The sequence below is a fragment of the Pyrus communis genome, chromosome 6 (genome assembly GCF_041283825.1).
Source record: "Pyrus communis isolate YQ-2024b chromosome 6, ASM4128382v1, whole genome shotgun sequence".
NCBI lineage: Eukaryota > Viridiplantae > Streptophyta > Magnoliopsida > Rosales > Rosaceae > Pyrus > Pyrus communis.
In genome coordinates, this window is record NC_142570.1 from 21,082,739 (window position 1) to 21,153,588 (window position 70,850).

Below are 70,850 nucleotides of genomic sequence, written 5' to 3' on the forward strand. Positions count from 1 at the left end.
AACTAAGGAAGAAAAAGAAAAAAAATGAAAAGATGAAGTTTAGAGAACACGACATGTTCCTAATGCCTTTCGAAGAGTTTCGAAACGATGAGTGTCGAGAGGCTTAGTAAACAAGTCTACAAGTTGATGTTCAGTGGCAATAAACTCCAATATTAAAACCTTCTCTTCAACCAGAACACGAATAAAATGGTGACGAATGTCAATATGTTTGGTACGAGAATGTTGAACTGGATTCTTGGAAATGTTTATAGCACTAGTGTTGTCACAGAAAATAGAGAAGGTGCCTTGATTAATGCCATAATCACGAATCATTTGCTTCATCCAAAGCAGTTGGGTATAACAGCTACCAGCATCGATGTATTCAGCTTCGGCAGTGGATAAGGAAACGCAATTTTGTTTCTTACTATGCCAAGCGACAAGATTGTTTCCAACATAGAAACATCATCCAGAAGTACTTTTCCGATCATCAGCATTTCCAGCCCAATTGGCGGCTGAAAATCCAGCAATTTCAGAAATGGTTTCAAAAGAATAATGTAAACCAAAATCAACCGTGCCACGTACATACCTGATGATTCTTTTGACAGCTTCCAAATGTGATTCTTTTGGATCAGCTTGATATCGTGCACATGCACCAACACTATAAGAGATATCAGGCCTACTAGCAGTAAGATACAACAAACTTCCAATCATACTCCTATAGAGGGTTTGATCAACACTTTTTCCATTTGGATCCTTGTGAAGTTTTGTGGTTGTTGCCATGGGATTGGAGACTGGTTTTGCTGAATCCAAACCAAACTTCTTAACCAGCTCACTTGCATATTTTGTCTGAAAGACAAGAATACCGTTTTCAACTTGTTTGACCTGTAATCCTAAGAAAAAAATTCAATTCCCCACACATACTCATTTCGAATTCGCTCTGCATAACTTCAGTGAATTCTTTGACAAGTATGTCAGATGTTGAGCCAAATACTATGTCATCCACATACACTTGAGCTATCATCACATCCTTGTTTATTCTTTTAACGAACAAGGTTTTGTCAACAGCTCCTCGTGTATATCCTTTCTTTAACAAATGGGTTGAGAGTTTTTCATACCATGCTCTAGGAGCTTGTTTCAAACCGTACAAAGCTTTCTTCAACCGATACACATGATTAGGATGTTTTGGATCAACAAACCCCTTTGGTTGCTCCACGTATACTTCTTCTTGAAGTACTCCGTTTAAAAAAGCACTCTTGACATCCATTTGATATAATTTAAAACGCAGATGACATGCAAAAGCAAGTAACAACCTAATGGACTCCAATCTCGCAACAGGAGCAAATGTCTCGTCAAAATCCAAACCTTCTACCTGAGTGTATCCTTGAGCAACTAGACGAGCTTTATTTCTCGTTATGATACCATGTTCATCGGTTTTGTTCCGAAAAACCCATTTTGTTCCTATAACATTTGTTTCTTTGGGTCTGGAAACAAGACACCATACATCATTTCTAACAAATTGATTGAGTTCCTCCTGCATGGCCATTATCCAATCATCATCTAAAAGAGCTTCCTTGGCATTTTTTGGCTCAATCTTTGATATGTAGCACGTGAAGTTTACTACAGCAGTAGTTTTGCTTCTTGTTAGTATGGTATCTTCCACGTTGCCAATAATGTCGGACTTGGAGTGATCTTTTTGCACTTGCTTGTGTCCTTTTCTCAAAGCTTTTGTTGAGTCAACATTTTGGTGCACTTCAACCTGAGTAGTGGATGACTCATCGATTAATTTACTTTGAAGGAATTCTTCATCTGAAGCAGGTTGTTCAATACTTAAGGAGGAGTCATTCACAACAACATTAATGGACTCCATGACATTTGTAGTTCTCTTGTTGAACACTCTATATGCTCTACTAGTGAGAGAGTATCCTAGAAAAATTCCAATATCACTTCATGAATCGAATTTTGCTAACATTTCCCTATCTCTATAAATGTAGCATATACTTCCAAACACTCTCAAATGCTTCACGTTTGGTTTATTTCCTTTCCAAATCTCATATGGTGTGCACTTTGTACCAGGTCGAAGATAGACTCTATTTGCAGTATAGCAAGCGGTGCTGACTGCTTCAGCCCAAAAATGACTTGTCAAACGAGCGCTAGTCAGCATGACACTTATGTCAAGCAACACACGATTTTTCCATTCAATAACTCCGTTTTGTTGAGGAGTGATTGGAGCAGAAAAATTATGAGCAATTCCTTTTTCATCACAAAACTCAGAAAATGATGTGTTTTCAAATTCAGTTCCGTGATCGGTTCTGAGTTTTATCACACGATCATTTGAAGCAACTCTATCATTTTGAATTCTATTCAACAAGCCACAAAATGCTTTGAACGCATCAGATTTCTCACGCAAGAATGCAACCCAAGTAAAACGTGAGAAATCATCCACCAAGACAAGAATATATTTTTTTCCCCCAATACTTTCAGTATGTACTGGTCCAACCAAGTCCATGTGCATCAGCTCCAAAGGTCGTGAGGTTGAGATGTAGTTTGTTGACTTGTGTGAACTCTTTGTTTGCTTTCCCACTTGACATTCTCCACAAATTCCAAGTTCTCCAGCCAACATTGGTAAACCTCTCACATATTCCTTCTTGGAAAGCTTGATCATATCCTTACAATTCATATGGCCTAATCTTTTATGCCATAAATCCAAAACATCATCAGTTGCTTTGTTGCATATATTTGGCACATGTGATTCATTTGCATTCACACAATAACAATTGTCTTTAGACCTTTTTCCTTCAAAAATGTCTATCCCACTAGCAACTTTCACACAACATTTCAACTTATTGAACAATACTTCAGCATCATCATCATCACAAATTTGACTGATGCTAATTAAGTTAGCTTTAAGTCCATCAACTAACATGACATCTTTTAAGCATGGAATTCCTAGAGTTTTGATTTCTCCTTTTCCAATAATCCTTGCTCTTTTTCCATCTCCGAAAGTGACTGCTCCATTTTTACAATCCTTGGTGAAGGTTGTGAACCATCTTTTGTCTCTAGTCATATGCCTCGAGCAACCACTGTCGAGATACCAAGTATTAGACTGACAAGTTGAAAGGGTAGTAAAAGCCACCAAACATGTAAGATTGTCTTCATCAGATGATGATGACATCTTATCCAATAAGCAAACTTGAGTCTCATTTCTTCTCCATACTTGTTTTAAGTTTGGAGTGATGGAATTGAGCATTATTTTTGAAATTCTATTCATTCGCTTCGGATGAGCAACAAATCTCATTTTGAGATTTGATTTTCTAGACATCCAATGGGTGGTGTGCTTAGTTCGATCTTCCTTTCGAAGTTTGTTACATCAAGGTCTGATATGTCCTATTTTTCCACAGAAGTGGCAAGTAGGAATAAAGGTTTTTGACCTAATGAAATTTCTTGGATCAACAAAAGTGCTCACAGAATTTGGCTTATTTGTAGTGGTACACGAATTTCCAAAGGGTTCATCACTACTTTCTTTCCTGCTTGGTTCTTGTAAAGCTTTGACAAATTTAGTAACAGAAGAGGAAGAACTTCCAGTCACATTAAAATCAAAACCTAAACCACTTCTATCACCTAAATTTTTTCCATAGCTTAACATTTTGTCAATTTTTCTTGATCCAATACTAAACTCTTCAACCTTCTTTTTCATGCCTCTTAATTCATTTTCAAGGATTTCGTTGTCTGATGCTAGCATATGTAGTTTTTCCAACATTGACTCTCGTAGCTTCTCTGCATGTTCCATTTGAGATTGATGCTCAATCTCTACTTCCTTCTTCTCGCTTTCAAGCTGCACAAGTTTATTTTTCAGTTCATCATTTTCTTTCGTCACTTTCATGGTGATATCATAAAGTGCAGTATACTTTTGTAGGACTTCTACGGAATCAGGTTCTTCAACTACCGAGTCATCAGTCTCATATCCATCCACGATTCCAACAAACGCAACCACTTCATCATCATCTTCAGATGCCGTGTCCTTCTCTGAATCATTGTCACTCCAAGTGGAGGTTAACGCCTTATTCTTTTCATCCTTCAGCTTTTTAAGAGTATTGGCACATTCATGAGCATGATGTCCATACCCTTGACATTCAAAACACTTGTCTCTGTCATTTGAACTTTTCTTTTCACCAAGTTTGACAAACTTAGAAGAATTTCCATGAGAGACATCTCGAGAACGAGGAACTTTGGAGTTTGAATCAAAGTTGTTTCGATTTTCACATCCCATGGAACTTCTGAGTTTCAAAAATTTCCTAGCATGTTTGGTGAGAAGAGCAAATTCATCTTGAGTCAGGTTTTCAAATGAATCCTAATTCACTTTTTCATTATTGACTTTGAAGGCAACATTTTTTCCTTTCTTGACTTCGGTAAAGTCAGACTCATATGTTTGTAATGATCCAATCAATTGTTCCAACTTGTAAGTGCTTAAATCTTTCGATTCTTCTATAGCTGTCATTTTCGCATGAAACCTTGAAGGGAGAGATCTTAGAATTTTCTTAACAACTCTATGTTCAGGAATGCTGTCACCAAGATTGTGACAACCATTTACAATTACACTAAGCTTAGCATAAAAGTCAGAAAAACTCTCATCATCTAGCATTTTGATATTTTCAAATTGCATGATGAGATTTTGAACCTTGGATTCTTTGACAGTGGAGTTACCTTCATGAGTAACTTCAAGAATATCCCAAGCTTCTTTCGCCGTTGTGCATTTACTAATGTAGTTAAATTGCTCAGGCGAAACGGCAGTGAATAACGCATTTAATGCTCTTTGATTGAATGTGCTAATGCTGTGTTCATCTTCACTCCATTGTCTTCTAGGCTTAAGCATAGAAATAGTTACAGAAGATTGTCCTTCGCCTTTTGTTTCACTAACTGTTGGAGGTTCCCAGCCTTCTTCAACCGCAAGCCACACTTTGTCGTCAAGCGCCCAGAGAAATGATTTCATCTTTGCCTTCCATGCAGCATAGTTGTCTCCATCAAAATATGGTGGATGAGAAACTGAACCCATAGCCCGATTCATCCTAGACTACCCACGGATCTCACTAGGTATTTTTAGTGACCTGCTCTGGTGCCAATTGAAAGTCCTAGGATGGGTACTAATTTAACCTAGAAATGTAACTAAATTTCAACTTAAAACTAAAGCAATTTAAGGTTTAAGTTAATCAGTTATGTAAACTAATCCCTACACAAATAGTCAAAATAAATATAAAGAGTACGCACATGATGTAGGATTTAACGAGGCAAAACCCACCACTGGGAAAATCCTCGGGCTACCAAGCCAGGAAGCACTAAGAAAGAAAGAATACATAAAGACTTACAAGAACTCATCAACTAGACAACCATACTAGTTGGCAGCTTTGTCTTCGCGCTTTGCTACTCGATCTTTCATCAGTCTTCGAGTTGAAGTGGCACAATACTAACACGATCGTTAATCACCTTTTCCTCGAACTTTGCAAGACACTAACTCGATCATGCAAAGTGTTTATATGATGAAGTGTTTATTTGGAAAACAATCAAGTACGAAAATCACACGGCACATTTTCATAATTGACATTCAATAAAACAAATGAAACTAGCATGAAAATAATATTTTCTCTTTCAAAAACAATTGCTATAGAAACCACAATATGGCAGCCACTTAAAAGTTAATTTTTTTTCTTTTAAAAAAGCAAAGCTGCTGCCAATCTATAATCAAAGAAAAACATGCATATGCGGCTTCACTTTTTCCAAGAGTTTAACAACTCTTATAAAGGCTTAATGCACTAACTGACTCAAACCGATAAGAATGCAATCCATGTAATCAGATGACTCCTACCAACATCCAAACAGATAAGTCCCAATGTAAACCGATAAGTCCCAATGCAAACCGATAAGTTCCAATGCAATCAGATTAGTCTCAATTCAATCAGATTGTTTCTTTGAAAGTGTGTTTTAATAATTAATATAGAAAGGATAAGTCATTTAACAGAGATAAAACACACAATGGTCAAGAGTCCTATTCTAACTACAATAACATGAGATAACAAATGAATGTAGTTGAATGCATGCGTGCAAACGTACCTGAATAAGTATCTTGTTTACGTAACATCTCTTGCATCGAAGTGTGAGAGACATCCTTAGACTTAAACAATTACAATTGAAAATATGTAACAAGTCTAAGCTATTACAGACTCAGACATTTTGTCAAGAATTGTCAATTTTGCACTAACAGAAAGTATAAAAAAATAGAAATCCAATTCAATAATCATAAGGCTTGTCATACGAAATGCCTGATGCAAGATATGTGTTTTGAAGCTGCAAATACGAAGAAGCTACAAGATGTGTGTTGCAGGCTTGTCAGTCAAATTCGAAGAAGCTGCAATGCGTGTTGGTTGAAGCTGCAATTCGATACATCTGCAAGGTCATTGGCCATTTAAACTAATATAAATTCCCAGTCTAAATAAAAGCAGACATAACACTATTCCCCTTCCCATTAATTAATCAATAAATGCATTAATAATTAGTCAAAACAGTTTCAAGTTGCTGTTAATTTTGGTAGCAAGGATGAGATATATTAATCTATATCATGTTATATCAGATTTGGCTTATCGGATGAAAAATATTATTGTTGCTTTTTTTTAACTATTAATGTTGATTTGAACATTTGAACATTTCCTTTAAAAATAATCTTAGAATGTTACCTTTCAAAATCCACTCAAGTTCGGAACTGTTTGTCAATATTCAATCATCATATCATCAAATTTTAATCAATATATCAAATATGCTTAATTGATACGTCAACGTGATTTATTTTTATTATTTTTATATTCAAATATAAAAGAAGAACAAAATCGTCTTTTCAGGTCTGACAAACTTGAAAGTGTTTTTATTTTTTATTTTTAACATTTGATATTATATACATTAAGAAGTGTGAGAGTGAGCTAAGTTTCATAATGAGTTAACAATAATATGATTCAAATTCGATTTTTACGAGAATCGAATCTAAAACTCACTTACAAGTGAAGAAGAATGCTAATTGACGGTTAATACTAAGTCACACAAACTTGAAAGTTTTAGTTTTGTAGGGATACAAATTAGGTATAAAAGAAAAACACATTTCGAGATTTCTAATATTGTGCATTTCCTAATTTATTGGGCAACGTAGTTTTAGGATTATCTTTTGTTGTTTGAGATAAGTAGGGTCGCGCTTTCGAAGAAAAAAGAAGGTGAAAACAAAGCCGTCGCGGTTTCGAAGAAATAAAAAATCAGAGCGAGCGAGCGCACAAGAATCTTCCAACCAAACAAAGTAAAAAGCTGAATAAAACCAAACCCACACACATTGCATTCACCACCTTCCCTTCTTCTTCTACCTCCTCTGACTCTCCTTTCTTCTTCTTCTCCTTCTTCCTCTCTCTCTCTCTCTCTCTCTCTCTGTGCAAATTGCAAAGATGGCGGAATCGGTGGAGCTTCCCACTCGCCTCGGCATCCTTCCTTTCCGAAACAAGGTCCTCTTACCCGGCGCCATCATTCGAATTCGCTGCACTTCCCCCAGCAGGTGCCTTTGAGCCTAACTCTTTTGATCGATTTGTTTTTTCTGTTTGATTCCTGCTGTATGCACTTGAATTGTAGCTGTTTGAGCTCAGCTCTAACTTTATAGCTCTCCAATTACTCTGCTTGCTTGGAAATTATTCCTTTTCATGCTCTTTGGTTGCCGAAACCGCGTATTTTGTTCTTCAATTTTGCCAGTATTAATCTCAAATTCCAACTTTCCCTTTCCCTTTTTCTATGTAATGGATCATTATATGGGTGTGGAATTGTGAATTTCTAACTGCTGGATTATGGAATTGATAAAATTGGGGAATTTGATTAATGTAGTGTCAAATTGGTGGAGCAAGAGTTATGGCAGCGCGAAGAGAAGGGGTTAATTGGTATTCTTCCCGTTCGAGATGCTGCCGAGGCTGCAACAGTGGCCCCTGTGTTGTCTCAAGGTGATTTCTGCTTATTTCTCTATTCGATACAGATGAGTGGATGCCTATAGTTATTGGAAAATCAAATCTAAATGGTTTTCTTTTTCTGTTGTTGTTGTTGTTGCCTTGTTGGGAATTTGCCTAATTTTAGGTGTGGGAAGTGAATCTGGTGAACGAAGCTCTAGAGTTCAAGTTGGTACTTCCGATTCTCACAGGCCAGATGGAAAAAATCAGCAGGAAGTTATTCACTGGCATACTAGGTATACTTGAATCAAAATCTACTTTGTTATTCATTGGAAAGTGTTTCTATTTTGTGGGACCACAACTTAACATTACAGATAACGTGGTGGTCCATCTAATCATGTCATGTGCTGTGACTGTCTTTATTTCAGTCAGTTTAATTGCCCTTTAGCACTTGAATGGGCCATTACCCGTTTTTCTGGATCATTCTACATTTAACTGATTTTCTGTTCATCTGATTTTCTGTTTTGGTGCTTAATTCTGTTCGTTTATTCATAAGTTTTCCATTCGGTGATTTTGCAGATTGTGTTTGTAAAGTAATTATGTTGATAATAAGTTTTGTTTATACTCTTAGGGGAGTTGCTGCACGGGCTTTACATCTCTCAAGAGGAGTTGAGAAGCCAAGTGGGAGGGTTACGTATGTAGTTGTCCTTGAAGGCTTGTGTAGATTCAACGTCCAGGAACTTAGCACAAGGGGAACATATTATACTGCACGGATATCTCCACTTGAAATGACAAAGTCTGGTATGTTATCAATTTAGTACGTGGGCTTGTTTTTGGTAGAAGATATTAGGGTTGATTGGTCGGCTTGCTACATATGGTCTCAAGCTCTTGTTTCCTTGGTTTGAATTTTCTTTTCTGTTTCAGTAACAAGTAATTGTCTTCAGACTTCCGATCTTAAGTGTTTGTTTAATGTAACCTCTGCCACTGATATCACATTGCTTTATGTATTTGGTCCCGGTTCATTAGTTCATTAGCAGTGTGTTTTCCATGACTAGGGGTGTTTCTGAAAGTTTTTTAGAGCTGGTTAGATATCAATTGTTACTATGTTTTTCCTCTTTAAACAATCAACAATTTTTTCAATGTTTTATCCTTAACATATGTAGATTCCTCGTTTCTTCTAATGTGTTGACCTGAGTGTATCTTGTGGTTTATTTGAGGTGTTGTCCCTAAGATTTATGATTGTGATTAGTTTATCATTATCACATTATATGTAGAATCTTAGGTGATGAGTTTGTGCCCTTATCTACCAATATGTTGAGTTGTTTTATCTTTCTTATCTTCATGAGAAATGGAGCAAGTGGAGCAAGATCCAGAGTTCATATCATTATCTCGCCAATTCAAAGCAACTGCTACGGAGCTGATTTCTGTTCTTGAGCAGGTAATACTTGTGATGTTTGCATATTTCAGTGAATAAAATAAAATGGATACCAAGAGTCTTGCCTTTTTTTTTCCTTTTTTTTTTTTCCTTTTTTTACTTCGGTGTAATATTTTGATTATATAGTTTTGAGTTGTGCAGGCTTATCATACCAAATTTCTTCAAAATAATAAGTCATATAGGTATCAGACTATCAATAGGAAACTACAAAAGCTTGACACACAAATACCTATTATGGTATATACCCTAATACCTATTATGATATTACCCTCTATAAAAAAATTTAACCTCCTTTTCAAGCTGTGAGGCTGCGTGCCTTTGGTTGAACAATCCTTTGTGTTCAAAATGGTTTTTTCGGTTTTTGTTGTGGTTCATGCTTAAGGTTTGTAGGGAATATCGTTTGCCTGAAATTCCTTGATTTGGTTGAGCATTAACTGGGCTTCTTTATGTTTTGGATTCTTGCGAAATATTGATATTGTTAGAGATAAGATATCTATATACATATTTACATATTGCTGATAAAACACTGTGTAACCTTGTATTACTTGAATCAGTAACTCTCATTTTCATTTTGTGCTTGTAGAAACAAAAGACCGGAGGAAGAACAAAAGTTCTTCTGGAGACAGTTCCGGTTCACAAGTTGGCAGATATATTTGTTGCTAGCTTTGAGATAAGTTTTGAGGAGCAACTGTGTATGTTGGATTCAGTTGATCTGAAAGTAAGACTTTCCAAAGCTACTGAGCTAGTTGACAGGCATTTGCAGGTAATTGTTTATTCACTGGTGCTGATGCTTAGCATGTTCACATGTTATCATCTTTACACTTCCTCGAGTTTTTAAGCAGTCATGTTGGTGTTACCTTGTGACAGTCTATTCATGTAGCAGAGAAGATTACGCAAAAAGTTGAGGGTCAATTATCAAAATCGCAGAAAGAGTTTCTTTTGCGCCAGCAGGTTTGCACTCTCACATCAGCTTTGATTTTCTGAGTGAGTTAAATATTGGTGCTCATTATTTAGTGATAAAAGTATTGTGCTCATTATTTATATTCTTTCGGTAGCATTCAGTCGTTTTGTTCTGTTTGAAGTGCCATAGAAAATTTTGGGTGGAACAAATAAGAAATTCAGTTAGAATTTTACTGTGAAAATTTTGATCTTTATGGGAACTATTAAACCTTTTTTTTTTTTTGGTAAATTAGTCATTTATGAATGAAGGTGAATGTGCTAATTTTGTGGTGATGCTGGGGCCTAATAGTTATAATTTCCTCAACCAACCTCATAGCTTATCTGTCAAAAAAGTCTCCTTCACATTTTTATGATGTTTAAATTTAACAAGGGATCTTTTAAATAAAATCAAAGAATTGTGAGAATGAAGGAATGGTTTTCTAATTTACTGTGTGTTTCTTCTCGAGGTTTAACAGATTCTAAATGTAATTATTTTTCACTTGATAGGTTAGCTTTAATTATGCACATGTAAAAATTTCTAGGATTGGCACAATTTGTTGTATTGCTGGAGGACTCTTATCAAATAGGTTTTATTTTTTAAAAAGAAAAATATATTCAGAGGTATTTCTGATTTCTCATGTGTATACCCCTGGGAAGGTTGTAAAGGATACAAGTCATCTTTTGCAGTTCATGGAAAGTCAGGGGCTGCTTGAGTTGATGAAATTTACTTTTTACTTTTTACTTAGTTCTAGGTAGGGCCTTTTTTTTTCTCTTAGGTTTGCAATGTATTAATTTTGTATTTACATCTGTTTATATCATGGACCTTGATGGATATGGATATTGAAAATACTTAACCTAGGTGGATTCGAATGTTGAATGTTTTAGGAAATATCTAAAGAAACCTTCCTCTGAATTGGAGACACATACTGTTCTCTTCTATCATTTAGTTGGCTGATGGTTCCAATTCCTTCCTACTTTTTGAAATGTATTGCAGATGAGAGCTATAAAAGAGGAGCTTGGCGACAATGATGACGATGAAGACGATGTTGTTGCTCTGGAAAGAAAGATGCAAAGTTCAGGAATGCCTTCAAACATCTGGAAGCACGCACAGAGAGAGCTGAGGTATGATTTGGTTAGAAGAAAGGAACAAGGGTTACTGTGTTCTTGTGTGCAAGTAGTTTTGTCCTTTTGTTTTTCCAACAAAATTTTCCGTACTACAGATACTGGTATTACTACTAGAACTTCAATGTAATCCTAACTTCGGCATTTTTTTTTTCCCCATGTCGAGTAAGATATGATTACCATCCTCTTACAGAGAGTGTCTGACATAAAGGGTTTTGGAGAAAAGGGAATGATGACAATGTAATTGGTGCCCAGTATTATATAATCCTGACATCATTGCCAATGTTGGTGTGTTAAAGTTGTTTTGAATATATTGTTCTTAAGGTATTCAGTAAAGAAGAGGATATCGGCCAGTGTATATTATTGCATTTTAAAATCTGAAGCCACTTTGAAATATGCAGCTTTACGCAAAATGTCTGGGGCCACTAATTCTTGGGTGTCAGTGGTAATATAATTAAAAAAAAAATTGGGACTTTGTTAAGTTGGTCCAAAAGTGGTTGCTTTCATTGTTGTTTTCTAGTACACAGCCTTGTACTTCAAATTCTAGAGTATAGAGGGATCTCATTCATTTAATCATTTATTTATTTTATTTTCCCCTCATGTTTCAGGAGGCTGAAAAAGATGCAACCCCAACAACCTGGATATAATAGTTCACGTGTTTACCTAGAGCTTCTTGCTGACCTTCCCTGGCAGAAGGCCAGTGAAGAATATGAATTGGATTTAAGGGCTGCAAAAGAACGTCTTGACAGTGATCACTATGGTTTAACTAAGGTCAAACAGCGGATTATTGAATATCTGGCTGTTCGCAAGGTGGCTAATTGTTTAGTTTTTGTCTGATTATTTTTTTATTAAAAATATTTGATGTTAATATGTTGGTTATGTGTGTGTTGCAGCTCAAACCAGATGCCAGAGGCCCAGTGTTGTGTTTTGTTGGCCCGCCTGGTGTTGGAAAAACATCTTTGGCGTCATCTATTGCTGCTGCTTTGGGCAGAAAATTTATACGCATATCCCTTGGTGGTGTAAAGGATGAAGCTGATATCCGAGGACACAGGAGGACATACATTGGAAGCATGCCGGGTAGGCTTATTGATGGATTAAAGGTATAATTTCGTCCAAGTAAACATTTTCATGGACTTGTGGTGTGATATTCATATGCTTGGTAAGGGATGGTGATGGTTTTGATGGTCAGTCACAACTTATAATCAAAATGCTATCTTCTAAGGGTATCGAACCAGCCAAGAAAAAGAAGACAAAATACAGTATTTTGTAATTGATAAGTGATAATGTTTGTCTATCGGATCACCATCACTGCCTTTAGGCAAACAAATTTCAAAATTGAAGAAGCCTCCTTTGTGCTCTCTCCTTTTTGTATGTGGCTTAGTCATTACTGGACACAACAAAAACCACTTATCCATATCCACACCCAGCCAAGTATAGGATTGATGTACTAGGACTTGCACTAATTTTTTTCTCAATTATGATGTATATCAGAAAGTAGCTGTTTCCAACCCGGTCATGCTGCTAGATGAAATTGACAAGACAGGTTCTGATGTGCGCGGTGATCCAGCTTCAGCTCTACTGGAGGTTCTTGATCCTGAGCAAAATAAAACATTCAATGATCAGTATCCTGTTCTTTATACCTTATTGAGGTCTGATTATTTATTTAGTTAATCTGAAAACGTCCTCGTGCTGTATGGATTTTGGGTTTGACCTATGCATATCTTACACTCGACTCTTGCAGAAAACACAGATATAGTTGCTATCAAAATGGCCTGCAACATGATTGCTTGGCTTAAGAAATATTACATGGCTGCTTACTTTTAAATGGCATAATTTTTTATATCTCTTTTTGAAAAAGAAGGATGCTGCCTTCCCTAAATCCCTACCAAATAACATTGCAAACAGGGTTTCTATATTGACACAATTCCTTAATTCAAGTCCTATAGCTATTTGAATGTTCCCTTCGACCTTTCAAAGGTGATTTTTGTGGCAACTGCAAATAGGGTGCAGCCGATTCCCCCACCACTCTTGGACAGGATGGAAGTTATTGAGCTGCCTGGATATACACCCGAAGAAAAGCTGAAGATAGCCATGCACCATTTAATTCCCCGAGTTCTTGATCAGCATGGGTTGAATTCTGAGTTTCTTAGAATCCCAGAGGTATGTTTATTCTGATTTGTATCAAGTATTAATGGTGTTGAACTTGTGGTTTCCAATAGTTTCTTTCTTTAGATCTGAAAATAGGCACCCTCTTTCTAGTTTCCAATCAAGTTTTATGTCACAACTCACAAAACAACGGTTACATTTGTAATCAATGTTGTTTTATGAAAACATCATATTGAAACTTGTCTGTCTACTGTGGTAGGCCATGGTGAAACTTATCATTCAAGGGTACACTAGGGAGGCTGGTGTTCGGAATCTGGAGAGAAACTTAGCTGCCTTGGCTCGTGCAGCTGCAGTAAAAGTTGCAGAGCAAGAACAAGCTGTCCCTCTGAGGAAAGACGTGCACTCGCTTGCTTCACCACTACTCGAAAACAGACTTGCTGATGGAGCTGAAGTGGAAATGGAGGTTATTCCGATGGGTGTGAATAAGCATGAGATATCAAGCACTTTCAAGATTGATTCGCCGTTGGTTGTGGATGAGGATATGCTGGAGAAAGTATTAGGGGTAATTATTCTCTTTTTAAAATCATTAAGAAAGGTTACTTCATAATTGGACTTAGCATAGTGTTTGCTTGTAATTTAGAAACTCGATTAGTTTGACTTGTCAATGGATTTGATACAATCAGGGTACCATGCCATTTTGACAAGTCTTACAATGTCAAAATTTATATGTAAATGAATATGTAGGATACTTTTGGAGCGAGTTTTGGGCTCAAGGAATACTTATTATAAAAAACATATCTTGGTTTTACCATGTATTAATTTTTCAGCTTGACATACGCACATCCCCCAAGAGATTCCAGCTTGATTTGTCATTATTGCTTAAGAGTTTCTGAGGTTGTCTGTTTGTGTTGTAATGCAGCCTCCAAGGTTTGATGACAAAGAAGCTGCAGAACGAGTTGCAACACCAGGTGTTTCTGTTGGGCTTGTTTGGACTGCTTTTGGTGGAGAGGTTCAATTTGTGGAGGCCACAGCAATGGGGGGAAAGGGTGAACTGCATCTCACTGGTCAACTTGGAGATGTTATCAAAGAATCAGCACAAATAGCATTGACATGGGTAAAATGTTTCTTCTAAATTAATTTTATTTATCTGAAATATTGATACTCCTCTTCATGATGAGTCAAACATTTATGGTGGTGACTCGATGGTCATAATTTTGAATTGTTCATGCACCATTTTAAGACAACTAAGAGATAATAACGGCACTCAACTTACTGTTATTATCCATTTTGTTTCAGTCACATGACTTGCACTTTTTCTTGCCATTTGGGTTTAATCTTTCAAATAGGTATTGTGTAAGGTAATCATAGTTGTACTTTAATGAAAAAGAAGAGGAACATAGAAGCAAGTTAGATTGGAAATTCTGATTCTGACCAACTCAATCTGAAAGCTTCCCATTTTGGCACAACAAAATCAAATCCGGGATCTTAAATCCGAAAATTCCAAAAAAAAAAAAATCGGAATGCTTCGTTACTGACAGACATTTATGTTGAGATCCCAATCATCCTGTCAGATTTACTTCGGTTTTTGGGACTGGTTAGTATAGAAAAATGTTGTAATCTGTATTCCTTGAACTTGGTATATCCCTATGTGCACAGAGTATATAGTGTTTTTTAATTTATTTAGAACAGTATGCATCAACCATGATGCTACAATTTCTGCTCTGTAAATGTTGGCTTATAATGATTGATACTGAGGATTTTACTTATGTCTCAGGTGAGAGGCAGGGCAAAAGATCTTAAGTTCGCAACAGCTGAGGCAGCCAATCTTTTGGAGGGTCGGGATGTTCATATACACTTTCCTGCTGGGGCTGTACCGAAGGATGGACCCTCAGCAGGTGTGACTTTGGTAACAGCACTGGTTTCATTGTTCTGTCAGAGAAGAGTAAGAGCAGATACAGCAATGACTGGAGAAATGACATTGAGGGGTCTCGTACTACCTGTTGGTGGTGTCAAGGACAAGGTATACTCACCTCATGCACCAATCTAATTATGATAATCCGTGACTCTCTACGTAAGTCTGTCTGCATGTATAACACATGCTGTATGAACTGAAGGGTTTTTAGATCTAGTCATATTCATGCTTTTATACGATTACTGCCGTCAAGTGTTTTGAATTGTTTGCTAGTTGGGCATTTAACATTATCCTTGTATGTGACCTTGTTTTTCATATACAAGTATTATACTGTACATCAAACTTGTTTGGCACAGAGATTTTCACTTTTCTTAGTACTGTCATTTTTATAATCTCCAGGCTATATACTATAGTCATTCCATTTTAATATCTTTTTCTATAACCGTCGTCTAGGTAAGTGGATGTTTGATGGAAAATTAATTGGGATTTTAGCTAAGTGGAATAACGCAGGTTTCTTGAAATGTGCTTGTTTCTCATTTGTTCTGTCATTGGTTTTCTTGATCATCAACGTTTTACACCATTTTCAGAATTGTTTTGAGAAACTTTTTAAGCTTATTTCGAGAAACTTGTGTCATTCCCAAAACACTTCTAGCACGTTTTTCTTGTATAATATTTAAAGGAACCTTCAAGCCACAGGTGAGAAAATTGAAGCAAAATTCTCTGCTAATGCATATAATATTCCGGTACATTAGTAATGAGCCAGAGGCTTTGTTTGATCATTTGAATCTATATTGCTACAGGTATTGGCAGCCCACCGTTGTGGTATTACAAGAGTCATTCTTCCAGAGAGGAATCTGAAGGATTTAACTGATGTACCGTCGGCTGTTCTTTCTGGTCTTGAGGTAATTTTGGTTTTATTTGCAGCAAGGTGTTTCTCAATTATGTGTGTGATGTAAAATTCATCGAGGCCAGCTTATTAAGTTTTGTTTATCTCCATAGCTTGTTAGCTTGCTTTTATTGCATACTCAGCTGTTGCCTGTACATACCGTGTTTGGTTTCTGGACACGTGATATGTGATTATGATCAACGACATAATCTGTGAATTTTCCCGTAACAGATAATACTAGCAAAGCGAATGGAAGATGTATTAGAGCAGGCTTTTGAAGGCGGATGTCCCTGGAGACAGCACTCAAAGTTATGACAGGCTTTGCTGTGGGTGATCTTATGCATTTTTGTGTGATTGAAATGCCTTAGCTGGTTGCCGTTTACACATGACATTCAGCTCGCAGTTTGTCCCGCAGCGCTGCCTTTGGCTGCAAAGACCGAAGAAATTGTGAATCGCTATAAAAATTCTTGGCCCTGGGATTAATAGGAATTCAGCTGCTCGTAAACTGCCAAATTTTTCTTGCGCCCATCTGTTCCTCCTCTCCATGCTATTTATCTGTCAATTGTTTTTATTTTCTGAGTAAGCCTTTGTAATTATAAATTAATTCTCTGTTCTTGGTATAATATTATTTGTTTAATGGAGCAAAGAAAATCAACCCGACCCGATATCCAGATACACATCGAAACAAGGTCGTGTTGGCTGATACTTGAAAGGTGACAAATCCATTTTATGCATACGACATATTAAACATAAATTTACGCCTTCAACTTATTGCGTTTCTTTGTATTTTCATGGTTGCATCGTTCCTGAAAAAAGGGGAGCATATATTATTAGATTAATCTTGTTAAGAGTCTTCAACGGAAGTGTCATGGATCATAGCAGTAGATCATGTATGATCAGTGGCTCCCACCAAGTTCGACGATGGGACAGTACATGAACTACTTTTATAGTCACGAAATATTGGCAAGGGCATTGGATTCATTGAAAAATTGTGAAATCATCGGACTCATCGAATGGCTTCCCTTGTCAGTAAGGTCGTTGGAAGATCCTGTCCCATAATCCTTAGGGTTTAGTTTACGTGTGTTGAAGTAGAGCAAAAATCCCAGGATCTGCTAAAATATGGAACTAGGGTTTTTGGAATAATACGAGTTTACGGTTTATGGAATAATTCAGATGTATTATTCTTCTCAAATGTGGGGAGGAATCTCAAACTCGTATTACTCCATAAACCCTAGTTTCATATAATAGGAAAATACAATCAACATATCAAATCTCTCCTCAAATAAGATACTCACGCCAACATCAACTACTTGTAATATGGTGAAACTATCGCAAATTTCTCGGAACATCATTACATAAAACATCATAATTTAAGTACTAAATCTTTTAGAGCATAGTCGATGCATATTGTAGTGCAAAAAACACATAACGCAACTAGTTAAGAGTTAGGAGGATCACCAAAAAACTAATGTTCCACAAGTGAAAATACTCAAAACGGTTGATGTACCTGCTCGAAAGTTACAAATACAAGGCAATGGTAAGATAAAAAACAAATAAAAAATGAGAACACATACTGATTAACATAAGTAGAATAACGAACGGAAACATCGTCTTATCTTGGTACTGTTTGTATAATGCGTCACTTTTTAAGTCTGGCAATCCTGATCACCGAAACACGGATGAGGGCTTTCTTTCCGAGCCTTAATCTACCGTTGTCCAAACTATTAATCCATCACTTGAAGATAATGATGCAAATTTGTACATGGTTTGGACAACCAAAACCAACGGAATTGACAATTCGAAGTTACTGAACTAGTCTTAAGCAGGGTAGCAAATTGCGCATCAGCTTCATCTATTACCGGTAGCTTCTTTAACTCTAAGGTAACGCTCTCGCTAACGAAATGTCTTTTCAAGAGCAGTGCAACAGAAAAACAAAGAAAATATACCAAGCTGAAACCAAATTAGGAGCTGAAGCCATACCTGCATCCATGAGTTTGCTCGACTCGGTCAGTGATGCTGCCTAGGTTGGGGTCACTCTGAAAAGGCAGAGAACTGTAACCAGTAACTTCGCTAAATTGTTAAGACTCCAGAAACCATATAGCAACTGTATTTTCATTCATACTTTCCATTTTCAGGGAAAACGATGAATTGAAAACAAGCAAAGGAAACAGGTAAAACGATGAATTGAAAATACTCGGTCAAGTAAAAACAGCCTGCAATGAAAAGCTAAACCACAAAAACTAGTACTGCGGAAAATCGATTAAAATTACACATATGAGATACGAAAATTCCAGTGTCAGTTACGGAAACTCTCATTGTAGATGGAATAAAAGAAAGGCATACATTCAAAAGTTCTGCCACTTAAAGATTCTAATCCTAAGTCCTCTAAACTTCTTCTGCATCTGCTTTACCCTTTTTCTTTTTCTTCTTTTTCTCACTCTTATCAGCCTCGCCATCAGCAGAGCCGGCAGTAGCCACAGTACCATTGTCCTCAGCGTCTTTGTTTTTCTTCTTCTTCTTCTTCTTCTCAGACTTTTCTGCTTCAGGTGAACCAGCTTCAACATTATCCACGGTGCCATTCTCTTTGTCCTTTTTCTTCTTCTTTTTCTTTTCTGACTTCTCAACTTCAGGCTCAACTTCTTCGCCTTTGCTTTTCTTCGCAGGAACTGGAACAGGGCTCTCTGCGGCATCCTCTAGTTTGCGCTTACGCCCCTCCTTAGCTTCCTCTTCATCCTTATGTTTGTCCTTCTTTTTCTTATCCTTCTTCTCCTTGTCTGTGAGAGTGGTCTCCTCTGCCACAGCAGTGCTTGCAACAATAGAATCCCCACCAATAGGCAAAACCACATTCCTCATCCATTCTTGCGGAGTATTCTCAGTGGGCTTCCCATGCTTATCCAATTTTCCTTCGGCAATCAATTTCTTCTTCATGGATGCCCTCGGTCCCAATCCCCACTTTCTTGGGTAAGTATCCCGATCCATCACCACCCTCTTAATCTTTGCCACCACACCATGATCACAAGTTGCCATCACAGCAGTGGTCATCTCAGCAATTCCCAATGCAATGGCTTCTCCTTTGGTAGTCATCAGCACAACTTCCTCTCCAACCTCGATATCATTCTCAAACCTGAGCAGCCCTGGAATCATTAACTTGGCACCGTAGCAAATGGCATTCACTGCTGAGTCCTTGACAACCAATCTCTTATAACTAGTCAAGAGAACCTCAAGAGGCATGATGACCCTCCTCAAATAACTCTCATCCCTATTAGTGTCATAAGCCCACTGAGCATCCATGACATCATGCATTGTGACCATGTTGTCTTTCTCACCCATGATCCCAGACCTGACCCTCCTAAGCTCCTGCATATGACCTCCCACACCAAGAAGCAGACCCAAATGCACACAGAGTGTACGCACATAGGTTCCTGCTTCGCAAGAAATCCAGAAAACAACCAAATGTTTATCTGCATCATACTCAAGAAGCTTGCTTTCATAGATGGTCCTAATCCTAAGCTGCCTTTTGACTGCTGATATCAAAGGTGGCCTCTGAAAGACAGCCCCAGTCAGGGATTCAAGGGCCCGAGCCACCTTGGCAACATCAGGCACAGCTGAATGCAAGCGGGCAACACAAACATACTCTTTCCCTGCACCCTGCTGGGACTTGACAAGTCGTGTGGCTCGGTCAATGCAGACAATGAGATTACCTGTAACCTTAGGATCCAGGGTACCGCTGTGGCCAGTTTTCTCAACACGAAGGATGCGCTTAATCCAAGCAACAACCTCGTGCGACGAGGGGTTTGCAGGCTTGTCAAGATTGAGAACACCATATCGGATGTACTCAGCAAGAGGCCTCTTAAGGGGGGAAAACCCTGAGGGTAGAGGAGTGTAGTGTCCAGTTCGAACATTGAGGCGGTCATAGTTTTTAAGAAGGATAGGCCACTGAGAGGTGTCCAAGGAGGGAGTGGAGCTCTGGGGCTTGATCATGAAATCTTTGTCCAAATCGCTGTCCTTGTCCCTATGTTTCTTCTTCTTCTTCTTCTCTGAATCTGTCACTTTCTCCACAGCCTCAGTGGCCAATCGGTCATCATCAGATGAAACCATTTCCTGCACATTAGACAGAACAAAATATCGCTCAATTTTTTCTTGGAAAAAAAAAAGACCCAACAAACCACAAACAGCAGGTACCCCAACAGATGTACAAAACATTCTCAGTGATAATACCTTTCCTATACACATAATATATAAAATATACAATAGTTATCGGTGCAGCAGCATGTTTGGCTAGCACATGAACAATATCTCCTACCCCATAACTTCTAAAACACAAAATAAGAAATTTATGCTTAAAATTTACATGAAATCAGAGCATCCCTCAATCATAACAGTAAACCCACAACAGTGATTAGGTTTCCAACTTGTTTATGCAAACAGATTACTCTTAGCATCTATCAAACCCCTTGATATTTTCAGCAATGTAAAAGCTACTGAAATACGAAACTCAGAAAAGCTTCGGAATTTGTCGTACGAACACATGAAACAAGCGCAGAAATACGAAAAATTTGAAAAATGATTATGAAGCTCTGGAAGAAGTCGAGGAGATAATGAGTACCTTTGAATTTTGATTCCGGCTGCGAGCAAACCCTAGGGACTGAGACGGTTGAGAGAGATAGAGCGCGGCCACCCTGTGCGTCTGCGGTTCTCACTCACTCTTCGCTTGGCTTCTAAAACCCTAATCGGGGGTTTAAAAGCACCTTTTGATGAGGAAAAGGACAATCATGTCAACACGGCCTAAGTGCTCTACACTATGCATATGAGGGTAAAGTGGACTTTTCGACTTCTGATTTCATAATTCATTGGGTGAAATAATTTTTTAGCATGAAGTGGCTGTTTACTACAATGATAAAAATGTGTTGAGCTTTTGAATGATAATATGGGTTCGAACCTCTTCTGAATTAATCTAACATTTAATCTAATAAAATCTATCGTTTGACAAAAAAACAATTATTAAGAGAAACTCCATCCCACTAGCCTCTTATCTTGCGGTCTAATAATATTTCTTTTCATTTATAAGTAAGAGGTTTTAGATTCGATTCTCGTCAAAAAAGAATTTGAATCACATTATTACTAGTCCATAATAAAACATGAGCTCACTTCCCCATCCATTATTGTATATAATTTCATTTGTTCAAAACAAAAAAAAAACAAAAAAAAAAACCAAAAAAAAAAAAATTTACCCCACTAAGGCAATAATTATACCATCAATTAGACAAAGGCAATTACTGTCTTAATGAACAATAATTGACAATAACATTTAGACCTGGTAATTATTTATACGATCTGTTAACACGATACATAAACGACACGAAAATAATAGGTTTCGGATCAACATGATAACTTATTGGGTCGTTATCGAGTCACACGATAAAACGAGAGTGACATGCGGGTAACCTGTTTCGACACAATAAGAAAAATGTTATTTTGATGATTTTAATTGCATCCAAATCCTCTTTGTGAGAATCCCAGGAATCCGTGAATCATATCCGTTCATTGTACATCGTATGGTCAGAAATCATTTAAATATTTTTATTTAAAATTAAATATAAACAGTACCTGATAAAAACTGACCGCATGATTTACGGAACACAATTTACGAATCCACAAGATGCTCACCAAAAAGATCCGAAGAGAATCCTGTTGGATTTTAAATTTTTAAACTTACTAAAAAAACTTACTATAAAATACAATAGATAAGTGGATGTGTATATATTGTTTATTAATTATAAATTTTAAAAATTTAAGTTTTATTTATTTTTATAGAATACTATAGGCAAATAGTGAGATTAAAAAAAGAAAAGAAATTAGGTTCCTATCCCTCCTTTTGTTACTCCATTGATTAAAACCTTATTCATTTTTAATTTTTGATCAAGGTCTTCGGGTATTAATAACATCATTAATTGTTTCAATAATAAAATATATTCAGTTAGTGTTAAAAATGTTAGAATTAGTATATTTATATTTATGGCTAAATTTTTTATCATATAGTTTTATTTTTAGTTTGTACCCATTTTTAATTTGCAAATTTTTTTTTTATAATTTGTACCAATTTTCTTTCCGTTTTAATTTCTACCCATATTTTTAAAGTTTTATTTGTATTTGTGCCCATATGTTTACCATCACGTGATATTGTATAATTAATCAATGATAGAAAAATTATTATGGCTAAACTTTGTATCATATATTTATATTTTTAGTTTGTACCCACTTTTAATTTGCAACCTTTTTTTTAAAAAAAAATTTGTAGTATTTTCTTTTTAGTTTTAATTTGTACCCATGTATTAATTTCTTTTTACACCCATATTTTTTTAAATTTCATTTGTACTCATAATTTTTTAATCTTTTATTTGTATTCTAATTTATTTATAATGTATCCATTCTTATTTATTAATGTACCACTTTGTTATATGTGAAAAGTACCAATTTTTTAACACTATGGATACATTCTTTTGCCATTTATTATTTCTTATTGTTGCATAGTTTTTATCCATTTATTCAATCAAAATGTTTGAATTTTTTTATTGTAGCCGTTTCTAATAGTATTATAATAAGGGATTTTAAATTTATAGGATTATAAATCTCATAAAATATCAAACAATTAATGTCAAAACTATAAAAATATTAATATTAATAGTAATATAATGAGGTGTATAAAGTCAATAGACTTTGATCAAACTTTGAATACCATTAAGGTTTTAGTCAAAGAGTGTTAGGGACTAGGGACTGCATCCAAAGTATCCCTTAAAAAAATTATAAAACACATTAAAAATAAAAATATCAAGTAATTTAAAAACCAAACACATTAAAAAAATAATAATAATTAATTTACAAGTGTGAAAAATGTGAAAAACATGCAAATACTCGTAATCACATCCTCTACGCTTTGAGGATGGGTACATTGTCGTTTAAATTTTTAAAACCATACAAACCCTCATGAATAGTATTTTTAAAGGAGTTCAAAATGAATAAAATTCATAAGCATTAATGAATAAATCTGAAAAATGTGAAAGCATATATAGACGCTCATGATTGCATCCTCTACGTTTAGGCAATGGTTACATGGTCGTTTAGATTTGTAAAACCCTCCCAATCTCATGAATAGTATTTTTTATTTGAGTGAAAAATTAATAAAAATTATTGTAGAGGTGTGAAAAATGTAAAAAATACAATCACTCGTAATGACAAGCTTTACAACTTTTGTGAAGGGATCAACTTCGAAATTTGACACCAAAATCCATAAACCTTTGATTTAAATTTAACCGTCAATTGTCGTTTACACTTTATTCTACTCACCGAATTTCATTTTTGAAAAGTGATCTTTTAGCGGATGTAGAAAAATGAACTATTCGAATCGTTGGTATGACATTCCTATATTTACGGTTAACTAAAACATGAGTTGATGTTATATAGTTTCTAGAGACTTTATAAACTTTGAGCTATATTTTCACTAATGGTAAAACTCTGAATGTAATATCAACAATCTGAACCATTCATCTTTCTGCATCCTCTAAGAGATCATGTTTTCAAAAAAGAAAATCTGAAGAAAAAAAAAAATTGGTAAGAAGAATGGAACGTAAATATAAATGACAATTAATGGTTAAATTTAGATCTATAGTTTATGGATTATGGAAAATTTTAGTGAAAACATCGTCAATATAACTCTTGAAGATAATATATCAAGCCAAAGTTGCAATATCATTTCTCTTGGTGATTGATGAAAATTGAAGGGTTTTATTTTAAAAAACGTGCAAAGTTCCTCAACCTTAAAACACAACTCTCTTCATTTTGCATATCTTTGAACATTTGTATTTTGTAATATGCACTAATGTTTTTTCATTAGCCTCTTATTTTGGGGTATATAAACTTGAAAGACAAATGTTTTTTTTTTTTTTTAATGTTTTGAAGTAATATTTATGTAACAATATGGTATGTATATACTAATTTAGTATTATGTTTTACATTTTTTGGGTCAAATTACATTTTTCATTTTCATTTTTTATTGATTTAAGTATATTTTTCTTAAGGGGTAACGGATCGGGTCATATTACACGTTTATTTTAATGGGTGTTACACGACACTTTAAACCATAGGGTATGACATAAAAACATCACGAACATGAAAAACACAACACAAATGTCAAATCTAAGTACATTTCCATCCGTAAAATAAATTATCTCAGAGCTATTAAAACATATTATAATTTTTTTTTTTTTTTGTCACTTTCTTCTTCCTTTTTCCTTTTTCCTTTTGCCTTTTTCATTCTTTCTTCTTTCTTTCTTTCCTCCAGCTTCTTGAGACCTCTCCCCCTCCTTATCTTTCCATCCAGCTTCTCGAGACCTCTCCCCCTTCTATTTTTCTTTCTTCATATAGTAAGTGAAAGCTTTGAACATTGGAAGACGAACAACAATGGCTATGCTCTGAAAAAAATAAAATAAATTTAGAGGTAACTTCATTTTGCCCATATATAATTGTAACTTCATATAACATATTTAAAACATTTTAATTTCATACGTCTACAAAATCAGTTTTAATATAACGGAGTTGAGCAAGTACAATTAAATAGTTTAATTGTTTATAGCTAGGATTAATTAATAAGTTAATTAATTGAATGAATAGGTTTGTATTAGACGTTAAGTTAGTATCAAGCTTTAAGGCCCAATGATATTTGAACTGTTAAGCCCATTAACTTAAGTTTTATAACAACTTAAAACTCAAAGGGCACAAAAGCTCAATGGCTTTACACAGTTGGCCATAGAGAGGGTAAATATTTTTCTCTCTTAACTCTCTCCTTTCTCTCTAGAAGGTTGGCCACCATAGGAGAGGATAGTAGCATCTTCCTTTCCCTTGGTCACTCATCTCGCCAACATGGGAGAGGATACCAACATCTTCCTCTTCCTTGGTCACTCATCTCTTCTTCCCATCTCACATCAACATCTCTCTTTGATGTGGAGATATTAGAGGATCCCTATTTTGAGAACTTGGAGATTCTATTCCACCATCCAAATTAAAGAAGCCAAGGATCCAAATGTGCAAAGGAATGAAGACCCTCATTGGGTGAATAGCCCTTGCAAATGCAAAGAGGATCTACAAAGGTTATGGATTCTCAACTCTCTTGTAAATTTGAGTTGAGCCTTGGTTCACCACACTACTAGACTTTGAATTTCTTGATTAATATTTGTTTTTTTAATACATATGAGCATACTTCCGCCTTTTAATTGCTAATATCTCTATGTATATTACTCATATGATATTTCGTTTTCCTGTAAATTTATACTTCAATAATCTATGGTCCTTAAATCTTTATTTATCTGAAAAGGGAGAAAATTGTACCCCCAAAAAGGAAATTAACGGACAAAATTGTGCTGAGCAGATTACTGCTTAAGGAATGGAGAAAAAAAAAGAAAGAAAATGCATGGTGGAAAGAAGAAAATGCATGGGAAATGATTGATTAGCCAGTGATGGCAGAGTTGAGAGCACTATGAACATCAACTCCAATCTGAGCCTCAGCTTTCTCCAAATCAGTGGTAGACGAAGAAAGCTTCTGGGTGAACTCCGCAAGCCCCTTTTGTACTAAGCTTGCGTCAATCTGGTCAATCGGCACTGCCTCCACAGCCACTATATCAGCAACAGAATTTGCATGAATGAAAGCAAACCCGCTGCTCACAAAATACTTTGTCACGTCGCTGCCTTCATGCACCGATAGGACCCCGGGCTTGAGCTCTGCGATCGTTGGAACATGGCCCGGCAAAACACCCATTTGCCCAGTTGTTGCTGGTACCATGACCATGTCAACCTGACACACATTCTTCAGCTTGTTAATAAATTGTGGTTGGAGTCCAATAAAACAAGCATCATTGTGGTTAAGCAGCTAGCTATCTGAAAGTTTGATCATTACAAGTTAGCCGATGAATATATCACGAATACTATATGTTCACCAAGGCGAAACCAATAAACTAGAAACAAATCGAGTGTCAAGCTGCATTTTCAAATGTAAGTTCAGCCCAGACGAGTTTCGAACCCTAGCTATGTAGCTATGCCGGCCGAGTTTCGAACCCTAGCTAGTCACACAGATAGATATGAGAGGAAAGATTGCCATGAAGGAGGACCTGCTACTTCCAAATGAACAGGGTGATGAAGCATGCATAATGATTGTATATGTTCCTGATGCCTCTCAAACAAAGCTTACTGATTGTATATATTATGTTTTCTTCTTTTGGGTTGTCACACGATTGCTGTATTCATTTCGACCAAAAAAAAGAATACCGCAATCATGTGACAACCCAAAAGAAGAAAACATAATACTAATATAATATCTGAACCATTTGACAAACTAAGTCAAAATAATATCCAGATATGACAATACTGCATGTATATAGTGAACCAATAAAAATGAATCCATGAGAATTAAGGCAAAATCCCACAACATAAAATAATCAAAATTGGAACGTGAGAAGCCGATGAATAAGTATTTGCTTCTGGAAGAAATTGAAGAATTTCTTGGAAATTCTACAAGATTTATTCGTTCTCTTTTCTCTGACAGATGGTCAGAACTTCATTTGGGTTCGAATCGTAGTGACAGGTCCACTAGAGATTAGAAATTGTTGAAGAACGAACAAGATGTTTCTTTTGTCCGTTCTAGGCATCGGAAATAAAGAAATAGTTAATATACTCAAGATAATTACGTATTTACAAAATACCGTCTCACTTCATTCTATTTCATCATATTCAGGATGTAATATGGTTTCGAATGCAGATAAAAACAATAAATTTACAAATCATAATAAAAATAAACAATCCAAATATGAGAAGATACAAACAATAAAGCAAAAAAATAAAATAAAATAAAAACCAAAACTAAAGTGGGAAATCACGTATTAAAAAAAAACATGAAGGGTTAAGAAAAACAAAGCAAATGTTAAATCCAAAACAAAAGGCAATGGGGAGCAACGCAGACCGACCTCTTTGCCGGAGAGCTGGGAGGAATAAGGGAGGACGAAGTTGACGGTGAGTTTGGAAGGGAGGGAAGAAGGGGTGGGAGGGCGAGGTTCCATGTACGTTGATGGAGTGTGGGGTGGCTCCATGGTTGAACTCACTTTCTTCCATGCTTCCACGAAGGCTGAGTCCTTGTTGCTATTCGCTGGGACCTCTGTGCACATGGCACGGATCCTCGGCGGCCGACTGGATCGACCCAAGAGACGTGATGCTTGCCGGAACATGGTGCTTGCGTGCTGCCTTTCCGGGTTTCTTGTGTTACCAAGGAATTCAGAACAAATTGAAAATGTTGAAAAAAGGCCTAGTCCCTTTTCCTAATGATTTTCCTTATTTTTATGGGACTCTGATCTGAAAAGTGAGTGGATTTTGGTGAAGCTGTTACAGACTTTTGAGTTTTTGAAAAGAAAAAAAAAAAAAAAAATGCTTTTCATGCTTATTGGTTAATTTGAGTTTAAATCTAGTATTCATCTTTACTTGTAATTGAGAGGTCTTAGATTCAATTTAACCACAATTGCATTTTTTTAATAAAAAATTTGGAGTGCACAATAATTTTTATGGAGCGTCAATAATAGCATATAAAAATAGGGAAGTGTTATTGGTACTCTAAAAATCTCATTCTACACTCCTCACAAATGTATTTTTCTTTCTAAATATAGAAAGTTTGGAGTGTAAAATGAGAATTTTGGAGTGCCAATAACAATTTCCTAAAAATAATGCATATCAGTTTAACTCCTCTAAGTGTCAGATTTAAGCCACATAGTACTACAATTTAGTGGTCTACATTTTCGCTTGTAAGTGAGAGGTCTTAGGTTCGATTCTCGCCAAAAGTGAATATGAACCACATTATTACTAGCCCATTGTGAGACTTAGCTTACTTCCCCATCCCCTTAGGTAAATAATATCATTTGTTAAAAAAAAAAAAGTGTCGGATTCAAGAACTTTTCCTTAAATAGGTGATCTAAAAAAACTTATAATTTAATTCTTAAATAGAAAGTGATGAATTGCCTTAATAGTTAAAACTCTCCCCCACTTTCCCTTGTGTACAGTATCGCTTGTACACAAAAAATGGTGCTTTACTGCATCAATGGTGGAAAGTAATCATGTCTGTGCATCATGACGTAGGTTTGATCCTACTGACTCCCATCCTCTTAATAATTAACTGTCTGACCCACTAACGATATCGTTCTACTAAAAAAAAAACACATATTCATCGTCCACAACCACAAATTCTACTAATACAAAGTTAACATAAAAAGATTTCTTTTATCAATAATATACTAAGATTGTTTTAGCAGTTGTTACTGACACTCTAAAAAAAGTCCTTAAACACTTCTCCTAAGCATATTTTTTTTTTTCCATATATTTCTACATGGCTATAGTGCAACATGGCTTTTGTAGAGCACCAATAATATTTTTTTTTATTACAAGCGATATTCTACGTTAATCTATATTACATGAGGGAGGAAGTTTAAATCTAAGATATAGTGGGTTAAAAACCAAAAAAAGGCTAACCACTAACACAATTCACTACTTGCGGAGTGCCAAGGTTAACAATATCTTTTCGAAAATCAAAGTCTGAATCAATTCCAATGTTTTCCTAGATAAAGCAAAGTCAATAGTTGACAATAAGTTTTGGAACATAACGGTGTTATAGTCAGTTCCATATAATTAAATGTCATTCATTTTGTTACTTAGTACTACGGTTTAATGGTATTCCTCTTCACTTGTAAGTAAGAGATCTTAGGTTCGATTTCCGCTATAGGCGAATTTGAACCCCATTATTGCTAGCCTATTGTGAGGCTAAGCACACCCATTCCCCTTAATTTAGATAATATCACTTGTTAAGTCATTCACTTTGAAAATAAATGTGACTCAAACTTCCAACAACAAAAAAATGACCAAAATAAACAAGAAATTATACGTATACGTCTATGGTAATTAAACTGATGTCGTTCTCCTACAAAACTGGATCACGAATCAATAATAATCAAATGTTGTTTTTCCTTCACTGTGATCTTCAGTTCTGAAGCGCAACTTGAGGTAAATTTCTTGCCGTGAAAATTTTGGTTAGACTTTCTTGTATGTGAAATTCCGTTTCCGAATTTTACTATTTTTGTATTTCGCATTTACTTATTTAGAATCTGTAGACCTTTTGGGAATCACTCCTAGTATTTTTGGGTAGAACACGACCTTATCAACGTGTAGGTAAAAACTATTCACAAAACAGAGTAATAATGAAGGAGAGAAAAGCAAGCAAAGGCAGGGTTAAAATGATCATTTGGACCATCTACTTCTGAAGGGCTGCAGCAAAGCTGGAGTAGCTTTCCCGTTTTAGAAAGCGACGTGTGTGGCCCAGATGGGTTTCCCCCCTTGACCCGTGACTGACCCGTTTCCGGGCAATTTTTGCAGGCAAATTTCCTGCTGCTTACGGTGGTTTGTCCCGCTGAATTTAAGAAAAATTAATGAAAATGACTTGAAAACTTTGAGTTTTAACGATAAGGACAAAATAAAAGGTAAAATGAATAATACCAGGATTGACTTTTTAGTGTAAAAATGTAGTTTTTCGTTAAAGTGAACAGTACCGTGAGCTTTTTGTTAAAACTCTCTTGAATTTATCCACAACCAAAGAAAGCTCTCTATATTAGAAACAGTGATTTTTTACATTAGACTATTAATTTCTAGTATAAACTAACTGGTCGTGCTATCTACACATTCATTTTTACCTGTCACGCACTATATTAATTTGTGTCATTGATCTTCAATTCATTCGATACAATGGTCGAAAATCAGAAAACCCAGTGTAGTGCGAGCGGTAAAAAAAGGTGTAGATATAGCACCACCCTAAACTGACATCCTATGCTCTGTCTTCTTTAATTTGCCCTAAAAATTTTACACTCCATGTGCCTCTGATTCCATCGAGGAAAGCTGCACACCTATAACCAATTCTTTCATACAACTTTCAGCCTATTTACAAAAGAAAGCAGCCACGCCTTTGCCGGAGCAGAAAATACCGGCAAAGAAGCCACACCGGTGCTGTGCCAATGCAAAACATAAAGGATCCTTGCTTACAGCAGAATAGCAGAAAACCATAGAACCATTACGATCTCTATTGTCTTTCGTTTGTCTTACGGGCCAGACTCTTGTGCCCAAAAGGCGTCCGGATCTGGGATATATACAGAAGGATCTTCGATTTCCAAATTTGCTATATGCCAGTCCACAAACCGCGCTTGTATTAACTTCAATAGCAGGAGAATCGTTGGCAAAAGCCACCATTTATCATCATCCCTGAGACCACGCACAATTCAGAAGGAAATATACGTCACATTGATATGTATGTAAGATACAATGCACGTATGAAGAAGATAAAAAGAATACTATTCACGCCAGAGATTGATCAGTTTTTACATTCTATGCGCTATTCATAGTTCTCAGCATGTTGACCAAAGGCTTCTAGCAGCATAAAACCATCAGTGCAGTGAGAATATTCTTCAACTTCCAAGACTTCGACACAGTTTGTGCAGCTATGTGAGTAATAAAAAGTCCAAAAAGGAGAACCGTGTTGTGTGATTAAATTTGTTTTCTCAAAATTTTCACTCTGTACCATAACCAAGCATGAACAGTCTTTTGGATGCCTTTCTATGCAAATACAATGGATGATTAAACTATTTTCTGTTGTTTGGTTTTGGATCTTTCACAAGGTTATCACATTTAAGGAACTAAGGCTAAACATGATTGCACCCAACGGAAATTTAACGTCAGCTCATTTCTAAAATTTTTAGTGGTTCACCAAAGTTGAGCAGAACAAAGAACTCTTCATGCTCTACAAACAGGTGAATATGGTAATGGCCACGAACCACAGATGAATTGGATTCGTCACCTTCTAATATTGAATCGATTATACTAATTTTGTAAACATTCCCCTCACCTTGTCCTGGGCCTCCTGGCTATGCCAGTGCAATCAGAGTTGTTATGGATAGAAATATTGGTCCTAACTACAAAGTTTCCTGTCCCCTCAATAATGCTGTATTTGAAAAAGATTTGCAGATGTCCTATGAACTTTAGAGACCCAAATCAATATAGCCCGCTGAAGCACAAGTCTTTCATTTATCGCGTAGTTATGGAAGTGATCTTAATCCGCAAGGAGCATGATAAGCAATCAGGGTAAAGCGGAAGTTTTCACAGAGACATTAACATGCGTAACAAGGAATCTGACTACTAGTTTCAAGATAGAATGAAGTTGAGTTGAGGACTCACCTTCTAGTGTTCCATGTATCTGACTTGCCAGGTGGCCGGAAAAAGGAAAATCCATAATAAAAAATGCCACACATTAATGCGACCACCTGCAGAAGTCAAAATTGATTATATGATTATTAGAATAATACTCGACTGCAGAAGAACTGAACGCTAATGCTTAGGCTCAGACTTGCATCACAGTAATTTTTAATGTGTATGTGTACATAAAAGAAGATATGTTATAATTAGATTAAGATAAAAGGAAAGCCAGGAAGCATCTCACGAAACAAAATTTGCACACTCTACAAGGCATGTGACATAGCTCAGTGTCTCATTTATAACCAAAAGTTGGCCTAACTTGCGATAGGGATTTCAAAGGGCAATCCCGCTAAACCATATTTCAAGCTCTGAAACTCACCACATTAGAAAGGGATGTAGCATTCCACAATGCATATACACGAGCAAGTGAAGCTCTTCTAAGTTCCTTGCTGAATAAAGCATTTAATCCAGCGAGGAAGGGAGAAAGCAAGGATAGAGGTAGTATAAGCAATACAGCAAGGAAAGCCCCCAGAGATATCCAGTAGAACTGAAGCAACATAAGAAGAGTGACAGAAAGGTCTGCTAAAAGCATGAAACTTATCAGCCGCAACAGGGTGTCCTGCAACATGAGTTTTATTAGGTCTTGAACAGCGTCAAGATTCAGCCTACATTTAAACACCATAGAAGACCTATTTGAAGTACCTGACGACCAACAGGTCTTGTGTTGTGCAGTAAGAGAGAAAGTGGAAACAGGAAGTCCCTTTTATAATCCAAAGATTTCAAGGTAGTATGATTTATAAGACCTCCATTAATTCCTCCAGTTATCCTTTTAACAGATAATGCATGACCTACCAACGGCCAACTTTGCTGCATCTGCTTAAGACATTTTCTTGTACATGCAACATTAGACCTGAATTTTGATAGACAATGAACAAAGTAGTCAATAATCAACTATACTAAACAATATATACAGGGTTCAGAAATTAATCATGTGAGCATTATAAGGGTTCTAGCAGGCTATTTACTTTATCTCCAAATGACGTCAGTTACTCGGAAGTTTACACCTACAAATGATCAAATAAAAAAGGAAAATAAAAATTCATTGTTCCCTCCATATCATGCCAGTCGTACTAGTTTGATAAAATTTCCAATGAACACTGACATAATTGAATGGCATCATCCTGGTCTCACAATTGTACTTTTTGTTACTTCTCAACATGAAGATTTATTTCTTTGGTCCCACTATTTTTTCCTTCCCAGTTCTTGGTGGAGGGAGAATTTCTTCCTTTCCAAATCAAAGTCCAGTGTTGGAATATATGTTGTCCCACATCCTAGCGGCTTAAGCTTTTGAGAATTTAAACAAACAATTTTATCATGGTATCACAGTGGAGACCCTTCTATCAGACTCAACAACCATCCCCTCACATTTGTCCAGACTCAGCCGTTTTGTGGATCAGTTATATCAGGTCATGCGCAGCATGCCTGGCCAAACAGAACATGTCTCGTGATAACTTGCCCATGCAATACCATGTTACATTTTAAAGCTTTCAACCAAAACTAATCGGCAAGAAGTGGAGAGGTCCAGGCTCTTATATTTATTTTATACACAGCTTATGATTCCAGATGTAGGATCTTATTTATGAACACATTGTACTTTCAGTTCCATTTTGTTTTCGAACTCTCAACTAAAGGAAAACTAACCTATTACCGTGTTCTCAACTTCCAATCAAACAAAATTTTCATATAGGTAGATTAGACAAGGAAAATTAATATCTTCATCAGAAACAATCAGTCTGAAAGGTTCAAAGGTTGCATCTTAAATTGGTTGTGGAAACTCAAAATGGAAAACGGATAATCCCATTATATGTGTTTTGAAACATAAAAAATTGGTGATCCAGTGAGTGTGCTAGCAATCAACAGATGCTCTTGAAAAAAAAAAAAAAAAAAAAAAAAAAACACACAAAAGTGCAATTGCTCAAATTTACCTTGGTAGCTCGTTACCATTTCTATCCCCCATATCAGACTGGTGCACACTTTGAAGAGGATAATCCCCAACGACTACCAATATCCCCAGCTGATAATAACCAGTAGCTGTTGCTTGAAACCATCCAAGTTCAACTTTAACCCCATGAAATGCAAGTTGAGGGTTTGCATGGCTGTTTATCCAATTAATCACAGGAATCAGGTGAGAACGAATAGATCCTTGCCTCACCATCCTCAACTGGGCATTCAAACCAGCCACCAAATGATTCCAAACAGTTTCTGGAACATGCTGAGAATAGAATGACATAATTTACATCAGATATAGATAACAAAAATAATGATTAAATGGTTACTTAAGTATCATGTGAATCCACAGACCTGACCAAGGAGGTTGGTCAACAACGTATCATTGTGAAGATTATAAGGTGACATATAGCTGCCATCACCACCAAAAATTATGCACATGGGAAACCTTTTCTGTATGATTGATACCATATCTAGACGCTTCTCATCACCACCGAGGAAAAAATCAATATATGCTACCATTAAGTCTGGTGTTGCTCCAACCTGCATCATTTTCAATTCTGAATATGAGAGATAGAAAACATAGACCATCCAAAAATAGAAAAATGAAGAACCAACGAAAACCCTATTACACAAAAAGAACCAAAATGACCAACGAAATTTGACAAAGTAGGAAAGGAAGTGCAACCCGTTTACTCATTCATAATGAGACCTTGACAGAACCAGTTCATACACTCAATGTTTGTTTCAACGCCTTGAGAGGATGTTTTTTTTTTTTTCTACGGTTCCTCTCCTAAACAATCTACATAATCGAAGAGACATTGCTCCACAAACATCTACTTTTGTCTCCCCTAAGCCCCCTTCTAATGCACCTTTTTTTTTTTTTTTTTTTACTTTAAAGTGAAGTCAGTAGAGGAAAGATCCTATTCTATTAGTGAAAAGGAACAGGTAAATTGTGAATGCAGTTCCATTACAGACTGAGGTATAACTACGTGAACTTTGGAAACCTAATAGAACCTACAATACTTGCTTTGTTGTTCACTAGCAAGGATTTGCAGTTAAGTAACTTGATGATCAATTCAAAAAATCATCCCACTATGATTTTATGATACGCAAGCAGATTGATAGAAAAAGCGGCAGATCCAGATAACAATGTTCCATGACATGTAAAATGTGTGATAATTGCCTGACAACCTTTTCTATGGTCCAGATAATAACCTGCTTGCTGATGGATTTATTTTATTTTCGTTGGTAAAAATTCTCACATAAAATGACCACTTGGGAGTTGGGATAGAATCCTTGTGTGATTTATTTTCATTTCCAGAGATTGTACCATTTTTTTTCGTTTCAGCAGTGAATGATAACTTTCACTAATGCTTGAGCTTGATCGATCCTAAGCTGATAAAGGAATGAATCTTGCTAAGAGTTGAAGACAGAAATCCGAGTTTCACATTACATTACAGATGGATGCATCAAGAAAGATAAACAAAAGATCCGCACTTAATTAATGATGTTAAAGGGCATCTGTAAGTTGTCTACTTCTGAGAGCTCGAGCAAGTTCCACAGAAGGTGTTGAAATCTTTTTGGATTAAATTTTCTTTTTTTATTTCTAAATCTGGTGAAATGAGCATCCAACTGAGCGGAACAGCCAGCATTAGTCTCTAACGATCACTAGAGGTTCGCCAATCTTGAAAACCTACGGAGTATGTATATGAACTATGAAGCTTGAAAAGAAATGATTCATATAATAAATGTAATTACAAAAATACCCGTAAGGATGTGTAATAGAAAGAGTAAAACCTTCATCCCTTTGTACAAGGCTCGTGATCTGCAAGACCGAAGGCATGAATGGTCATATTCTGACTTCACATATTCCTGAAGGCGGTGAACCTTATTTCTTTGCCGCCACTGTTTCCAGGACCAGGAACAAGGATATGCAAGAACTGAAAGTATACTATGCACAGACCCTTCCCACCAATCATATGCAGCAACAGAATTGATCTCATCAATAAATCTGTTAAATGCATCTTCGTACCTGTACCAAAAGTTAGGGTTGAAAGTTGAAACACAAATAAATAATGTAATTTAGTAGACAGAACAACGGAATGCTAACCTAAGTGGTGCTTTCGATTCAAGACTTACCTTGGACCAACAGTTAACTAGTTATAGTAGTTTTAAGAGAGAAATGTGTTATTTACTAAAGCAAAAAGTCCTGAGAGAAAAAAAAAAAATCAAATCAAATGATTAGAACATGTTTCAAGTGTACTGATACCAATGGCAATACCCACCCCAACCATAATCCCAGTATCAGATATACCAACTCAAAAGATCAACACCGCATAAAAATTATGGTGTTGTATGGTCTCAAAGTTCAGTTATTTTCTTACACAATTTCAATGACCGCACTAGGTGGAGAGTATGGAAGATGCCATGGTTCTCTGAAAGTATTTGGACCCATAAAGTACATCCGATGAACATGGCTTTGAGTTTCTTCAACTCTGGTTCCCCGCACCTAAGTTATTATTATTTACGGAAAAAAAACACATAAATAGGTCAAAAATTCTGCAAGTCAATAAAATTGTCTCTGATAAAAAAAAAAGGCATAAAGAATGAAGCGATACTTGTGTATACCTCAGATAGGGAAAGAAGATAGGGTAAGTGATGATGACTGTGCTGTTCAATTGAACCACCCCTCTGGTAAGAACAGGTTCCAACAAATTTGATTCTCAATGTACTTAACAACAGAGCAAGAATCCCCAAAATGCATGACAGTAAAATTGCAAAAGGCCAGGGACCCCCAAAGGTATACAAAAGCTCCTCAAGAGGTGTATAGCATTTTGGCATCCTATACTTGTCTGATACACATTTATAGGGACATGATGACTGAGTCACCCCACCTGCAGCAAGTGTGCACGATTCATGAGATGAAAGCCAGCATTTAAAAAGAAAGATCATAAAACAAAAACTCCATTGGTAAATTTGGGAAGAGGAGGAGGGGGGAGGGGGGGGGGGGGTGGGTTGGACATGGTCATCATAGTACCTCGCACATAGATAAACTCAGAACGACTGGGAAGAAGATCAACAGAACAGGGAGTACAAAGATGTGAATCGGAGCCATCAACATTTTTGAATGAGCCAACAGGACATTCCTGTAAAAGAAATCAATGCTCAAAATCCTTCAAACAAACCCAAATTGATCAATAAACCTTTGATTTCTATATATAGAATCTGCAACACTGACACTCAGCCCAATTCTGTCCAAAGGTTCAATCAATTCTTTTATGATGTCTTACCCAGAAAAGGAAGGGAAGGGCAAAGATTGTTGAAAAGGAGTCCAAGAAGAAGTCAAGCTTGAGGCCGAGAAAAGCCCCTGCTGCTTTCCTTTCTGTTATAGTGGTTTCTCTGAATTTATTTGTAGAATAAAGCTAGTCGTGTCAAGGTGGTGTGTTTCTTAGGTCCAAGGTCAAAGACACAACAGATGTGAAATCCAATTTTTTTAAGCATGTCCAATTGGTTTAGGTTGGGTTCATGTGAAAGTGCATGGGATTTCCATCATTTGTTACGACAAATAAGAAAAGGAAATATCAATTACAAAAAATGCCACATGAATTCCTATTTAAATAGGTTGAGGCACATATCAAGCAGTCCTCTTTTAATTCCTTTTTTTATTTGGAAATCTAAGGTTGCAACCAAGGTTAGGTTTTGGCTTGGTTGTTGGTACACAGGAAGGTTAACACCTGAGATTTTCTCCAGACACAAGCAATAGTTTGGGGGAGAATGCACCGCGTTTTCTTCTCTTGCTCTTTTAGCTCGAAGTTACAGCTTTTCATAAATGGGATAAAGTTTGTTCAGAGGTGGCAAAACACTGTTTTTCTTGGTTTGGTGAGAATTTTAAAGTATTGGGTGGTGGATAAAGGCTTAATACATATGGGATCATATGATGATGTAGATTATTAGAGCTATTTGGACAGAAAGGAGTCAGCAAATCTTAGAAAATGTTAGAGAGTGGAAGTGGAGGAGATATGGGAGAAGGTCAAGTATTGGGCAGTGCTTTGGTCTTCTGTCTCTCCTGTCTTTAGGAACACATCTCTATCTGATATTATACTAGGATAAGAAAGCTGTAGTGCCATGATTAATTTTGGTTTCTTAACTTAGAGACAGTTTCTCTTACGAAATAAAATTTCATTTGTTTCGTTTAAAAAGAAAAGAAAAGAGACAATATCAAATAAATTTTACCTTGCAGAAGGTGCCGTATAGGCCCTTAGGGCATTTTTTTCCAGTGATAGTGCCATCATTTCCATGACAACCTCCATCATCCCCAGCACCTCCACTAACAGACACCACCAAGAAAGTAAATGCTGTTATTGGTTTTTTTTTTGTGCTATACCTTACTAAAAAAAAGAACAAAGAAAACCATTCAAGAAACATTGATTCCAAGATGAAAATTCTGAGCTCAAAGATGCTTAAACCAATATGCTGCATGTAGACCTGAATGGAAACTTAAAAGATAACATGTAATATTGAAAACAGAAAAGCATGTTTTAAAACACTTTTAGCATAGCATATAATAACTTCCACATGCAGCGTATTGGTTTTAGCATAGCAAATTATTTTTTGTATACGGAGTTTCTGCATTTTATGAGAGGCCCCACAGAATCTGGCATTAAAATCATGCACAGAATTTGGGTGTAAGGAAGTGATAGTGATGTTTTCCAAGAGTATCAGAACAAAAAGCTGGAAACAACACACAGCATACTGTGTTAATTAACCATTTGTCATCCAAAAAGGATATTCAAAGAGTTGAAAGCAGCACCAAGTGTACCAATGTGCAACTTATGTACAATATAAAGACACTAAATTTTACCTGCTGTTAATGGAGCCACTTATACTAGCAACCGGAACATATTCATCCCCAAAATCTATCTTAGACCAATGAAAATGAACTCTTCCACCCCCACCTCCACCTCCACCCAGCGGACCACCTTTGCCCCCAGCAACGGATAAAGATGAACTCTGTGTAAGTAATCTAAGCTCCTGAAGGAAAATAAGGATTGTCCCTCCTGAGCCTCCACCAAGTCCGCCAATCGAAGAACCATTACCCTTTATAGCCGCTTTATCAAAGCTTTGACCATCAGCACTCAAAGTTCCAAAGACATCAAGCCTTAAGAGTGGCCACTGGATGGACCCCATGACTGACAAGCATGAGATTGATTGTAAGTGAGATCCAAGTACAGTGTCAAATATATCTAAACTATTAATCCATAACTTCAGCCTCTTGGATCTTGTATCAACAGAACAACACCAAATTGCATGGCGCTACAATACATTAGTCCCACTAAAGAGGGTTCTGGGAAGGCATATCTGGTTATGGTCCCAACATTTGACATTTTTATATTAATTGACTGTTAGAAAAATATTAATAAGGTTATGCTGAACTGTGCAAGATCTTTTACTGTTGCAAAATCTTTGTTACGTCGTGGGTTAACAATAACTTTATATCCTAACACCACACGCATATGCAGGACTCTTTCACCACCTGAGCCTAACATATAAATTTCAGCGCCTGTTGGCAAGTTGCAGTTGCATGGATTTGAACTGAAGATCTCACGAATACTATGAAAAATTGCTGGTTTACCTCCATTCTTAAAAGCTGCTATGATGTGGGCACAATTTAATCTGTACTATAACACTTACCGATCATTCCCCCTCCAACCACATTCCCATACGACGGATTCGGACCCTCAGCTCCACTCCCCAATTCACATGGGAGATCTGCATTGCCATATTCATTACCACCATTGCATACCCTCCCATTAAAATATCCAGAGCCCCCTCTTCCCCCATGTCCAGCACCACTACCAGCTCCATTTGAATAGTTTCCACTTCCAATACCTTTACTGCAACCTGAAAAACATGGTTTTGATTTAGTTAGATGCTTAAAAGATTGCACATCTTAGTTCCCGAATAAACTCCTTTACCTAGTTCTGATGCAGTGATCAGGCCATTATTATTAACAATAATAGTCCTCGCCCTGTGGATGTGAATAACACTTCCCTTCACAATGCCATCTACAAGAAGATCCTCAACACGACATATCTGTAAAATGTTAGCAAATATTATTTTAACAATAAAAATGAGCCTACAAGTTGATACTTCAAGGGGGGTAACCAACTGGTAAGAAAAAGTTATTTCATTAAAGAGTTGAAGCCGGATATAGAAGAAAGTAACCAAAAACAAAAGTCTTGGTATTGGAAAAACTCATGGCCAGCACCATAAGACCATAAATGGAAGTCTGTACAAACTTGGACCAGTGTCCTGCTTTTAAACTACAGGGAGAAAATATAGATAGATAGAACGAAAGAAAGGAAGAAAGAAAGAAGAGACAGGAATTCCTCTTGCAGGTAAAAAATAACATTATGATTTATGATTTAAACTTAGTAACTAATATGGTTCCACCCAGGAAAGATTAGATTCTGTATAGGAATTAATTTCCTGTGACTCCTATCCAAATGACTAGAAATCTAAGCATTCAAAAAATAGAGACTTCTAACCTTACAAAATAACAATAAAACATGGATAAGAAAATAAACAACAATTAATATACAGCAGATATCGCTGAAAATGCATTAGAATCTCCATGTATCTCTAATAAAATTCTGCCTCTTACTTGAAGTGAAAAGGAAAGCGTATAATTAACATGGCAATCATCTGGTGGAGTAATCAAATCCAACGGGCATGTTTGACTCTCACACAGGGATTTTGTTACCCTACAAAATTGGATTCAAAACAAATATTCATAGAACTTCTCAGGCCAAATAGACAAGAAAACGTAAGCTGAGAGCAACAATACACTAAACTTCATACTCACACATTTCTGCTAGCATCATCATCCAATGGAGCCTGAAGTAAAGAACCAGCACCAACCTGTTGTAAGAAGCATAAAAAGTTGTAAGGCGGTTTGCCAAAATGGAATTCAAGAGTTTCACATCCATAGAAAAGAATGTAGCAGAAGAACTGCATACAAAAATATCCACTTTGGTCCGAATAAAGGAAACAAAATGGAGCACTAGGGAGAAAAAACACACATATAAAGTTAGTAATAGCAAAAATGTCACAATCTAAAAGCACTGAAAACAAAAACTTCTCATAGGTTCTAGATAGGGCCAAGTGTCAATACCACATCTTATTTAAAACAAATATCATATAGGATTGATGTGAGGATGATGACGATGTTGATAACGATGACAACAACGAGATAATGTATACTTACAACAGAATCAATAGACAAACAGGATTGATTTTGCAAATCTATGAGCTCTTGCTTTTTCAAATTAGAATTGCACTAAAATTTTTTTTTTTTTTTTTTTGAGAAGAAACGATGACACTAAAATATTAGAAGCAAACTTTTAGAACATGAGAGAAAGAAAGTAGTAAAATAATTTCATGATACAAGTTTATCCATGAATGGCTTACTGTTATGTTATAAAAGAGAGACAAGGAGAGTCGCTGGGCTTTTATTGCATCACCATGGCCAGTCAACTTCAGTAGTCCCTGACCATATACACCCAAGTTTGTATTTGAACTGATGATAGAGTTATGCTGCAAAACACAAAGCACCAACCCAGATTTTCAATTCCAACAAAGGTGAAAGCTATAAGTGCAAGTAATTCAAAACATAAATTAGGATGAGGTTCAGACAATCATACCCTCAGAACAATCAGATTCCTGACTTCAAGAACGGAAGCAGTAACAATGGTATTTCCACCACCATCTATTTGAATTTTGGAGTTCCACATGAGTAACATCTTGACAGAAACTCTAAATGCACCAAAAACCTTCATTTTAATTTAAACAAAGAGAAAGCTTCACCCAATTAGTTCATGAACAACACTCATGAGTCAGCTTATAACATAGGCAGACATGATTATATTACAGCTTATAATACACAAAATCTAAAAGTGAAAAAAAAAAATTCTAATGAAACTACATATAGAAGTTGGATCCACTTTGGTGTTCCGCCTAAGAAACCAATTCTATTCCTTTTGACTTTCTTGGTCGGGTACCGTAAAAAGTTATGTTAGCAAAATTTTTAAGTACCATTAAAAAATTTGAACTTGAGTTTAGCCTCATCTTTCTAAGGCAGCTTGAGCTTCGGTTTGAGGCCCTTCATAGAGGTAATGGCTCAAGCTTAATTGAGATTAGATCAACCCAAGCTCAAACAAGCCAGATAATGAACCTGTCTTGGCTTTCTTGGCTTGTTTTCATCAAGGATTTAAACTCCAGACAATTGCTTGTAATTCAATAGAACATTCTATTTACGAAAATGAAATGTTCTAATAGTTGCTTGCCTTTATGATGGAATCACTCATCAGAAGTTCTTCTGCAACAAGCTCAAATTCTGAAATTGGATACTCAGACAGTCCAAAGATGATGCTGCCTCCACGGTATAGACTGATTTGGCCTCTCACCTTTCAATCAAAGAGGATGTATTCATAAGTTCAGTGCATGTATCTTCTGTGCTGAGTGTATAAAATAAAGGAATCCACTTATACTAAAGTGGAAATAAATACACGATAAAATGATATACTAGACACAAGCTTCTTGAACAAGTCTATGGACATGCCATAGTACCTTTAAGATGAAAAAACAGGTGCCTGAATCAAGTCTATATAACAGGGGAGATTCCACAATGAAATATTATGAAGCCGGATTTTATGCATTATTTAATTGTCACACCACCATGGGAACAGAAATATTTTTATAAAAACAAATAAATTGTCACATGAAAACTAATTAATTACTTGAGAAGACTTAAAATTGGCAACCTGAACTCTGGTCCAAAGAAGTGGAACCAACACTTTTGCATTATTCTCCACAAAAACATGCGACCATAACGGTCTGGTAGGAAAATCGAGCAAAGGGGTTTCAGTTTCTGTTGTGATATTGTCATTTCCAACTCTTAAACTAAGTAAATCTGCATTAAAGTATGTGCCAGCTGCTCCTGCATTCCCAGGACACCCAATACTCAAACCACCTGACATGGAAAAAGCATAATAAATTCAAAAGCTCCATTTTTTTTTAGAAAATAGCTTTACAAAAGAAAACGAATAGTTTTTCTAGAAATAATCAATGTTGGAAACTAGACATAAGCTTGTGTTTGTGAGTCTTTATAAACACTAGACGCTTAGAAACTGAAAAGTTTATTACTTGAAAGTACGTATAGCAATTAATAGAATAACACAGATATGCTTTTTATCATTAAAAAAGAAACAATTTTATTAGAAGGAAACTAGTACAGACAGTAAACAAATGTCCACCAAGAACCAGTTATATACAGATTATCAAAAACAATACTATAATGGTAACATTATCCTACAACGGCCTTCCAATCTAGAAAAATAGACGACAGAGAACAATGAACAACCCATGTACTCTGATGAATAGAAGCCCAAAGTGAAGTCAACAACCTCGCCCTTTCCCACACAGCTATTCCTCCATATGTTTTAAGGACGTATTTTCTGCATCTTGAAATCAGGGGAAACAAGGATACCCTCGTAAAGGGCATATTTGTAGTAGTGACACCCCCCTATTATTGTTAAAATATTTGTATTGTGGTAGGGCTACCCCCTTATTATTTGTTAGAAAAATTCCTATTGTAGTAGTGCCACCCCCTTATATCAACATAAGGCTCTGCCTCTAAAAGTCATACCATTAGGGGCAGGGTGCGTTATACAGTGGTGCCTGGATATATATTGGAGGCAATAAGCTACAAAAGAAAAGTGAGGCCGAAATAACCTTAGTCAGGAAAAGTTTTTACATCTGTCCGATAAACAAACAGATTGAAGGGTCTTATACGTATACTTTCTAAGGTTTCACATAAGTTAGGACTTTTGATCTACTTTCTAGTAGATAGAACAAAGTATATGTAAAATAACATTACCACATTATGAACAATTTCTTGTACGCAACCATTCAGATGGATAAATTTACAACTCTAACATAAGAACCAAACATTTAGAAGTTTAAAAATTTTTGCTCTATCTACCAGATAAAGATGTCTGAAAAATGGTACAAACCATGCACAGTGACTGTTACATCTTCTTGTATGCTGTAGCAATCAAGTGAGATTCTTCCACCACCACCTCCACCCAATCCTCTTCCGCCAGCAGCACTTACAGTACCATATCCCTTCCTGTGGACAGGACCAAAATGCAAACAATTGAAAAGAATCAGAGAAGTTAATTTAGTTTGAATGCATTCTTTGAAGTAAATAAATGCATAAGCATATCACCATTCATCTACCAACATTCTCAAGAAAAAACAAAATGAAAGATGGCTAACAATAAGAAGAAAGAATGTTAATCCTATAAAGGTTTTGATGAACTGTTCATCATTATGGAAATTGATATAATTTTAAATTGAAGGTGAAGTGAACAATGAACAAGAGAAACAAATTGTTCAGTATCCATGTATCTCTATAAAAATGCCAGTGGATAAGCATTTTCAGCCTTGTTGAGTGAAGGGCATGCAAAACTGGAAGGTGGGAACAGAATAACTTTTGAAAAGTATAAGGGCAGAGGTCGAAGATCTGTGATATAGAGTGAATGTTCCGTCATCCTTATGGCCATCTTTCCCTAAACACTTGACTGACATTCACGTTAGTCTAACTCACATTGATTTGGCTGAAATTTTGTAGTGTGTGTGGTTTTCTCTGTTTTGCGCTTCTTAGTTTCTCTTGCCTAGGTCAACTATTGTCCTCTATGAACTTTCTTTTCCAACCCATAAAATAATAACAAATAAAACATGTATCGACCAGCCCTTAAACAGTTTTGTGCATCACCACACCAAAAGTAGAAGGACAATATAAAAAGTATCTACTCACAACTTTACAGCATGTACAAAAATACTTCCACCAGATCCTCCTCCACCAGTAGTCCCTCCGTCCCCTCCTTCTGCAGTTACAGACCCATTTATATATACCATATCCTTGACTAGAAGCTTGACACGTCCTCCACCATTCCCTCCAAATGGAATTTTAGTAGATGTACCACCACCCTTGCTCCCGTAACTCCATGGCTCAGACAATGTTGACCAAGTATAAACATCACCACCCCAGTAACTTGTCTGATTATTTTTCAAGCAAGAAGCACCTCTGCCACCATGCCCTCCACCACCTCCATCATAGCCCACTGGAGTCCCACTAGTTTGAGAAGGCGGCAATCCACCCAAAGATGTTGTATTAATATAAGAGTTGTATTCCATAGTCAGATTTGCCGCCGAAAAAACTACAGAACCAGCAACTATTTCTGCAGAGTGACCAATTTTAACATTTCCTGACATATTAAATGTAATCATGCAGCCTTCTATTGGACACACAATTGATACATGAGGGAGAATCTCCAAGTTTCCAGTCCCACGAATGTAAAGGTCAGAACTTAAATACGAGTTTGAGTTTAGCAAGCATGTAGTATTGAATGATCCAACACCCTCCAGGTCCTCACAAGATACTTTATCTTTCAACGGGGATGATGGCATTGGGATCTTGTAAGTTGAGGTGCTTCTTTGAAAACCATCTATTATATCTGAGCTGAGATTATGCAACCAGTCTTTTGAAACAGCTCTTGCACTTCTGTACTGCCCTGAAGTAAGAGAAAGGGCAGATATGCAAACATGCCCCGCCAGAATGCAACACCAAAGGTACCATTTCATTTGTAAAGGAGACATTACCACTCAGAGTGATGGAATAATTTACTCTGTCATATGCACATAGATTTAACATAAATGTAATTTTTCAGGTCAGCTTCAGCAGGCAGTAGTAGTTGCACAGAAAAATATCAGGTTTGTCCAACCCTCTTCATGAACATTGCCACTTCTCCATTAACATTCAATGTTGTCCTGCAACTACAGCCATCAAGTTAAAGATGACTTTGTATCAAGGAATGGAGAAATCAGATAAACATAGGAAAACAAACCAATAATCAGACTACAGGGTACAGGGAAACACAAAACAAAAAGGACGATTTAAAACTCAACAACTAAAACAGCAGCTTCAAGTTACAAAACGTCTAAGTCTTGCAGCAGCCAAATCCTTGACCCACCGAATCAAGAACCAGTAAAACAAGCACCACCTGATGGAGATAACTCAACAACAACTCAATAAATATAACTTTTACTCCCTTTTCTATTGTTGAGAGTTGAGAGCGAGACTTCAACCTGGGTGGGCACTAAATAAAACCACACGAAAACCGCTTCAGCTAATAGTATCTATTTTATCCCCTTTTCTATCTTAAAATAACTTCTTCAGTCTCAAGCCTAGTTGATCAGAATGCATATGATAATATCTAAATATTATGTTGGCATAATCCTTTTTAAACCCACACTTTCAGTTACTGCCGCTTCTAAAAACATTATTATTATTATTATCAGTATTTTGCTTTTTCTGTGGAGTAGTTTGATATTTTACTGCTACAAAATAAGCTTCTATGTGTCCAATCTACCTTCCAGGCCGTTTTCCATTTAAAGCTGTTCAGCAGAATCTCATAATAACGCTAGACATCTGTTGCTTAGTCTGTAAGAGTCATCCCTAAACCCGAAAAACTGATGTACATAGGAAATGGGAAAGTTCTTCCAGAGTAAGTACGACACAGATGAGACACCAATCACTGGAGGGGCCTAGATTCTAAGGAAATTCCTACAAAACACTAATAACAACAGGGAGTTTCTACGAAACAGTACTTAATTACCAAACAAACAAAAAAACATTGTATAATTTTCTGATATTTCTAAGTGGCCGTTTAGTATCCCAACTCCCTACAAGTTACACAATAAAAAGCTAAAAAGAATCCTTCACTATCCGTTAGATTCCACAAGTGATTTGCATCAAAAACACGAGTGCCCAATGCAATGACATGAAACCAAATTGAGTAAATTTCCTAAAAGACAGTTTTAATCACGTACAAATACATTAGTTAGTTTACGTTCAACCCCACTAGATAAACACTTTGTGTGTAGAATACTAGAATGTCATACTATAAGAGAAAAACCTTTGTATGGAACAATTCATTTACATTCAAAGACTCTTTAATGTATTTCTCGAAAATACCAGCCCCATTTTACCATCCAGATATCATACTAATCTTTCCAATTTAATCCCGCGCCGCAATTACAAGCTTCATTCATTGCCCCGAAGAAAAGCACAATAATGGAAGAGAGCTAAACAATCACTCACATATTCAAGAACACATACACACACAAATGCAATCACTCAAACCAAGTGAACACAGAAAACAGTAGAGATAAACGGATTCGGCGTTCCATGGTGATCTGCCATTTCAGCTTCTGGACTCACATTTATACAATAACTAGCAAAATCAAGCAAACTAAACCACGAACAAAAAATTCCGAACACATCTGTCAATTCAAGAAGGAATCAAACAATTCAAATTCCGAATTCAGTCAGCAGAAATAGCATGAGAATTGTACCGTTCGGGCGGAAGAGAGAAGGCAGCAGACGAAAATTCCCAAAGCGCTGCGAAGGAAGCTTCGCTTTTTCTTTTTTCTGCGCTTTGCTTTTATTTACTGTTTTTAATTGGATTGTTTGTTTTTCCTCCCTGTTTGTTTGTTCTTGTATTTATTTACAACCGTAGAGAGAGAGAGAGAGAGAGAGAGAGAGAGAGAGAGAGAGAAAGAGAGAGGAGAGAGAGTAGAGTAGAGTGTAGAGTGGGAGAGTGAGCGGGAGAAAAGTTGTTACGGACGAGTCCGAGGTCTCCACGGCGGCAGAGGCTCTCTTCTCCTCTCCCAAAAGCTACGTTTTGTTAGCTGGACATTTATTATTATTCAATACTTTTTTCCATATATTTTTAATTGTGATGATGTCCCGTCATTAGAATTATCTTAAAAGCATATAAATTTTAAATTTTAAAATTTTGTCTGTCAAAAAAAAAAAAAAAATTGACTTCACAAAGTCCAATTTTTCTTTTTTAGACCAATCAATTTGGCGGGAAATCATGCCAAGTCCCATTTTTGTGCTGACTTTGGGGCATGTGATTTGATTTGATTTTATTTTGGAGCATGTTTATTCGTAATAAAGTTATTCACTAAATGATTTGAAATTAGAAATGACGTTGATTTCAATTAACTGTTGACGTTGTTTTCGGGAAAAAGAAAGATTTTATGTGAGGAATTTTTATTTTGGAGTTGGTTACAATACATATAGGGGGCGTTTGTTTGCCCTCACTAACTCGGACTGGACTGGACTGGACTAGCTATTAGTCCAATACTGTGTTTGTTCCATGCTGGGACTAACATTAATGAGACTAAAGGGGACTAGCATGGACAAAACCCTTCACTAAGAGGTCTTAGTGAGACCCGCCAATAACCATGGGACTAGCTAAAACTATCCTCTATTTCGCGTCATTGTCATACTCAACGACCACTCTCAATAGACTCCTCGTCATCGCCGATCATCTAGATCAATCATTAACTTCCCGACTCGCTTTTAGATCCATTTCACAACCAACTTTCATATAAAATATACCAAATTGAAGCTGGGAGTGACAAGATTACGATTTTACTTGAATCGAGGCCAAAATGTGGTCGAATGTGGCCGGAAAATGACCTGGAAGTCTCGGCCTGTTTGGGCTTCTTCAAATCCATGACAAATTCGAGCATGCAAAGCTAAGATCTCGGTCCATGGATGGTGATGAATTTTTTGGTGATGCTAACTTCATCCAATTTAATGAGGGTTGGCCAAAAAACACATCGGGAAATCTGCAACTCGTCGGGAAAATTGGAGCTGTGAGGTTCCGTTCGAACAACGCATAGCTAGAGAGGGAGGGAAGACAGAGAAATAGAGACTGGAATCAATAAGGAGTTTGACCAGGAATGAGAAAGAGACATGAATTGAAAGGTCTAAGAGGAAAAAACGAGGGAAAGGGTGGGACGATGAGAGAAGAGGAAAAGAGTGGGACGGAAATGGTAGGAAAAGATGGAGAAAAAGATAAGATCATAATAAAATATTAATAATTTATATATTAAATAAAATAATATTAGAATTTGTTATTATCCAGCTTCTTAGTCCAATACAGCATCAAACACTTCACTAAGTTAGTCCAGTTTAGTCTAGTCTAAGCCAGTCCAGCTTAGTCCTTGAAGCTAATCCAGTCCGAGATAGTCCGGCGCAACAAACGCCCCCATATGTAATTAACATATTTGGAGTGTGTTTGTTTCACATTCTTAGGTGAGACTAGACTAGACTAATTACTAGTGTAGTCCCATGTTTGGTTTGCACATGAATTAGGTTTAATGAGATTACACATGACTCACTTGGATTATCTTGTTCGCTAGGAGTTCTTAGCCAAAACTCTCAAATTATAATTGGAGTTTTCAAATTTCAACTTTTTCTGCATTCTCACTATTGTTTCTTCATATGATCAACACCTCCTGATCTCTAGTATTTGTCATGAAGTGGACTTGACATAAATTTCAAAAGACGAGATCCCTTGCCCCCTTAACTTTCCTTAATCTGTTGAGGCGGGGTTGAGTTTTAGATTCGACTTTAGCTTTGCTTATAGTCGTGCCCTGTTTTCTCCATTCCCTTGGCTCTGATGGAGCATGTTCTAATTGGTTCTCTATTGTTATTGTCTATGCATCTGGCTCGGTTTATTTTCTAAAAGCTTAAGTCTATGTTTCTTTCTGTTCTTTTTTTTTTTTTTTCAAATTGGAAATGTTGATGTTTCTTAATGTGTTTTGGTGTTGTCTTTGATGTATTTTGCAGTTGTCGTAGTGTAGGCAGATAATGCTTCAGTTTCGTATTTTTAGTTTTCTTCCTTTAGAGGCATCTAGTCCTTACCATTGTGTCATCGTGTTTTATTAGTCAGGTATTGTTTCCTATTAAAAAATTGAAAAGTGAGAGAAGTTGTTCATTTATGTCTTTCCTACTTTCTTTTCTGGCCATGATACTTGGTGTTGTACATTTCTTGATGATTTCTTTCATACGAAATTTATAAAAATAGAGTTGCATGCCACGTGTGAGTTAGCAATTAGGGCCATGACTCTGAGTTCTTTACAAAGGAAGATACTCAACTTTGCTCTGTTTTATTTTCCTTGCTATTGCTTGATGTTTTATTTTTGTTGTTGTTGTTTGATGTTTTGGTTCTCCTTATATCATGAATTCTTTTGATCTAGTTCATTTTATAGCATAATTACTTCTTTTGTCAATGCCTTTAATAATAGAGATATTATATATATCATGTCTTCGTTTTTTCCCTTTTTTTTTTAGTTTGAATAGATATGGATCAAAGGAAGCTTTTAGTGATCTTTTTGTTAGAGATGTCTCATTTAGAGACAATTACTGCTTGTATGATTCTTGTGTTGATAATGCTAAAGGCCAAACAGAGATATGCCAAAAGACGTACTTTGACTGACCATTCACTTGCTAGACGAGAGATTGGTTTGTGTTATCTGGATGGTATAATAAGGAATAGTGATACTAAATACGTCAACGAATTAAGAATGGATATAAAGACTCGTGGTATATTATGTGATGTACTTTGTCGAGATTGGAGGGTTAAAAATGATAGTTTGGTGTCTTTAGAAGAGCAAGTGTGTATGACCTTACAAATACTAGCACATCATACTAAGAATCATAGTATTGGTGGTAGATTTATTGGTCATGAGAGGCTATAAGTATGTATTTTAATAGTGTGTTGCAAGGAATTTTGCGATTACAAAGTATCCCACTAAAAGCTCATCAGCATATGCCTAGTGATTCTACGGATCATAGGTGGCGATGTTTTAAGATATATGTGTTAATGATAATATTTGTTTGAGGTACTGCAGATCATAGTGACATAGTTAACGAACTTAAAGCAATAGGTCTTTCTCCTATGCATCAAATTGAGAATCGACTCTTATTCTGAAAGAAAAAAAAAACCACAAAATGTGGGAGTGTTCAGGTCAATAGATTCCGAACTCAAAAAAGCGTTCGTCCAAAATCTTTTAAGCGACAAAGCAAGCAAATGATTATATTATGTGGTGCCTTTTGATATGGATTTTATTTTGCTAATTGTACAACCTTAGGTTCTGGCTTCCAACTTAGTCTTGCACTGTGAAATATTTTGCCTAATGTTGACTAGTTTTTTGTGAATCATGGAGATCTACTTTTGAATGATAATATTGTAGTTAGCTATTGCAAGTATGTTGCAAATTATTGTAACTAGCGTATGTTGTAGTTATTGTAAGTATGTTATTTGGTTTTTGATTTGCTGGAAAGTTGTTGGCTTTAATGGAAAGCAAATCTAGTATAAGGTTGTTTGCCAGTTTACAATAAGCAATTAACTTTTTTATTCATTTCTTTTCAAACTTGGTGTCTGGATTTCAAGTTGAACAATTAAAAAAAAAAAAAACAAAACAAAAAAGATAAGTAGGAAGCATCCAAAATTATCTTTTTATACAAGCATTTGTACTGTTAAGCTGATGACAGTTTATGTAAAAGAGCATTTAAGGTCAATTTCAAGCTGGACAATTAAAAAAAAAGAACATAAATAGAAAAAAAAATAAATAAACAAACATTCACATTCCAATATCAAAGGACTTTTGAGTATGTTTAGGGAAATTCCAGTATCAAAGAACAAGAAAGGGTTAAGTCTCACTCTCATCCAATATTGTTAATTTTGATAATTTCTTTAAAATACATCAATAATTTAGTTCCAGTCCGAGCATGCACCAAAGTTGTGACGACCCGTCCCTAATTTCTGTATAATTTCTCCCAGAGTGTGTAAATTGACTTTTATGCCCTTGTTAGCCAAGTGAAGTGGATGTACTTTTCCTGTTATCGTGGTTAAATTTTATTCGTCGTTACGAGTGTGCGTTAAATTATTCAGTGTTAAAAACACTGTTTTTGATGAGGTACGGTAGATTTCTTTTGATTTCATGTGTACAAACCTTATCACTTTTTTTCTTTAAAAACTGACCCATGCTTTACTCACTTTCACCAACCAATTAGACTTTCCCTCAAATCCCTCACAACTAATCAAGTCTTTTCCCTCATTTCACTCCCACCAATTAGAAATCACCCTCATTTCTCTCCTCAGTCAGATTTCATTCTCACTCTCTCTCTTCTCCTTCTCTCTCCCTCTAACCCGTACTTTACCCTTCTCTGCAACAAAGAAGAACAACACCAAATCTTCACAAATTGAACCAGTGTCCACCACCACCGTGCTCCACTCGACCTCACTAACATAACCATACCAACCGATCACAAGTTGGTTGGTCTTGCTCCGACGAGTTTCAGGGCGAGTTGCAAGGTTTTAGGATATGAGGAAGCTTTTACAAAACTCCTTAGGGTCCCTAGACTAATTTTGGGGTCGAGTTGATGTTGAAACCAGCAAGTTCAAAGAGTCAAATTTTAGGCCGAAAGCTTTCGAGGCTTTTTCAATCCTTTTCCATCCACCTTTCAGACTTTTAAGAGGTATGATTTTGTTCTCCTTTTCACAAACTTCAAATCCATATAAATTGCATGGAAAATGGTTGAGAAATGAGCAAGTTATGAAGGTTTGAAAATTTTCCAAAAATAGGTGAAAATCCCCAGTTTCTGACGAACAAGACGGCGGTGGACAGTAAGGGTCACCAGAGAAGACGACGAATATTTCATCAGAGTTGACGGAATATTCCTAACATCCGTTAGGGTTCTTTCAGGCGCATGCCTGAACGTGGCCGTGCATGTGGCCGTGGGTTGGGCGGCGCGTGAGGGCACGTCCTGCCTTCGGCTAACGAGTGGTTGACATGTGTGGGTCTATGACTTCGAGTAGAACATTTTTGTATATTCAAACCTTCTATTTGAGCAAGTTATGGGGAGTTTTTCCTAGTTTTTTCGTATATGTGTTAATTAAGTAATTATTATTAGTTGTTTTGCATATAAGGGAGACTTATCCTAAGGACGTACGAGGATAAACGAGGCTAGAGGGCTACAATCCATCGACATATCAGTGAGTAGGTGTTTTGTTTTTGTATATATGTATATAAACTTTATAGTTTCCATAAATGCATTTAAATTGGTTTATGCTTTTATGCCATGATTTATTTAATTTTAAAAATGATGTTATGTGGTTGAGATTTATATATTGTCATGACATATTCATATGCATTTTTCTTGCTCATAAATGTTGCACTGTGTGAATTGCTAAAATAATCCTATGAGATGAGCAGGTAAGTTCAAGTAAGTTTATTATGCTGATTGGAATCATTGAATCATTATGGCATGCATATATTCATGTAGTCCGCTCATCATTGCTGCACCCCGGTGTTAGTGCTCGTCCCGGCCCAGGGTCAGTCCTTCACGTGATGTTCACCTCCCGCACCGCACACTCACATTGGATCCAAGTAGGTGTTAGTCATGTAGTACAGGTCGCATTAAGTGTCTCTGACTCGTAGGTGACCGCGATTATCGCCAATCTTCACATGATCGTAGCATTAGAGTGTATATCTATTTTACACCCAATCCTGTCGTACAGGTCACATTAGGTGACTCTGACCCGTGTGCTAGCATAGATTGATGAGCAAATTAGGTCAGTCGTACAGGTTGCATTAGGTGACTCTGACCGGTATGTTATCATAGATTGTTGAGCGTTTGATTTCACATATGTTACTGTTGTGATATCGTGATTTGGCATGCTTTTGGTTTTATTGCTGAGTTGCATTTGATTTCATACTTATATGTAGTATGATTTTCTGGAAACTATACATGTTTTACAGTAGGGGGTTAGTATGTTCGGACAATAATTGTGTTTTACAAACCTTTATAGTATGTTCGGACAGTAACTGTGTTTTACAAACCTTTATTTTTGTGCCCACTCACACTTCTGTTTTTTTACCCTTCAGGTCCTAGATAGCCGACCTACTCTGTGGACATGAGGATCACCCAGTGATTCTAACTTAACTCTTTTTAATGTAGGGACTGTTTCCAGTTGTGTACTGAGTACTTTTCTAATTTCCATTGCACTATTTGTCATCTATACTCTGAACATTTGTATTCTATGGGTTATACCCATTTCTGCGCACTCATTTTAGTAGTTTAAATAAGTTCTAGTTTCAGTTTTAATTTATCCACATTTTTACATCATTCACACTTTGGTTACGTCATCTTCAGGTGACGGCCAACATGTGTGACAGCCCGTTCCGGATTTTCGAACCGTAGGGGTGAAATGACGATTTTGCCCCTATTATGGTTGTTTCGTTGTGTGGTTGTTTTTAGGTGTTGCTTGGCTGGTTTTGGACCACACAAACACCACACTCACTCACCCTCTCTCCCTGCCTTGTCCCGAGCCCTCTCTCTCTCCCATTCCTATTCTTCTTGTACGGACGATAACCAAAACCATTGAAACCTTCATAGATCGAGGAAACAAATTACATATTCGTGCTCGTGAGGTCCTTGGGAGTTCAATCATACCCATTTCAGGTAAGGATACCTTCGTTTTCACGTCGAACTTGGGATACCCCGATTTGGTCACTGTTCATGCACACATTAATTCTTGTGTTTTTTGGAATTTCAAGCTTGTAGGAAGCTTGGTGAGGTCTTTAGGAGGCTCGGGGTGGTTCGTTTGAAGGTTTTGGATGTCGGGATCATGAGTTTCAAGCTTGGCCGGAGTTGGTGGTGTTTTCCCGGTGAGATTCCATGTGTTTTAGTGCTTGAAAGTGGTATGGATTTGTTCCTCTTATTGTAAGCTTCATTTTGGTACCAATTTTGTGAAATTTGGTTGAAAAACGAAGAAGATACAAGGTTTTGAAGTTTTTCCGGTTTTCTGGCACCGGTAACGGCGCAGGAGTTTGGCTGGAAAAGACGACAGAATATTCCATCAGTTTGGACGGAATATTCCTAACGGCGTTAACGGAATCCGTCAGATTTAACGGAATATTCCTGACGGCATTAACTGACGCCGTCAGTGTGCCAGGCACGTGCCTGCGCATGGGCGGCGCGTGCGGCGTCAGAAAATTTTTCTAAAAATATGGGGATGTTCCTGAGGTTAATTAGATCATGTTGGTGTATTCATACACTCCATTTGAGCATTGTATGAGAAGTTATTTCGTGATGTTGGTTATGTGCTTTAAAATTAACGTTTTTATAGTTGTTTCGCATATAGGTGAGACCTATCCCGAGGACGAGCGTGGTCACTCGAGGCAATGGGGTTACGACCCTTCTACATACCAGTGAGTGGGCTTTTGGTTTTCCGTATATACCTATATACTTATGTTTTTCCCAGAAAGTGAAATGAAATGTTTATACGTTTATATGCCATGCTTATTATTTGCCATTTATTTACGCATTATTAGTCGCATATGCATATATATGTTTGGTGTTGCGGACACATAGGTAAGTGCCAGGTGAGTTATGATTTATGTTTATGTTCAGTAGTGATTTGAGATGCATAGAGAGCTCATAACCTGCACCCCCAGTGTTAGTGCTCCCGCCCAGAGTTGGGCACAGTCTTTCATGTGATGTTCACCTCCTGCACCACACGCTCATCTTGGATCCAAGTTAGGTGCATAGTCCTATCGTACAGATCACTTTAGGTGGTTCCGACTCGAGGTGACCCGCGATTAATCGCCCAGCCTTCACGTGATCGTAGCACTTGAGCGTACTTATTATACACCCAGCCCTGTCGTACAGACCACTCTAGGTGGTTCCGACTCGTGTGCAAGTATAGTTAGTGAGATGGAGACTTGAGCTCTAGATTCAGCCATACAGGTCACGTTAGGTGACTCCGGCTGACAGATTACATAACATTGATTTGACATTACCTGAGCACTTGCATTTTATTTCAAGGCTTTTGGCATGGCATATTTCTGAGCATGACTTATATATATGTATATTCTATTTTTCTGGGAAGTATACAGGTTTTACAGCGAGGGGTTAGAATCTTGTTTTAGAAATGGTTTTTGAAAAGCTTTGTTTTTGCCCACTCACACCTTTTGTTTTGCGCCCCTCCAGGTTCTAGTTGGCTAGCACTTTTGGTGGCTCCCCAGAGGTTTTCCCCGGCATATCTGACAGATTATCACTAGTGTAGGACCACCTTTGGGTGTGTTTTTGTAGTGTTATTTCTCCTGAACTGCATTAGGTCTTTGAGCTCTGAACTTTGTTTTTCACGCTTACGCTTGCATATGTATGTTCTTACTTTGTGTAAAGCTGGTTTTTATTTATTCGTACTTTTATTATTATTATTTTATTAGCTTCCGCACTGTGCACATGGTTACATCACTTCCACGTGACGGCCAACATGTCCTGATCTCGATCAGGGTGTGTCAACATGTGTCAAAACTGGTGAAAGTTTTATTCTCATTATCCTACTTCTTAGTCCGACACTGAACCAAAAGCTTCACTAAGTCAGTCAAACTTAGTCTATTCTAAGTCAATCTAGCTTAATCCTTGAAGCTAGTCTAGTCTGAAATAGTCTGGTGCAACAAACAAACTCTTATAACCTAGATCGTGAGATGCATCCGATGGCCAATAAAATTTAGATAGAGGAATTAGTTGACCCGCAAAAGGAGGAGATGGTTATGTAGAGGAACTGGTCGACCTGCCAAGTATTTTATTTCTTGCACATATGTACCTGCAAGCTCAAAGACGTGGCATCAACTCTAAAAACTAAAGCATTGTTCCAAACAACTTTAGAGAAATATTTAGTTCATCTTAAACTTTTATTTGTGAAATTGCATATTTTTATACTCATTGACAATTATTGTGTAGAGGTGTGTTTCCTTGATATGGAACTAAGAAAAATTATAACTTATTATAAAGTGGATTTTATTCCTATACATAACTCATTCCAAGTTGAGGCCGGAATTTTTATGACTTTAAGGAGGTTATTCCTTTATAGAATACTACTCTAAGAGAGATTTTACTATTTTGGGTAGGGTTAGCATGACAAATCATGGGAGGTGAGGTCGGAGGTGTTTCCACATCCATATTTACTAATAAATTAAATGTTGTATTCAAAATATTGGAATTTACCATTTTGTTCCTAACTAAATAAATGATAATTTTTTGAAATCCTAATTAAGGAGGGCAAAATTTGGTACAGTAAAACCTTTATAAAGTCATAAATTTGGGATCAACCCAATTTTACAACTTTAGAAAGGTTATTACTTAATAGAGGTATTGACTTATTTATCCTTAATGGATATTGTATTTCCTAAATAGGATTCATTGGGTGCCAAGTATTTAATTTCTTGCACATATGTACCCGGATGCTTAAAAGCATGACATCAACTCTAAAAACTAAAGCATACACCAAACAAATTTAGAGAAATATTTTAGTTCATCTTAAACTTTCATTTATGATATTGCTTATTCAGTGTTCGAAAAAGCAATCTAGGTGGTACCTAGGCATTAAGCGGTGGACCGCCGCCGCAATTAGTCACAATCGTTTATGAAATCAGAAGCCTATTAGGCAGCCACCTGGGCAGGATTAGACGGGTTAGGCGGGTCTAGGCGGAACAAGGCAAGATGGATGGGGTTGGGCGAGGCCATGTGTAGGACTTTGCTGAAATATGAAAATCTTTTAAATGCAGAGGAAACGGCAGAAACTCGTGGAGAATAAGATGTTTAAGTTATTTGTTTGATTAATATAAGAGGTATTCATCAAATTCCCCCCTTAACTTGTGACCGTTAGCCAATTTCCCCCCTCAACTTTAATTTTGGCCAATTTCCCCCCTTAACTCTCATAATTAGTCAATTTCCCCCCTCAACTTTAATTTAGCCAATTTCCCCCCTCAACTTTTATAATTAGTCAATTTGCACCCTACTGTTAATTTTTTAATTTGATCATAATTAAACAAGTGTGTGTAAGAAACTAAATAAGATGTATGTTAATCATGTTCCTATATCTTTATCCTATTACAAATAGATTAAAATTTAGAATTTTACAATTTATCATAGATAGTATTATTAGTCATAATAAATTAGTATGGAGTAATTTTATTTGATTTTTGACTATACAAAATTGATAACGAAAAGGATTGATGTGTAAATTTTTGTATGTGAATACAATTTTCTTTATAAAAGTGAAAGCTAAGTTCAAGTAAATTGCAGAGAATCGAGCTTTAGTGAAAAAAATGGCTAGTCTATTCATAATTTTCGACTCCTTATTAAGAAAAACGCATTTTATTGAACTAGGTCTGATCCATAAGTTTAAGATTATTATTTCTTTTTGTTATTATTTCTTCTTCTACATGCTTTAAACCTGATTCATAACTTTTTCTTATAATCAACCCATATCACATACTAATTGTATTATGTTTTTATATATTTTACCCTATATTATGCAAGTGAGTTTATGTTAATTTTAGTACTTTGTTGGAAGTTATTAGAAAGATTGAAAATTAAGAAAAGAATAGATGGAAAATTAAAAATTAAAAAAATTAACAGTAGGGTGCAAATTGACTAATTTTGAGAGTTGAGGGGGGAAATTGGCCAAATTAAAGTTGAAGGGGGAAATTGACTAATTATGAGAGTTGAGGGGGTAAATTGGCCAAAATTAAAGTTGAGGGGGGAAATTGGCCAATGGTCACAAGTTCAGGGGGGAAATTGATGAATACCTCTTTATGCTATGACGTCGTCGTTTTTCAGCCAAAACTAACCTCTTCTAATGACTTTCTTTTTGTTTTTATATTCAATTCTTTTCCTCTAAAGACCCCACCATTTCTTAATCTGTATGGCTTTTGCTTTTACTGTCTCTTTCTTTTCTCTTGTAAGGCCCCACTTTCCCACCAAACAAATAAATATTTATAAATATGTTTCAAAATTAGCAACATTGTTGTAATCTTATAAGCCATTCAATGTATGGATGGCCAACCCACTACAACTCTATATGTTTGTCCACTAATCCACTTGCTACCTCATCCTTCCATATAAAATCACACACAAAAATACAAAGCCTTACGACTGAAAAGAGAGAAAAGAAAGAAGGAAGAAGAGAGAAGCCACAAGGCTTACAGCAGAGAAAAGAAAAAGAGAGGAGAGAATAAAGAGAGTTATCTTTGTAATCTTATTATTTCAGATTATAAATGAAAGCATCACTGCTGCTCCGATGATGTACTCCAGTCACACTGACTGTAGAGGAACCTCGTAAATTTTGTGTTTTGTTTATTTATTCCACTGCACACACCGTCAATTTTACAACAACCATATACTTGTATTTTATTGTGACAACCCATCCCGAATTATTCGTACCGTAGGTGTGAAATGACGATTTTGCCCTTAGTGGTTATGTTGCATTTTGGGGTGTTTGTTTTGTTGGCTTGTTAGCTGCATCTGGACCACACACACACTGTCATCCCTATCTCCTTCCCGTATACTTTCCCTGTCCCATGTCTCTCTCTCTCTCTCTCCCTCTTCTTCTTCTTCTTCTTCTTCTTCTTCTTCTTCGTACGGACAAGTTCCAAAACCCTTGCAAACGTGGTAGATCGAGGTGGAAAACTATATCTTTGTGTTCGTGAGGATCATACGAGTTCAACCATACCATTTCAGGTAGGAAATCCTTTCATTTCACATTGAACCATGGAACCCCAATTATGGTTATTGTTCATGCACACGTGAAATATTGTTTTTTCAGGGAATTTGAAGCTTGTAGGAAGCTTAGTGAGGTCCTTAGGAAGCTTGGGGTAGTTCGTTGGAAGGATTTGGATATCGGGATTATGAGTTTCAAGTTTGGCTGGATTTTGTGAAGTTTCTCCGGCGTGATTTCGTGAATTTCAGGGCTTGAAAGTGGTAAGATTTTGTTCTACTTGTTGTAAGCTTCATTTTGGTACCAATTTCATGGAATTTAGTTGAAAAATGAGTGAGAAACGAATGTTTGAAAATTTTCCGGTTTTCCGGCGACGGCGACGGCACCGGAGGTGTGTTGGAGAAGAAGACGAAATATTTCGTCAGTTTGGACGGAATATTCTTAACGGCGTTAGGTTAACTTTAACGGAATCTGTTAGTTTTAATGGAATATTCCTGACGGTGTTAACTGACGTCGTCAGTGTGCCTGGCACGTGGCCGGCGCGTCTGGCCATGCCTTGGCTGGCGCGTGGGAGGTCAAAAAATTATTTTAAAAATATGGGGATGTTCGTGAGGTTGAGTAGATCACGTTGGTGTATTAACACACCCCATTTGAGCATTGTATGATAAGTTATTACCTAATTTTGGTTATGTGCTTTAAATTAACGTTTTTATAGTTGTTTCACATATAGGTGAGACCTATCCCGAGGACGAGCGCAGTCACTCAAGACAAGAGGGTTACGACCCTTCCACATACCAGTGAGTGAGCTTTTGGTTTTCCGTATATACCTATATACTTGTGGTTTTCCCAGAAAATGATATGGAATGTTTATATGTTTTAAATGCCATGCATTACGTTTGCCTATTTATTTATGCATTAGTAGTTGCATATATGTATATTTGGTGCTGCGGACGCACAGGTAAATGCCAGGTAAGTTATGGTTTATGATTGTAATTAGTAGTTATGTGAGTTACGTAGAGAGCTCATAACTTGCACCCCCGGTGTTAGTGCTCCCGCCCAGAGTAGGGCACAGTCCTTCACGTGATGTTCATTTCTCGCACCACACGCTCATCTTGGATCCAAGTTAGGTGCACTGTCTTGTCGTACAGACCACTTTAGGTGGTTCCGACTCGTAGGTGACCCGTAATTATTCGCCCAGTCTTCACGTGATCGTAGCACTTGAGTGTGCCTGGCACGTGGCCTGACCCGTAATTATACCCCGTCCCGAAGGAGGGCATGCTGGCCGTCACGTGAGAGTGACGTAACCATTTACACAGTACGGAAGCTTTAAAGATACAATTTCTAAGATGAAACACCCAAAGGTGAGTCCTAATTTGGTCCATTCTGTCAGAACACCGTTGAATTTCCTCGTAGTCACCACACCTTTGCAATTCTTGAACCTGGAGGGGCGCAAAACAAAATTGAGTGGGTCAGCAAAACAAACTTATTCAGAACTTTCTTTTCTCTTTAAATATACTAACCCCTCGCCGTAAAACAAGTATACTTTCCAGAAAATAAACATATATACGTATGTATAGATATGCCAATCATGCTCCAAAATATGTCATTCATGCTTGAGAATATGCCACATTAGAATCTCATAATAAATGTAAATGCTCAAGCATAATTCACATCAATAACATATAATCTGGCAGCCGGGAGTCACCTAACGTGACATGTACGGCTGCAGATAGAGCTCCAATCTCAACTCAATATCTGAATCTGCACACGAGTCGGAACCACCTAACGTGGTCTGTACGACAGGACTGGGTGTAATATATACGCTCTAGTGCTACGATCACGTGAAGACTGTGCGAATAATCGCGGGTCACCTACGAGTCGGAACCACCTAATGTGGTCTGCACGACAAGGCTTGCACCTAACTTGGATCCAAGGCGAGCGTGTGGTGCGGGTGAACATCACGTGAAGGACTATGCCCTGGCCCTGGGCGGGAGCACTAACACCGGGGGTGCAGATTATGAGCTCTCTAAGCATCTCAAACTACTACTGAAATACAAACATGAATACCACTTACCTGGCACTTACCTGTGCGTCCACAGCACCAAATACACATATATAAATGTATGCCACTACCAATGCATGTGATGATAGTATTTCAATCGTATCCCAAACGTATTTCATACGTATATCAAATGTATTTGAAATGTAGCTTACCTGGGCCTCCTCAGCACCATGCAACAGTATGCATAATTATGGTAATGCACATATTAAAATATAATGCATATATGACAGGATATTTAATTCGTATTTCTTTTAAAATACGTCAAGCATACGTATATATATATACTTAAAAATAACTGCCCACTCACTGATCACATCGACGTCTCATAGGTCCCTGAACCTCCCCTAGCTTGGTTACATTCTTCCTCTGTATAATTTTCACCTATACAAATAGTAACCAAATTGACGTTATTTAACGCACATACACCAAACATTCGTCCATAACTTTCTCATACGTTGCTCAATTTGGGTGTATGAATATACCACAGTGATCTACACGACGTCACGAACGCGTGACAATTTTCAGAACTCAATTTGGAGCTCTCACGCGCCCCCACGCGCCCTGTTCACGCGCTGCCCACGCGCGCGTCTTCTTCCTCGCGTCGCCGGACTGGTTTCGCCGGCGGTGGGTGTTTTGCCGGAATTTCTGGGTAAACTTCAAAGTGTCATAACTTCTTCATTTCTTAACCATATTCGACGTACTATATATCAAAATGAAGGTATTGACGAGACGAACACATCCATACCTGCCTTGACCCCTAACTCGCCGTGGATTCGCCGGAAAAGGCCCCGAAAGCTCCGGCCAAACTTTGAACTTGTCGTTCTCCGTGTTCCTACGTCCATTTTTTCACATAATTTATACCAAAAATGAAGCCCTAATCATAATCTACCACGTTGGACTAGTTTTATGGCCTAAAAACAACGGAATCAAACTTTTCCAAAAATACGAAAATTCGGCCAAACTTACAGTTCGTGATCCCGACGTCCAAATCCTTCAAACGAAGCACTCCGAGCTTCCTTAGGACCTCACCAAGCTTCCTACAAGCTTCAAAATCCCAAAAACATCAAGTTTTGCGTGTGCATGAATAGTGCACACGCACAGTGAAATTGAAATCCATATTTTCCGAAGTGAAACTCACCTGAAATTGGTACCATCGTGTTCGTGTGGTCCTCAGGAGTACGATGGTGGTCTTAGATCCTTCGTTGGTATAGTTTTAGGGTGGTTTGTGGGTGGTCCGTGTGAGTTCGAAGGAGAGAGAGAACTGACAGAGAATGAGAGATTTGTGAGGGAGGAGAGAGAGAGAGACAAGGTACGGGAATGAGGGAGAGATTTGAGGGAGGTGGGATCCTACCCAATCCCCAAATCATCAAGTTACAACATATTTTACGCCCCTTAGTCCCGTTTAAGGGCATTTTCATAACTTCACGTCCTCGGAATTAAAATTCCGGAACGGGTTGTGACAAAAAGATGCATGGAGTAGGCGTTTAAGTTTTATGTTGTTAAATGTTTTTAAAAATATTGTTTAAGTTTCATGTTGTTAAATTTTTTTTTTTTTATATTGTATAATTTGTATGTTGGTTAATGTTATTTAATGTTGTTTCATATTGTTTAATGTTGTTTCATGTTGTTTAATTTAATTTAATGTTGTATAATGGGTTAGGAAGTTATAAGAAAAAAAATATGAAACAAATTTTGTGACATAGAAGTTATAGGAAAAAAATAAAATTTAAAATAAAATTGAAACAAATTTTGTGAAATAGAAGTTATAGGAAAAATTTTGTAAATAAAAAAAAATAATAAAACTGTAAAAAAAAAAAAAAAAAAAAATCTAATGCAATGGCTAGCTGACGTCAGCTAGCCATTGCATTTGAATTTTAGCTTAAGGATTCATGTCAGTTATAACCGACAGGAATAATGATTTTTTTTTTGCCAGCCATGCAGCCAGCCCTCCAACCCTTTCAGATTCATGGGGCCCTCTCAGATTCCACGAGTTATCTGACCTAGCCCTCGGTTAGAGACGGTTTTCAGACTATTTTCGGCCCTCTGACTCTCTGGACCCTTCGGTTGGAGATGGCCTTATGACACGTTGTATGATTTTAAAACCCGCAGCAATGGACGGACACCAATCGCTAGTCCTACATGCTAAAACTCAGTTTCGGGGGTATTGTTGATGACCAGTGGCCGGACGCTCTTGCCCTTCGGTTTCTTCAATGCTTGTCGCGTTGTTTCCTCTATTCCACAGTAAATAATCGGTTTTGCCCATATTGCCATGCATCCGTCATCATTCATCTATACGCTTCGACTGGTTTTCATCGCCTTATCATTTGCTTTGCCTTTGTCTCTTGCCAATCACTTCTTTTCTCCGTCTAGTCTCGCCTTCGTTTCCTCTAAAATTCTGTTTTCTTCGTTTCGCAAAATATTCACGACAGGTATCGCCGTTTTCCTTTGTTTTTTTTTTTTTTTTTTTGGATATTTTGTTTAGGTTCTCTGTCTTCAGAGGAGTTTTGCATCCCTGTAAACCCAGATTTCTCGGCGTTTTGTGGAAGGTCATAAAATTGGTTTCCAAGGTTTTTTTTCCTGAGCAAGAGTTTCAAAGTATTTCCCTCTTTTTTCCAACGAATTTTTAGTGCAGTTTAGGCACGATCTATCTTCAGATCATCGTCAAAATAATTATATTGAACTCAGGTAGGTTCTATAACACCAGTATGTGAGTTTTGGAGTATTGAGAAGTACATTGAAAAGGTGAAAGCCGAAAAGTCCAATATCATAGGCGATGCTTTACTTCCCCATGAGATCATAAGCTATGCGAATCACTGGAATTTTGCACAAGCGGCTAAGCTTCAGTGGAAGACAATGGTGGAGCACTTCTTTTCAAAGCAAGGAAATCTGAACAACTGCTTGGCTGTGTGTGAAACGGCCTTGGTATACAACTGTAGGCACACGATTGACACGGTGGTGGCTTGGACACTCTTGTTGTCTGAGCTGAATGAAGAGCCATGGAAAGGACAGACAATCAATTTCAGTAAGTCGCCTCAGCTACGTTTGATACAAGGCGATCAACTTAGTTACAAGTGCGAGTTTGTGAAGAGGATGGAATACTTCCAAGACGACCTGCAGGATTGATTTTCAGAGGGTGTTTGACTTGATTCTCCAAGAGGCTGTGAATGCTAATTTGAAGCCGGAGCAAATGATCAAGAAGGTGTTTGTGTTCACTGGGATTGAATACGTTGACGAAGCTACTGCCAAAAGGTCGGACAAGGCTCATCCGGCCATACATGGCAAGTTTAAGGAGAAGGGGTATGAACATGCGGTGCCAAAAATTGTGTATTGGATAATGCAGGATGGTGAGCCAAGGAGGTGGATGGAGCCTTGTACATATCCAGGGGTGACCGTACCAAATGGCTTCTCCGACGATTTGCTCAGGTTGTTCTTGGACAATGACGGAGAAATTCGCCCCGACTTTGGCATGGAAGCAGCCATCTAAGGGGAAGGGTATCGGAAGCTGGTTGTACTGGATTGATTACCGATGAGTTTTGATAACCCTCGGTTATTATGCTTATTTAGTTGTCTTAACTTTTCCTGAAGACCAAAAGCATTAAGTCAATGCATAAGACACTTTTGAATCGCAGCAGCCTAAGGGATGCTTCAACTTCGTTGATTACAAAATTGTGTATTGTTGCTTTCAAATCCCAGCAAGCCATTCGTTTTGGGGACTGATTTTTGTACACCATCTTTCACCTTCTGCGTACGCCTCCTCTTTATTTAGCCCTAAATTCTCTTTTGATTTGGTTACTCTAGTGGCTAGAAAATAAAATAAATTAACAGTGTATAGAAGAAGAAAAATAGCGTGCATGGATCATTTACCATATTTATAACCCCCGGTATTCATGTTTGAGTTTGTTCCAGTGGGATTTGGATCCCCTCCCTGGGGATCCTAGGAATCAACGAATACGGACCATTGATAAAAAATCGTGCGTAGATCCTAGGGTCCCTAGAAGAAGAAAAATAGCGTGCATAGATCATTTACCATTTTTTTTCTATAACCTCCGGTATTCATGTTTGAGTTTGTTCAAGTGGTTAAGAACATTTATTCCCCAAGGTCGGTTGACGCTCATCCAACTTTCTAAACCTTTTGCTTGCTTTCTTCTCAAGTCACCGCTTTAGCACAAGCTTCAGATGCCGATATTCCGACACCTCAACAGCCAGCACAAACTCTCATACACCAGCTTTGTTCTTACTTTAAACTGTTACCAAGTTCTTCCACTTCAAAGAAAATATTCTCTGTCAAAAGAAAGTAACGAGAACAAAGAAAACCCTAATGTATATAACATCGTAGCAACACTACCTACCAAGTGAAGGAAGAGAGCTGACAGAATATGGGCACGAGACAAATCCAGGTTGCAGACCAAACCCTAGTTATCCACGAGCTAGACGACGTCAGTGACTCAACAACGGGTCGAGCTCTCACCGGCTCATGGGTTTGGGACTCGGCCCTTGTCCTATCCAACTGGATGGCCACCCAAGGCACAGTCCACTTTCACTTCCAAGATAAGTCCGTCCTCGAGCTCGGTGCTGGGGCAGGACTTCCCGGCCTGACAGCGGCTCGGCTTGGAGCGAGCCGAGTCCTTCTCACGGATATGGGGCCACTACTTCCGGGGCTGTTGAGGAATGTGGAGGCCAACGGACTCGGGGACCGAGTCCAGGTGAGTGAACTCGTGTGGGGATCGGACGAGTCACCGAGTCAAATCAGCGAGTTGGACCCAATTTTGATGTCTGACGTGTTCTATAACCAAGAGGAAATGGTGGGGTTGGCCAAGACGTTGAAGAGCGTGTGCGGCAGAGGTACTACGGTTTGGGCGTCAACGGAGGTCAGGCCATGGACCGCCGAGTGCATAAGCGAGTTGGTACATGAAGGTTTTGGACTCGTCGAGTTTCCGAGTCAAATAGTGGAGGAAATGGAGGGCTTGGATTGTTTTGCCATTTTCCAAGTCATACCACCACATGAAGATAACCAAAGAACTTTCGTTGTCGAGGGCTCTATCTGAAGTTTCTTTATTTTCGACCAGTGTACTTATTTTCGTTCGTTTTTCAACAACTTTATATTGAACAAATGATATTATCTGCAAAGAGTCATTTATTACAGTGATGATAAGGTATTGAACCCTTACATGAGTTCGAATTCTGTCGATGGCTAATCTAACATCTAATATAACAAAATCAGTCATTAGAAAAAAAAAATAAAAAAACAATATTATCTACGCATAAAGCATGAGCTAGTGAGTTAAACCACACAATGACCTAGCAATAACGTAGTTCAAATTCACTTTGGCGAGAATCAAACCTAAACCTTTCATTTACCAATGAAGAAATACCACTTAATCGTCATACTAAGTGGCTTCGTGTTTTTAAAAAACTAGACGCCAAAAGAAAAGAGAAGGAAACCGAGGGGAGATATTACTGGGGTCAAATAGGCAGCATTTAAACGAAAGCAGATTACACAAACAAACCAATCATCAAGCTTTTTATATACCACCTGACCGGGGTAAGGGTTCTACGCCGAGCAGCACAAGCACTGGATAAATACTTGCTAAAGATTTCATCGTCGTCGTCTATGCGATATTATAATGTAGAGTATAATTACATGTCTGGAGCCGAAAGGGTTAGGCGACTTTCCCCGAGCATGCTGTACAAAATTTGTTGTAGAACTGCTTCTGTATATGAATAAATTGGGTCATTTCCCTGTCAGTCGCATATACAGCGCGCCCCGCTCTCCAAGTGCCCGAACCCTTTCGCCAAAAACCATGCCATGTAATGCTCTCATTTCACTTACCCATCTTTTTCTTACCTTTCTTCAGAACAATACAAAACTTCAAGCAGGTAATATCGGGGTTATCCTTTTCTTTCTCAGCACCGGATGTGTCGCTCTTGTTTGCTCAGACCCCATATGCTCATTTGCCCACTCTATTTGATAGTATCCCCAAAACCCACAACATATCAACTAGGGGTTCTGGAGATAACCACACTGATTGCAACCGACAAATCTTCGGCAATTTAGGGTAGTTGTATTTGGGCACACAAGAGAGCACAAACCGAGTTGCTGAATGCAAAAGACTATAACCCATCACAGCCATTATTCCCTACTGTCTCTTAACCATTGTAGTGGATTTTCTGATTTTGGGAGGTCTGACCCTGCTGAGGCTGAGGCTGCGGTGGCTGCTGCTGCTGCTGCTGCTGTTGTGGTGGGGCCTGCAAGTTCATTGGCTGTGTGTTGTAATGGGCAAACGGCTGAGAGTACAGCGAGTTCATAAAGCCCTGAAAATATGTTGAACGTATCAGCTATTAGCACCGGCGAGGACAGCCACCACCAAGCCAAACTATGACTTGAAAAAGAACAGAGGAAGAATGCAGTAAACATGTTGGTCATATGCCCAACCCACTAAACGCTGTTGAAGAACAATGTGAAAGGACTTGCTAATTACGGAGCCAAATGTCTCTACATCCCATTTTATTATTTTCCCGTAGTAATCTATTAAATAGCATTTGTATGAAATGAAACCTGGGACTGGAGTTGATTGGCATTTGCAACTCCATAGTGGTTCTGTGATGCTTCATCCTGTGATGGGTCATTAAAGCCCACCTGAGTAAATAGGCCTTGTGATCCATGAGGCATGTAGTCCTGTAAGAAAGCAGTTGAGAATTGCCCAAAGCACAGTAAAAATGTAACGAAAAGAAAGGGAAACTAGCAAACCTGAGACATGAAGTCATTCCCTGTACCAAATCGAGAATATCCAGCTTGAGAGTTCTGGTTCAGAAAGTTCCCTGGAAACCCACCTTGTGCTCCTTGAGTAACATAATCAACAGCATATCCACTTTGAGAAGCCTGTTGACCAAGCTAGCATAATGTAAGTTTTAATTTTCGAATACATGACTAATTCTGTAATTGCAAGTAACAGAGGTTCTTAAATTACATAACATTGACGATGGATACATTTGGAAAGAAAATAGCGTGGACACAAAAAGGGTAAGGCAAATCCTCTTTCTATGAATAACCTTTTCTTTTCAATTTTTGATTAGCATGATGTAGAATCACTTCTTCCAAGGGAAAATAATTCATCGAAGATGAAAACAAAAAGGGTATTTAAATGAAAAACATTGTCTCACGTCCTTCAACAAACAACTTAAGGCATAGCCCAACACATAAAGGCCAAAAAATGCATATTTGGTCACACTATTTTGGCTCGATTTCATTTTCAGTCAGTGGGTTTGGTTTTGTTAGCAATTTAAAAACAATTTTGGAAGTGAGGTGATTAAACAAGTTAGAATCCAGATTTTCAATTTGGGGAAACAATCTGTCTGTTTTCAAGAAAATGTTACTAAGGGATTGAAAGACCGCATTATCGGCTTTCTAAAACTACCTGCACTTCTTGGGTTTATTTGATAGAAAGACACTCTTTTCGGGTTTATTCAACTTTTGATTGTTATAAAATTGCTAACAAAAATTACAGTGACTATTGATACAATTAAAACCACAGGACCAAAAGTGATTTTGAGTCAAAACACGGTGAACACAAATATACTACACCCAAAAACTAAATCCAGAAGTACACTGCTGAAGCAAACAAATAATGTATGGCCCATGGCCCAGCATACACTGAAAAAACGACAAAAGAAAAAAGCACCGCAACTTCATACCTGTGTGGAGAAGTCAGCAACATTATAAGGAACATGTGATCCCTGACTTTTAAAGTCGTCACCCAAAAATTCCTGGCAACATGCAATCAAAGATGAAATTAAAAGATGAATATCAACATCACAAGTTACTAAAAATATCACGTTTAGTACGAGAAAAACCTGAGACATGCCCGCCATGGAAAATCCATCACGAAATGTTTGGCTTGGCCCTTGAACTGGCATCTGTTGCATACAACAAGACGAGCACATGCATCAGGTGGATGAAGGAACAAGAACTAGGAGAATTGGTATATGATAAAAAAAAAGGGGCCAGTACAAACATTATTGACAAATCCAGGTTGAGATAAGGGGCCACCAACAGATGGTTGGCTATTTGGATTTTCAAGAGCAGGAAAGTTGAAGGTAGACCCCATATTCCCAACATTCTGTTGTGTGCCTTGCTGGTGCGGAAGATGACTGCCAATTGGAGCACCAGCATTTCCGCGTCCTGCCCCAAAACCACGACTTCCAGGTTGAGGGACATGAGGAACAGCTCCAACTGGTCCATGCACAGCTCCACGAGTTGGAATAGCATACGGTTGAGAAAGGGGTCCTCCGTGGAATGGTGAAAGAGGTGCCCGAGGCATTGGATATCCAGCAGGATGTACACCAGGCTTATGGGTACCATTGGGTGGGGCAGGAGGTAGGTAAGAACCTGCATTTGACATAAACATTTTATAAGGATGAAAGACATCATTATTTTAGACATACGAGATGTTTACAATTAAGATTTTCTACTTATTATTGGATTTAAAACTTGGAATTTAAGGGTTAATTATTTTCTTCTATTTTCCTTGTCCATTTGGGATTAGTTATTTTTAACTTCTAAAGGGGAAAAAATTTAACATTTCAACACATGTGAAACCGTTTATTTGGATTACTCACCATATTAAACGAACCCAAGTTTATACACTAAACACTAACATATCAATAACCATTACGTTAAAAGCGTTGGCTTCAATTTTTCATTTAGATTTCTTCCCTTTTTCATCCCTACTAATAGGAAACGAAAAAGAAGTATCAAAACAAAGATAACAAGAAAAGAACACCATCAGAGTAAAATGGAAAGTGTGGAGAAAACAAACAATGCACTTCATCCTACGATTCCTGGAGAGAGAAGGTAAAAAGGGAAAGATACTAGCGCTAACATACCCCTACCACGATTACTTCTTCTGTCCGCATTTTGGCCAGCTGAGGCAACAGACCCAAAACTGTCATTGGGGATAACTCCAGGACCACCTCCAAAGAATAGGCGCCGATCATTGTAGATCTGTGTCAACAGTAGAGCAAACACAACATAATTTTACATCCATCATAAATTGATGATTTCATAATTAAGATCCAACTCCCACCACAAATTAAAAATGTGTACATCAAAAGAAAAGCATGAAAAATTAATTTTTGCCTTCTCTGCTAGTGACAAACCTTTTTAGGCTTTGGAAATTGCACCATACTCTGCTTCAGGTTATTTAGAGGCCCCTCAACCAAGCACTCGTGTTCCTAATGATGTATAAAATGTCAGTAATAGCAACGCTATAGTCTGAATATCAAGTTATCAACCCAGACGGCACAATCATTTTTAACCAGCACATGACAATCAAAGAGAGAAGAAAAGGTAAATAGAATAAACAGGAGGACATAAACAAAATTTACAGTACATGATCAATTAGCATTAACAAATATGCTGCCAGCCGTACAAGTATTAGCCAGCTGCCACCAATCATTCCCAAGATGACTTCCATATTTTGGAAATGGTTTTTTTTTTTAATTTCCTTTTTTGATAGTACACATAACTTTATCTATAAATGAAACACTACAAACACCATGAACCAGAGGACCTAAAAGGACTTGAGAAAAACAAGATGAGAACGAAAAAATACACATCAAACAGAAAAATTGTCAAGT

General features: G+C 37.2%; 6 protein-coding genes, 1 long non-coding RNA gene and 1 pseudogene across 9 annotated transcripts in view; 3 read left to right on the forward strand and 5 right to left on the reverse strand.

The window, feature by feature from the left end:
• Positions 1-3,346: 3,346 nt before the first annotated feature.
• Positions 3,347-4,966, reverse strand: LOC137717092 (uncharacterized; annotated as a pseudogene).
• Positions 4,967-7,132: 2,166 nt separating this feature from the next.
• Positions 7,133-17,098, forward strand: LOC137710516 (lon protease homolog 2, peroxisomal). The gene is made up of 17 exons (XM_068449560.2): positions 7,133-7,555; positions 7,876-7,988; positions 8,119-8,227; positions 8,563-8,732; positions 9,278-9,369; positions 9,950-10,129; positions 10,234-10,317; positions 11,300-11,427; positions 12,036-12,237; positions 12,321-12,527; positions 12,919-13,049; positions 13,374-13,587; positions 13,793-14,095; positions 14,453-14,647; positions 15,308-15,553; positions 16,246-16,347; positions 16,563-17,098. The coding sequence occupies exons 1-17, from the start codon at positions 7,449-7,451 to the stop codon at positions 16,644-16,646; spliced, it is 2,667 nt and encodes an 888-aa protein (XP_068305661.2). The 5' UTR covers positions 7,133-7,448; the 3' UTR covers positions 16,647-17,098.
• A 1,452-nt stretch (positions 17,099-18,550) lies between these two features.
• LOC137710517 (H/ACA ribonucleoprotein complex subunit 4) lies at positions 18,551-21,103 on the reverse strand. The gene is made up of 2 exons (XM_068449561.2): positions 20,938-21,103; positions 18,551-20,432 (listed from the first exon to the last, which is right to left on the reverse strand). Exon 2 carries the CDS (start codon positions 20,427-20,429, stop codon positions 18,717-18,719), a length of 1,713 nt encoding a protein of 570 aa, XP_068305662.2. The 5' UTR covers positions 20,430-20,432; positions 20,938-21,103; the 3' UTR covers positions 18,551-18,716.
• Positions 21,104-25,649: 4,546 nt separating this feature from the next.
• On the reverse strand, positions 25,650-27,717 carry LOC137709827 (ATP synthase subunit delta', mitochondrial). Its single transcript, XM_068448812.2, has 2 exons — positions 27,341-27,717; positions 25,650-26,175 (listed from the first exon to the last, which is right to left on the reverse strand). Exons 1-2 carry the CDS (start codon positions 27,596-27,598, stop codon positions 25,831-25,833), a joined length of 603 nt encoding a protein of 200 aa, XP_068304913.2. The 5' UTR covers positions 27,599-27,717; the 3' UTR covers positions 25,650-25,830.
• A 2,268-nt stretch (positions 27,718-29,985) lies between these two features.
• On the reverse strand, positions 29,986-47,454 carry LOC137711288 (MraZ). Of its 2 annotated transcripts, none has more exons than XM_068450519.2 (23): positions 47,136-47,454; positions 44,536-45,554; positions 43,730-43,845; positions 42,479-42,687; positions 42,002-42,121; positions 41,360-41,488; positions 41,127-41,252; positions 40,522-40,577; positions 40,321-40,420; positions 39,632-39,749; positions 39,348-39,557; positions 38,518-38,845; positions 37,890-37,983; positions 36,694-36,802; positions 36,285-36,550; positions 36,041-36,165; positions 35,454-35,688; positions 34,008-34,196; positions 33,632-33,918; positions 32,349-32,556; positions 32,026-32,265; positions 31,629-31,714; positions 29,986-30,659 (listed from the first exon to the last, which is right to left on the reverse strand). In XM_068450519.2, the coding sequence occupies exons 2-23, from the start codon at positions 45,375-45,377 to the stop codon at positions 30,500-30,502; spliced, it is 4,353 nt and encodes a 1,450-aa protein (XP_068306620.2). In that variant the 5' UTR covers positions 45,378-45,554; positions 47,136-47,454; the 3' UTR covers positions 29,986-30,499. The 2 variants fall into 2 exon arrangements, with proteins under 2 accessions (XP_068306620.2, XP_088552073.1); XM_088695947.1 differs by having other exon boundaries at positions 44,536-45,548; positions 47,136-47,452.
• A 7,320-nt stretch (positions 47,455-54,774) lies between these two features.
• LOC148696434 (uncharacterized) lies at positions 54,775-55,853 on the forward strand. Its single transcript, XR_015963494.1, has 2 exons — positions 54,775-54,857; positions 55,639-55,853. It is a non-coding gene; the product is annotated as an uncharacterized LOC148696434 (long non-coding RNA).
• A 9,737-nt stretch (positions 55,854-65,590) lies between these two features.
• On the forward strand, positions 65,591-66,259 carry LOC137711340 (uncharacterized). Its single transcript, XM_068450570.2, has one exon. The coding sequence runs from the start codon at positions 65,591-65,593 to the stop codon at positions 66,257-66,259; it is 669 nt and encodes a 222-aa protein (XP_068306671.2).
• Positions 66,260-66,707: 448 nt separating this feature from the next.
• Positions 66,708-70,850, reverse strand: part of LBA1 (RNA helicase) — a 12,764-nt gene continuing 8,621 nt past the window's right edge. Inside the window, exons 22-29 of one of the 2 annotated variants that reach the window (XM_068448786.2) lie at positions 70,371-70,445; positions 70,098-70,215; positions 69,227-69,600; positions 69,066-69,128; positions 68,907-68,978; positions 67,963-68,094; positions 67,771-67,890; positions 66,708-67,526 (exon numbers count right to left, since the gene is read on the reverse strand). In XM_068448786.2, the coding sequence (XP_068304887.2) occupies positions 67,362-67,526; positions 67,771-67,890; positions 67,963-68,094; positions 68,907-68,978; positions 69,066-69,128; positions 69,227-69,600; positions 70,098-70,215; positions 70,371-70,445 (1,119 nt within the window). In that variant the 3' untranslated portion in view covers positions 66,708-67,361. The remainder of the gene's footprint in view (positions 67,527-67,770; positions 67,891-67,962; positions 68,095-68,906; positions 68,979-69,065; positions 69,129-69,226; positions 69,601-70,097; positions 70,216-70,370; positions 70,446-70,850) is intronic. The other variant, XM_068448787.2, reaches the window with a different exon arrangement.

What these genes read in the sequence shown, in the direction of transcription:
- LOC137710516 (XM_068449560.2), top strand. Translation starts at nt 7,449, where the DNA reads ATGGCGGAATCGGTGGAGCTTCCCACTCGCCTCGGCATCCTTCCTTTC. An exon ending in CGCTGCACTTCCCCCAGCAG is followed by an intron (nt 7,556 to 7,875) that starts GTGCCTTTGAGC and finishes TGATTAATGTAG; the next exon opens with TGTCAAATTGGTGGAGCAAG. An exon ending in TAGTTGACAGGCATTTGCAG is followed by an intron (nt 10,130 to 10,233) that starts GTAATTGTTTAT and finishes ACCTTGTGACAG; the next exon opens with TCTATTCATGTAGCAGAGAA.
- LOC137710517 (XM_068449561.2), bottom strand. Translation starts at nt 20,429, where the DNA reads ATGGTTTCATCTGATGATGACCGATTGGCCACTGAGGCTGTGGAGAAA.
- LOC137709827 (XM_068448812.2), bottom strand. Translation starts at nt 27,598, where the DNA reads ATGTTCCGGCAAGCATCACGTCTCTTGGGTCGATCCAGTCGGCCGCCG. An exon ending in CCCAGCTCTCCGGCAAAGAG is followed by an intron (nt 26,176 to 27,340) that starts GTCGGTCTGCGT and finishes AATGTGTGTCAG; the next exon opens with GTTGACATGGTCATGGTACC.
- LOC137711288 (XM_068450519.2), bottom strand. Translation starts at nt 45,377, where the DNA reads ATGTCTCCTTTACAAATGAAATGGTACCTTTGGTGTTGCATTCTGGCG. An exon ending in AGTGGCTCCATTAACAGCAG is followed by an intron (nt 37,984 to 38,517) that starts GTAAAATTTAGT and finishes GGTGTCTGTTAG; the next exon opens with TGGAGGTGCTGGGGATGATG. An exon ending in CAAGACCTGTTGGTCGTCAG is followed by an intron (nt 32,266 to 32,348) that starts GTACTTCAAATA and finishes CTCATGTTGCAG; the next exon opens with GACACCCTGTTGCGGCTGAT.
- LOC137711340 (XM_068450570.2), top strand. Translation starts at nt 65,591, where the DNA reads ATGGGCACGAGACAAATCCAGGTTGCAGACCAAACCCTAGTTATCCAC.